Source organism: Mustela putorius, unplaced genomic scaffold (genome assembly GCF_011764305.1).
Source record: "Mustela putorius furo isolate JIRA1106 unplaced genomic scaffold, ASM1176430v1.1 tig00000083_pilon_pilon_pilon, whole genome shotgun sequence".
In the NCBI taxonomy this organism is placed as follows: Eukaryota; Metazoa; Chordata; class Mammalia; order Carnivora; family Mustelidae; genus Mustela; species Mustela putorius.
The window spans coordinates 45806786-45878389 of record NW_025421273.1 but is presented as its reverse complement, the minus strand read 5'-3'; the positions used below and the strand labels follow the sequence as shown (position 1 = coordinate 45878389).

General features: G+C 45.7%; 1 protein-coding gene across 2 annotated transcripts; it reads left to right on the top strand.

The window, feature by feature from the left end:
* Nucleotides 1-37201: 37201 nt before the first annotated feature.
* Nucleotides 37202-69786, top strand: BEND4 (BEN domain containing 4). 2 transcript variants are annotated; one of them, XM_045076915.1, is made up of 5 exons: nucleotides 37202-37790; nucleotides 45127-45693; nucleotides 57651-57742; nucleotides 63716-63956; nucleotides 67382-69786. In XM_045076915.1, the coding sequence occupies exons 1-5, from the start codon at nucleotides 37304-37306 to the stop codon at nucleotides 67597-67599; spliced, it is 1605 nt and encodes a 534-aa protein (XP_044932850.1). In that variant the 5' UTR covers nucleotides 37202-37303; the 3' UTR covers nucleotides 67600-69786. The 2 variants fall into 2 exon arrangements, with proteins under 2 accessions (XP_044932850.1, XP_044932854.1); XM_045076919.1 differs by having other exon boundaries at nucleotides 63716-63885; nucleotides 67382-67441.
* The last annotated feature ends 1818 nt before the right edge of the window (nucleotides 69787-71604 follow it).

Sequence of the window (71604 nt, the reverse complement as noted above, 5' to 3'; positions counted from 1 at the left end):
AAAGTGGACGACAGGCATGTTAGCTACATAAGAGACGCCAATTCTCTAAAAGGTAGACCGTGGCGGGTCTGGATGTCACCATGGTTTAAGCATCTGCCTGTGGCTCAGGTCATGATCCCAGCATCCCGGGATCGAGCCCCACATGGTGCTCCCTGATCAGTAGGGAGTTTGCTTCTCTCTCTGCCCTTCACCCACTTGTGCACGCCCTCTCTCTCCCTCTCTCAAATTAATAAATAAAATCTTTTTGGAAAAAATTATACATCTTGGGCAGCTCTGAAGCTCAGAATTCAAAACCCTACCTGTGCATGAAAACCATGGTGGACCATTTCTCTTCTGCAGTAATGAAGTTTAACAGAAAAGGAGCCGTTCCAGAGTGACATTAATGGCTGCTGAGCACAGCACCACCTTATCTCAAAAGACCTCGGTTTGGGACGCCTGGGTAGCTCAGTTGGTTAAGCAGCTGCCTTCGGCTCAGGTCATGATCCCAGCGTCCTGGGACCGAGTCCCACATCGGGTTCCTTGCTCTGCAGGGAGCCTGCTTCTCCCTCTGACTCTGCCTTCCACTCTGTCTGCCTGTGCTCGCTCTCTCTCTCTCTCTCTGACAAATAAATAAATAAAATCTTAAAAAAAAAAAAAAAAGACCTCGGTTTAACATACACTCACTTAAAACTTCAGCAGAAGAAAAATTCATTGTACTAATGCCAACCAGTTTAGTTAGAGCATTTATGGTTCACAGGCCTTCCTCCATTTAGAAGAGAAGACTTCGCACAGCTGTGAGAGGAATAGATAAAGATTACTTTATTACAAAATAATAAGACAAGGGGGCGCCTGGGTGGCTCAGTCAATAAGCGTCTGCCTTCGGCTCAGGTCATGATCCCAGGGTGCTGGGGTCGAGCCCCCGCATCAGGCTCCCTGCTCAGCAGGTAGCCTGTTCCTCCCTCTCCCACTCCCCCTGCTTGTGTACCCTCTCGCTGTGTCTCTGTCAAATCAATAAATAAAATCTTTAAAAAAAAAAAATAAGATTATGGAGTGCCTTCATTTAACTAAAGTAGAATGTAAAAGTCAATTTGTACTTCTTAACAGATGAACACAGGGGGAGGGAAGGAAAAAATAAAATAAGTTAAAAAACGAGAGGGAGGCAAACCATAAGAGACTCTTACCTCCCGAGAACAAACTGAGGGTTGCTGGAGGGGCAGGGGGGCAGGGGAAAAGGCTAAGTAGGTGCCGGGCAGTATGGAGGCCACGTGTTGGGATGAGCACCGAAGTAACTGTCAGTGACGAATCACTGAATCCTACTCCTGAAACCAACACTACACCGTATGTTAACTAACTTCAACTTGGAAAAAACCTCAGAAGAAAAAAAGTCAATTTGTCCTTCTTTTTATATAAATGTTCTTGTTTAGAATAATCACTTGTAAAAGCTTTGATGATTGTAGTTTAATCGTATGTCAGGCACCCGGAAGAGGCCACTGAACACTGTACCAGGTGGCTTTTGACTCTTTGCGATTCTGTTATTCTTTATAAGACCAAATGTTCCTTTCTTTCCCCCCTTTTTCCTGCAATTTGATATTTCTATTTGGTACAAACATCCAGAATAAATTGTGCGTTTGTTTATGTCACAAATCATGATGACAAATTACCACTGAAACAAAACAACACACCCAAAAAAATGTAGTTCCAGCCCATGTTCACGAAGGAGAAACTTCCCTTACTCCTGGTGTAACAGTAAGTAAAGAACTGGGTTTATGTCTCGGTGCCTTAAAGCCACATTTAAACCTCCCCAGACTCCGCTTCTCCACGAGGGTTGAGGCTCAGGGTACAGACTCCATCTTCCTCGAAGGGTTTCCATGAGAGACAACGAATGTAAACGCACATTATAGACCACAGAGCGCTCCACAGAGAGAGCTTCTGGTATCTGGCACGGAGTAAGTGCTCGAAAGATCTCCATTGAACGGATAAAGGACTAGGATTCCAGTACCTCGCATTCCAGCGGGAGCCTGTGGCCCCCGGCTTCCTGCCCGCACACTGCGAGGTGGGGCTCGGTCTAGCCGTGGGTGTCACAGACAGGGGGGCGGAGTGTGAAGTGGAGGCACGCTCTGCTCTCCGCTATGACAAACAGCACAGGGAAAAGACAAGAATGTTCTCGCCCCCGAGGGCATGGCGTGGCGCCTGTGCACCAGGAGAGGTCTCCAGAAGCAACGGCTGTCATTGCCTGCTTGCATCTGAAAAATAGATCTTTATCAAGGATGCCTCCCCCTTGTATGACGATATGCTCCACCGCTCTAGGAAGAGCTCTCCCTGCGAGCCACCTGGTTTTCGGGGTCCTGTGGGGACATTGTCAGAGGAGGTGGATTCCACGGTCCCCTCCTTAAGGATCTAAAATGCAAAAAAGCTCAGGAAACCAATTTTCTGCCCTATCCCATTTGGTGGTAAAACCTGACCTGAGCTGATAATGCGGTTGCTTAGGAGGTGTATTTCCTCTTCTTGGTGTATTTCACCTAGTAGAAATATGACAGCGCTTGATCATCGGGTGCTCCCGCCCCCCGCCGGTGGTGGTACCCAGCATACGGCGCAGGTGCTGTAGGGCCCAGCCCAGGCTCCCGTTGGGGACTCCAGCAGATCTGTAAGATGCGTCAAAATCTATTGAAGAGTTTCTGTGTATCAGAAACTGTTCTAAATCCTTTGCATCTGTTATCCAAATTTCTCTTCACATAATCTGAGCATCTGTTCCCTTTTACAAATGAGGAAACTGAGGCACGTGGAGGCTCCAGGAATTGTGCGTGTCACACAGCAAGTAAGCAGTGGAGCTGGGGATTGAAACCTGGCAGCCTGAACCCAGTTTGCCTCCTCCCTTGGCAGCAGATTCATCTTGGCAGATCCTACAGGAGTCAGCCACAGGCGAAATGAGCTGCCCCTTAGGAGACATATTCAAAATCTGTGGTGACTGTGGTAGTTGTAATTCCTACTTGTACTAATTAGGGTCCTCCAGAGAAACAGAACCAGTAGAGTGTAACTGTGGGGGGGGGGGCGGTGTAGAGAAGAGAGATTTTAAGGAGGCGGCTCACATATTTATGGAGGTTGGCAAATCCCAAATCCTGAAATCTGTAGGTCAGGCTAGCAGGCTAGGGAAGGGTTGATCTTACAGCTTGAGTCTGAAGGCAGTCTGCAGACAGAAGTCCCCCTTCCTGGCGGGACCTCTGTCTTTTTATCTGAAGGTCTTCAGCTGATTCCATGAGGCCCGTTATGGAGCGTGACCTGTTTTTACTCAAAGTTTACTGACTTAAATGTTAATCACCTCTAAAAAATACCCTCAAAAGGGGGTCCAGGGAGGCTCAGAGGGTTAAGTGTCTGCCTTCGGCTCCGGTCATGATCTCCGGGTCCTGGAATCGAGTCCTGCATCAGGCTCCCTACTCAGCAGGGAGTCTGCTTCTCCCTCACCCTCTGTCTCTCCCCCTGCTTGTACTCTCTCTGTGTGTGTCTCTCTCTCAAATGAATAAAGAAAATCTTTAAAATGAATAAATAAATAAATAATACCTTCACAGCAACATCTAGGGTGGTAAATGACCACGTATTTGGCCCTAGCCAAGTTGATGCATAATATTACCCATCATGCTGCTCTCAACATTATCCAGTCTGAACTGGGTCTGTTTATGCTTAAGATTATTGTTTCATGAGACTGAAAAATGAGCAATTTAGCAGATAATTCAATGTTGCTCTTGAAGAAAAAGATGCTTCTGATCGCAGCCCCCTCTGACCCACCTCTGTGCAGACAGGGTATGGGGCTTAATAAGAAACAAGCTGGGCCCCTCGTTTTCACTGGAAAAGGCTGCCTCCTGCATCTATGGCATTGCATCCGTTAGTACCACTCAGTGCACAAATGACAGAAATTCAACTTGAACCAGATTAAGCAAATAGAGGCTTATTATCAGGATGCTGAGACCAATGAAGATAAACTGAGCCTCTCCTTCCTCTGATGCTTCGAGTCAAGCAATTAGCAGACATTTCACTAATATCAAATGAGGGAAGGGGCAGCTAAGGAACGAAGCAGAAGTTTCCGGACTCACACAGCTCCTGAATATGATCTTCAACGTCCATGCCCTCCAGCCATCCGCCACCAACCACCTCCAGCCCACCGGATGTGGGATCAGGGAGTCAAAAAAGTCCTACACTATAACTACTTTATTCCAAATCAGAACGGAAATGAATTGAGGGTATATCTTTATATATCTCATCTTCCAGTTGGCAGAAAACAGAAATGGCCCCTAAGAAGGGATGGATGAGATAAGAGACACCCATGGCCCATTTTCTTTACCAGAAAGGAAGGCTTCAGGGCCCTTCAGGGACTCTAGGGTCTTGGATGGGGTTGGTGGGGGAGAGGGAAGAGTAAATAATCTGGAGCGTAGGGACCCCAGCACATTGAAATATAATCTACCCTCAGTACCTCAAGTGAATTCTCATAGACTACGTTAGACAAAATCAGATTACAGAACAGAAGATGGGTCTTCCAGTAAAGATTTCCCACAGCTTCAACTACGTTTTCCCCATTCCCGAGGGTACAAAAAGGAAGAAAAAAAAAAAAAACCAGGGCTGAAAGAAAACTAAATATCTAGCCTTCAAATAACTGGGAGTGGGAAATGGTGGAGTTTCAGATCCAGTAGAAGAGGCAAGAGGAGTTCATTCACTACACATGAAGACAGATAAACATTTTGGAAAAGCTTCTCCAATGAAGGATAAACAAGATGAAATGGGAGGACAAGACTCTATTCAAACACAGGAAGCAAAAGAGAAGGAAGAAATGCATGGAAAGAAGGAGGGAAAGGAGGAATAAAAGGAGGGAGAGGGGGTCTGGCAGGGGAGCCCAGAGATGCTTCCTAACCAGCGGCTCACGTGGCAGGACCTGGGCTGGGTTTTCTCATCGCTCTGTGTCCCTTGGTTCCTACCCAACTTCTAGCCAGGATTCCCTCTAGTCTTCCCACCTGTGAGGCACTCGACATCCATCTGACCAATTCCTTCTTCTGCTTACGTGAACCAAAGTTGAATTTCACTGTTTAAAACCAAGAACCTAAAATGAGACAGATGGTGAACAATAATCCATTTCAACAGAAAACTAAGATTAAGTAACCAAGAGAACCAGAGATACAAAACACGTATAGATGTTACAAACTTGGCCAAAATACAATAAAACAATACAATGAAAACAGGAGGCAGGGAAGGAAAGTGGAAGTGGGGGTGTTAATTTCCTCAACCTTTCTTAGCAGGGAATTAAGAGATGCTAATTAAAATGGAAACATGGGGACGCCTGTGTGGCTCAGTTGGTTGGACGACTGCCCTCGGCTCAGGTCATGATCCCGGAGTCCTGGGATTGAGTCCCGCATCGGGCTCCCAGCTCCACGGGGGAGTCTGCTTCTCTCTCTGACCTTCTCCTCGCTCATGTTCTCTCTCACTGTCTCTCTCTCAAATAAATAAAATAAATAGAATCTTTAAAAAAAAAATAATAAAATGGAAACATGTAGTTTTAAGAACCATAATGACTCATAATGTTTCTTTTTTTTTTTTTTTCATAATGTTTCTTATAATCATTTTATAAATCCTAGAGTGAAACTTCAGGGAATGTAGGTGAAGAAGTTTTAAGTTGGGGATACGGACTTTACCGAAAACCTCGCAGCTGCTTCCTTCAACCACAACATCAGCAAATGTGTCTATAAGGTGCCACGCATGAGGCTGAGTGCCAGGCTTATGCTGGAGGAGAAACTGACACAGTCCCTGCCTTCATCAGGCTGACCGTCTGGTGGGAGAACCCGGCTGAACATCAAGTGGACAAATAAATATGAAATTCTAACTGTGATAAATGTGTGAAGGAAAAGAACACACTTGACAGAGGGTGAGCAGGACCCTCTTGACAAGGAGAGGGTGACATTTAAAAAGAGACTTCAAAGTTGGGGGGAAAAAAACAGTCTCACCAAGATGGAAGGGGAGGTAATACCAGACAGAGGGGACCACAGGTACAGCAATGCCAAGAAAGGTACCTTAGTCTGCTGGGGAGATGATAATAAAAATATCACAGACTGGATGGCTTATAAATAATAGAAACTTATTTCTCCATCAGGGGAACAACAGGATGACTTGCCTAGGTATGGCGTCTGCTGTGCTGTGGTTGGAAAGTGGCCTGCTAGGGCTGCGAGCACAGAATGGGGAAGACAGGTTAGAGCAGTGATCCAGGGCTGTGGGGGGAGGACTGATGTGTCCATTCCATTGGGCTTATGGCAGTGGAAATGGAGATGAAGACCTACTGGAACACCATTTTGGAAGTAAAATCAAAATCTGAGGTGATGGATTAGATGTGAGAAGTAGGGGAGAGAAAGAAATCAAGAAGGACTCCCAGGTTTCCAGGGTAGGCTACTGAGTGATAACCGTTTACTATGGTACACGCTCTGCGATACATGTTTTGGGGAGGGACTCTTTTTTTTTTAATTTTTAATTTTTTATAAACATGTAATATATTTTTATCCCCAGGGGTACAGGTCTGTGAATCGCCAGGTTTACACATTTCACAGCACTCACCATAGCACATACCCTCCTCAATGTCCATAACCCCACCCCCCCTTCTCCCAACCCCCCCCCCCCAGCAACCCTCAGTTTGTTTTGTGAGATTAACAGTCACTTATGCTTTGTTTCCCTCCCAATGCCATCTTGTTTCATTTATTCTTCTTGGGGAGGGACTCTTAAGAAGTTCAGAGATGTCATTACTGAGACACTTGGAAAACATCCAAGCGGACATGTCAGATAGGCCACTGCTTCTGAAGCTCAGAAGAGAGGCTTCAGCTGGAATCATCATGACACCGAAGCTATTTAAAAACATGGGAATGGAGAGGATGCCCAAAAGTGAAGTGTGGAGGAAAGGGGGGACCTAGGACCAATTCCCGAGACAATCAGGTACTCACAGGTAGAATAGAGGGGAAGGATGTAGGGGTTAGATATAGAATGAGAAGAGACTGGTGCCCCAGGGTAAAAGAGGAGGGGGTTTTCAACTCTGTTGGCTGCCGTTCCTGAGCCAAATAAAGTGAGGACTGAAGAGGGTCCATCATACTGGGCGATCAACAAAAATGATAGGCATATTTTTGGTGGAGATATGAAGACAAGAGACAGGCAGCTCTTTTGAGAAGCCCGACAGTGATGAGAAGCAGAGAAATGGAGCAATTTCAAGAAAAAGGTGGGGTGAAGGGAGGAGCCTGAGAAGGAGGAGCCTGTGTGACCCAGCAGAAAGTGGGGAGAGGGAGGGGGAGGAAGAGGAGAAGGCACAAAGGTAACCCGTGCAGGGAGGGCGTGATGGGGAGAGAGGACAAGGGGACGGACGCAGACACAGAGAGGGCGATGGCAAGACAAAGGCATCCCTACGGAATTGCTTCTATGTCCCAAGGAAGACAAGCCTCATCAGATGCAAGCTAGTTGGGAGAAATGAGGAAGGGGAGGGAGGTGGGAAATACCAAACAAGTCATCAAATGGTCAGTGGGAGAGTGGGAAGCAAGTGTATTTCGAGGCTGAGGTAGGACGGCTACACAGACAATGTGGCAATGCCCAGGGGCTCAGGCGCCAGTTCGGAGGAGGGACGTGCTTGGGGTCGAGGTCAGAACTTTGCCAGATAAACGGGACCCGAAAATGAAAGAATTTTTTCAATTCTTTTGCACTGATTGCAATGATCGCGGAATCTAAGTGGGGCCATGAGCAAAGAAAGGGCAAGAAGGAACTGTAAGATACAGAGAGAGGAGTTCGAGCCGCATACCTGGGGTCTCAGCAACACAAAGCACTGTTACAGCAGGGAACCTGGCAAGACAACCACAAGCACAGGAGATTTTAGGGGAACAAAGTGATGCGTGGAACATTCTAGAAATGGTGGAGTGTTTGACGATGACTCGTGCTTACATGGAATGGAATGCTGATGAAAGCCACTGGCTTGGGTACTGGATGGGTCAACTGTTAAATGCTGTCATCTTCAACAATGCCAAGCATTGGCATGACCAGAAAGACCTCTGGCCATGGACAAGCCTCCATGCACTGAGTGGGAGTAGAGGAACAAACATGAAAGGGCAGGATCTTTAGCACCTTATCCTGCAGCCTCTCTTCTTCCCCCAACTCTTTCCTCATTTGGCTCCTGCCAGCCTAGAATCTACCACCTTTCCCTGCTGAGGAAATCAGCTTGAAGAAATAAAGAAGTAGTGAGATAAAGGAAAAAACAGGGTGGAAATGTCACCCTGGACCCTGTGTCTATGTGGGGGCCAGAAAAGTCAAGTTACTAATCAGGAACGGTCTAGACAATTTTTGCTCCCTCTGGAGACTCCACATTCTGGGTCATAGCAGCTCCATTCAGGATGAAGAGACAGCCCACGAGAGACTGTAAGATCTACCAGTGGAGGCGTCCTGCCTGGAAGGAAGAAAGGAAAATAGAGCCGGGAAGAAGAGGGAAGAGGAGGAAATACACAGGAAACCGGACCCTGTTATGTGCCAGACTTGTGTAAGGCTCTGTAGCACGGCCCAAAGCCATCACATTCAAAGTGCAGATACCACAAACTCCTCCTATATTACAACAATTCTCTGTGTCCCTTTCAAATGCATATGCTGAAGCCATATGTCCAGAGTCACACGGGGGGTTAGGGCTTCAACATATGCATTTGACGGGGACACAATTATAGTAAAAATGAAATCGTAAGGGTGGGTCCTAATCCATAGGACTGGTGTCCTTACAAGAGGAGGAAGAGACACCACTGATGTGTGCACAGAGAAAAGGCCATGTGAGGACAGGGAGAAGGTGGCCATCTGCAAGCCAGGAAGAGAGGCCTCAGGAGAAACCAACCCTGCCAGCCCCTTGATCTTGACCTTCCAGAGTCGAGATCTATAAGAAATTAATTTCTGTTATTTAAACCACCCAGCTTGTGGCGTTTTGTTTGCCAGCTCTAGCAAGCTAATATAAACAGCTAAGTGTTCTTTGTCCTCATCATTAGTATATTAGGAAAATTCTCTTAATAGGTAGAAGTGAAGCCATTTGAGGAAGGGGTTGATGTTTTGTAATTTACGGGAAAATGCCAAGTAGGCCAGCAGCTACCCTGAGCGTCCGTGTCAGATGGTATCTCTCATGTTACTTCATTTAATCCATATACAACTCTATAAAATAAAGAGAATTAAGATGAAGAAAAAGCAGCTCAGAGGACTTCAGTAACTTGATCAAATTCAACCACACACTGAGGAGAAGCTGAAATTTGTATCCAAAGAAGCCTATTCCAAAACTCCCGTTTCATGACCTTATCACACTGCCTCCAAGGTAAGTTCTAGTATAAAAGAGATGCGCTAATCTCGGTGGTGTCTTTACGCTGCCCGGAAAGTCTGCTAGACGCTCTGGCCTGCAACAGTGAAGTAGGTCTGACTGACACTATGTTAGAGATGTGGAAACTGAAGCCCAGAGAGGTTGAGTGACTGCCCAAAGCCACGCAAATTAGCAAGTTGCAACCCGTCTGTTTACAGCCCCTATTTTGCCCTCTTCACCTCATACTCCACCACTGAATGTTCCCTCTTCCCATACGCAGCTTTTCCTAGGCGATCCATAAATACAAAAGAGCCCTTCTCCTGTTTGACACATTATTTCTATCCTTTTAGTACCATCAACATTATCAAAAGTCATTTACAAAGCAAATAAGGTAGCAATTGTCCAACAACTCATTTGCTCCCCAAAAATAAATAAATGGGGGCGCCTGGGTGGCTCAGTGGGTTAAGCCTCTGCCTTGGGCTCAGGTCATGGTCTCAGAGTCCTGGGATCGAGCCCCGCATCGGGCTCTCTGTTCAGCAGGGAGCCTGCCTCCCCCCTCTGTCTGTCTCTCTGCCTACTTGTGATCTCTCGCTGTCAAATAAATAAATAAAATATTAAAAAATAAATAAAAAGTGAAGATCATGTTAGAATTAAATAGCAGTTGCATTCATTGAATAAATTCCTAGCTCTTCTTCTTGATGCACAGTAGTTTTACTTCAGCTGACTTATGAACTTCACCCTAAAGATTAATCTGGCTCTCTAGAAAGAGCGTAAGAATTAATATTCAGCCAAGATGGGAATCTTTTTTCATTTTCATTTTAGTGGAAATCAATCTGTTAAGATATTGTTGAGTGCAATTTGTTACTTACTCACTCCCACTTTTCTGCTCAAGTCGGGGTGTTTGAAAATATCTATATAAACACTTCCTGTCAATACTACCAAGATTTATATGACCAAGTTACTGTAACTGTTATCTCTGAGAGCACTATGAATTACGCTGTGTGATGTGAGATTTTATTGAATTTATGTAATAGAGAAGTGATCAATTAAAAAGAAAACTCACAATGATTTTTGCCTCCAGCAGGCAGTATGTAGAAATGACTTTTGGATAGGAGAGAGACAACCAAAAACTGGACATGGCCCTCTTCCTGTTCCCTAGTCTGGCCTGGAGGCCTTCCCGTGTCTTCTGTAACACATTTCCCACTATGGTCGCTAAGCAGAACGCTGCACTTACAATACCATTTAGCCAGATCCTGAGAGCTGGGATTTATGCAGGTGTCTCTCTGTGTGTCTGTCTGCCTGCCTGTCTGTCTCTCTCCTACAGCTTCCATAACAAAGTACCACAGAGCAGCTTAAACAACAAAAATGTACCGGCTCCCAGGTCTAGAGGCTGGAAATGGAAAATCAAGCTGTGCCAGGACCACAGACAGACCCTCTGAAGGTACTGGGGAAGAATCTGCCCCCGCCTCTCTCCCAGCTTCTAGGGCTTTCCGTCAATCTTGGCATCCCCCGAGTTGTAAATACATCACCCGAACACTGGCTTCAGGTTCATATGGCATTCTCCCTGTCTGCCGATCTGTGTCCCAATTTTCCTTTTCCATAAAGACACCCGTCTCCTCGGATCAGGGGCCCACTCCACTTCAGGGTGCCCTCATCTTAACTAATTACATCTTCAAAGAGCCTATTTCCAAATTATATATTGTGCAGGTATGAACATAATGGGTTGGATTGCGTTACCCAAAATGCATGTGTTGAAGTCTTAACCCCTCGTACGCCAGAACGTGACTTATTTGGAAATGGGCTCTTTCTGGCGTACGAGGGGTTAAGACTTCAACACATGCATTTTGGGTAACACAAGCCAACCCATTACGCTCATACCTGCACAATATCTAAGCATGTAATAAATGAATGAATGTAATAAATGAAATGAAATGAAAAACTAATAATAGTAATATCTACCACAACCTTCATTTTTTCTTTCCTTTCGCAGCCCAAAGAGTAATATTTATTTCTCTATCCACGTAACACTCGAACCCAATTTACTCTGGTCCGGCACCAAACATTCCCAACAATGTCACCATTAATCACCTAACTTTTAAACCATCTTTTTTTTTTTTTTTTAATTTTACTTTCCCATAACCCTGAGATCAAGAGTCAGATGCTTAACCAGCTAAGCCACCCAGGGGCCCTTAAATCATCTTAACTTTTTAAATCCTGATCCTGCTAAACCTCCCTGTGGCTTTTAAAACTGTGAATCCCAGGGCGCCTGGGTGGCTCAGTGAGTTAAAGCCTCTGCCTTCGGCTCAGGTCATGATCTTAGGGTCCTGGGATCCAGCCCTGCATTGGGCTCTCTGCTCAGCAGGGAGCCTGCTTCCCCCTCTCTCTCTGCCTGCTGCTCTGCCTGCTTGAGACCCCCCTCTCTCTCTCTCTCTGTCCAATAAATAAATAAAATCTTAAAAAAAAGAAAAAGAAAAAAGAAACTGTGAATCCCGTCATCCTTGGAGAACTGCATCTTCTCCGAGTTCAACATTACCATCTTGAGATTTTCGTCTCTCCTGCTCCCAGGTGCCCTCTGCTGCCTCGTCCGGAAACATCTTGGGAATTCTGTTCTTACACCACCTGTCTTCTCCCAATCATCCGTCCTTGCTCCCATCATCACCCACCGCTCGTCTGCCCATGGCTCCAGCCCTGTCGTCTAGCGCACAGCTCCCTTGTGAGTTCTAGGACATCCCCAAGGACTTTACTTTCACCTCCTTCTGTGTGTCCCAAGTCACCTAAAATTCAACATCCCTCAAATGGAAATCTCCCTCCTCCCATGACCTACACTGAAGAATGGCACGGCCGCTGAGCCAGATGCCCTAGTCAGACATCTGGGAGTCAACCTGCCTCTTGTTAACCACTCTTACCCCCAAACAGAAACTCACGTAGAATCCCAGCACACCTTCCCAAAGAAGGCCTTGGCAATGTGATTCACAATGTAGAACAGAGTTGAAGCAGACTCCCAAGTAGTCTGAAATTTGGGTTGCTCTCACAAGGACACACGGCAAACTTGAGCTGCTCAAAGTCACTCAGCAGAGTACATGGCATTGTTCCACCTGCTTTTATAGGAACCTACTCTTCCATATGGCTTTCCTCCCCACCCCCATTTCCAGCTCCTGCACCTGTGTGCACCCGACCTGGGCTCTAGGGCCAGCTCCTCCACTGGACACACTTCACAGTGCCCAGGGCCACCATCCCTTGGGGAACCCACAAAAAAAATTTTTTTTAAGATTTTATTTATTTATTTGACAGACAGAGATCACAAATAGGCAGAGAGGCAGGCAGAGAGAGAGGAGGAAGCAGGCTTCCTGCAGAGCAGAGAGCCTGACTCAGAGCTCCATCCCAGGACCCTGGGATCATGACCCGAGCCAAAGGCAGAGACTTTAATCCGCTGAGCCACCCAGGCATCCCCCACAAAAATGTTTTAATTGAGGTTCTTTTCAAGTTGGAAGAAAAAATGAATACAATCCACAAGCGTATATTATATTCCTCTACATGCCAGTGCAATCGTAAAGTATGACTTCACATTATTTTATGGAGGAAGGAGCCCACAAGCCAAAGTCCGCAGGGGACAGAGAGGCCTGGTTGGGTCTGCCTTCCCTCTCTTACTACCTTGCCAAGGGCCCTTCTTTTAGCTAAGAAGGAAAAGATCCATGTATTGGTAATTCACCGGGTACCCATATAAGGAAGATCTGTTTCAAACTTGTCCGAATCCAAAGAGAAGGAAACTTTTCTTAACACTTAATGCTTCTTTTTCTTTGAAGTGTAGAGGAAGTATATAAGCTTTGTAGGAACTTCAGAGAACTCACGAAAGTTTAAAGATAGAAATAAAATCATCTATAGTATCAGAAATAATCACTATTAACGAGTTAATGTATTTTCTCTTGATAACCATGTGCATGTATATATTTGCTCTTAATCAAGTGGAATTTCTTTTTTTACTTATAATTTTGTCGTGAGCAATTTCCTATAGCATTAAAGATTTATGATTTTTAATGCCATAGTATGTTTGTTCAAACATTTTTGTCCACATTCCTAATTATTTCCTTAAGATAAATACTTTAAATGAGATTACCGCATCTAAAGCTACTAACAATTTTAACGTTTTCTGATGCACAATGTCAATTTTTTTTTACCAGAAATGTTATATAACCTTCTCATCCTTATTGCAAATTTCCCTATACCCCAAGCAAGAATGGACATTATGCTTTATAAACTCTAAGAGTTTGATATGCAAAAACTGCAACTTCTTTGTTTCAAAATGCATAATTTGATTACTTGTGACATTAAAAGTATTTTTTTAAGATTTTATTTATTTATTTGACAGAGAGAGACACAGCGAGAGAGGGAACACAAGCAGGGAGAGGGGAAGAGGAAGAAGCAGGCTTCCGTGGAGCAGAAAGCCTGAAGTGGGGCTCCATCCCAGGACCCCAGGATCATAACCTGAGCCAAAGGCAGACGCTTAACAACTGAGCCACCCAGGCACCCATAAAAGCATTTTTTAAAACACTTACTAAACAGTTGTTTCTTCAGTGAAGTTTTGTTCATGAACTTAAATTATGATATTGGGGTGATGATCTTTTATTCTTATACGGGCTCACTATATGATAAAGATGTTAACTTTTATATGATTGCACATTTTGGCCCAAGTTTATATGCTTTTCAATTGCATATTGCGTTTTTAATCATATAGAAATTCTTAATTCAAATGTAATAAAATTGATCAGCTATGTTTATTTCTGGCCTTTTGTCATCAGAAGGTACTTATTTTCATTCTAACATTCTATGGAGTTTTGCTTTTACATTAAAATCTCCAAATTGAATGTGTTTTGATGTAAGCAGTGAGGAAACACATTGTCATTCTTTATTCCTAAGGAATTAGAAAATTACTCAAAAATTATTTTCGGAATAAAATCCATCCGGTTACTCCCTGATTTCAGTTTTCCTTTATTCAACTGGAAGCGAGTCTGCTTCTTGACCTCCTCAGCTGATTCGTCATCTGCTGCCTCATTCCAGGCCAAGCACTGTTTTAGTATTTGTAAACTTACAATGTGTTTTAAAAGCCTACTGGGCTGGGCCCCCATTTTTTGATCCTGCTTTTTGAAATTCTGTTGGTTACCCTCGTACTTTTTTTTCTTTCAGATGAAGGGAGAGCAGCAGAGTGATGGAGAGAGACAGAGAGAGAACGAGAGGGCATGGAAGATGATCTGAGGTCATTTTCATTCCTCATCAGCCTGACTGACTCCTGCTAAAAAGATTTCGTTTTCACAACATCAGTGAATACACTGTGACCTAGGCACAGTCCCATAAATTATGTCAGTCCTCCCCCCCTTTAGTGTCAATATCTAATTGATCAATTTCATTTTTTTTAAGACGTTAAGATCCAAGGAATATAGACAAGGCTTTCATATTTTGGGGACTAAGAAATAAAGTGATTAGAGCAGTGGACATCCTAATGACCAATATTCCAAGATTTCTTATTTCTTGCGGAGAAACACTTGGACCAACATATCTCTGTAGCACAGATTCCCATCCAAGGACGTACTTTGCTGACAAGCACCATTAATAAAATTTAATGGATATCAAAGTTCTGAGGTTTTATCATGTCATGTTTTAGACAGTCTATGGCAGATGGTAAATACCTACCCCTCCAAACCACAAAAATGCTTATAAGTTTTAGGTACCATAACCCAGAGCATTAGGAACGGTTTCTATGTGATCACCAGATGAGGGACTCAAGTAAAAATAGGTTTTCAGAGAAGGTGCCGAGGATGTCATTCGCTCGCTCTACCACCTAGATCTGGACTCCATCTTGAACCTTCCAGATAAACCACCTCTCCCAGCCTGGCAGCTGGCTCTGTGCAGCAGCAAAAAGGCTGGCCTAGGAGCCAGCAGATCCACCTCCCAAGCCCACCTCTACTAATCCTTCGCTTAATGATGCCAAGTGGATCACTTTACTTTCTGTGATTCTGTTTCCCTCTCTACGAAATGCATAAAACAATGCCGAGTTTGGGGTGGTTGCGGGGATCGAAGGGGTTAATGCATGCAAAATACTCCACACGAAACTTGGTGGGGGAACAGGCTTCTTATAAACCATGACATATTTTACTGGGGTTTTGAGGTTTAAAGGATTTATGTTTTTTTTAAATCAAGCATATTAAATCACAGGCCCTAGAACATTGTTGTCACTCAATAAATGTCAGGCAACAAGTTAATAAGGAAGTATCTCTCCAGGATAATGAATTTTAAAATTCCTGAAAACTTCTTACAATATCATTTTTTAAATTCAAATATTATATGTATTTTCCTATTCACCAATGTAATACGAAGAGAAAGAAGAAAAAAGGACCAGTTCTATTACATATGATATTAATTTGCAGTGTATGTCTTTGAACCGCAGTTTCACACTATCCGACATTCCCCACCTTGACTACACATGTTCCTAAAGCCGGATGTGAACAATCCACCCGTTCTGAACAGACTTCTATTCCCACATGACTACAAGGTATTATAAATTCTCTAAATTATACTCACTTTGGGGGCACCTGGCAGGTTCAGTCAGTAGAACATGCGACTCTTGAGCTTGGGGTCATGAGTTCAAGTCCCATGTAGGGCATGGTGCCTGCTAAAAAATAGTAATACTAAATGAAATAATCCTCACTTTTAATCTTGCCATTTTCCTTTGTAATAAAGACAAAGGAACAATACATCTGGCTCAAAAACAGGTGGTCTAGCTGAGGTGAAGACTGACCCCCTCTTGTCTTCATAGTAGTTTCCTTCTTTGCCTTAATGGAGCAAAATTTATAAGATATTCATTTCCTTTGACTTTAATTTTTCCACTTGCCACTTATTTTTATAAATACCACAGGCAACATAAAACAACAATTTTCAGAAATTTTTAAGACAATAAGAACCTTTCTTTTAAAAAAAAAAAAATCTATCCAGAGGCACCTGGCTGGCTTAGTCTGTAGAGCATATGACTCTTGATCTCAGCGTTGTAAGTTTGAGCCCCATGTTGGGTGTAAAGATTACTTAAAAAACAGTGGCACCTGGGTAGCTCAGTGGGTTAAGCCTCTGCCTTCAGCTCAGTGTCCTGGGATCAAGCCCCACATCTGGCTCTCTGCTCAGCAGGGAGCCTGCTTCCCTTCCTCTCTCTCTGCCTGCCTCTCCGCCTACTTGTGATCTCTCTCTGTCAAATAAATACATAAAAATCTTTTTTAAAAAATACAATAAAATCAGGATGTCTGTGTGGCTCAGTCACTTAAGCATCTGCATTTGGCTCAGGTCGTGATGCCAGGGTCCTGGGATCAAGCCCTGCATCCCGGCCCCGTCCTCAGTGGGGAACCTGCTTCTCCCTCTGTCCCACCCTCCCACTTATGTTCTCTCTCTCTCTCTCTCCCTGTATCTCTCTCAAAATCTTTTTTTAAAAAATACAATAAAATCTTTTTAAAAATAAAAATAAAATAAAGGAGTGCCTGAGTGCTCAATCAATTAAATGTCTGCCTTTGGCTCAGGTCATGATTCCAAGGCTTCTCTCTCTCTGCTGCTCCCCCTGCTTGTGCTCTTTCTATCATATAAATACATAAAGTCTTTAAAAATAATTTTAAAAATAAAATAAAATACTTAAAAATTTTTTTAAAATTCTTTTTAATCTATCCAGAAGCCAAATACGTAAAATAGGTCACAGTGAAGTTGGCCCGATGGAAGAAGGTAGGAGACCTAGAGCACTTCTAAGGAACAACCATTCCCAGCCCAACAACCAAGGTCTCTGTCACCCCCAAAGTCTCTTGAATAAAACCCACTTCTGATCATGTCATAGATGATGTTCAAGACCCTCCAGTGACTGCCACTCACACAGAGAAAACCCAAAGTCTACACCTTGCCCAGCTTGTTCTAGTCTCTGACCACAACTCAGTCTTTCACATCCTACCACACCTTCCTTCTCCGGGTGCGTCAGCCCACATCCCAACCCCCACCGCCATCTTGATGCCCCACTCTACCATGTTACTGTCCTTACTATCTCTTGAACATGCCAAACATACTCTCTTTGCAGCTCCTTTGCATTTGCCGTTCCCTTGGGTAGGATGCCACAAAACCAGTGGTCCCTTCCTTTCTTTCTTTCAGATCTTTGCTCAGATGTTATCTGCTCAGAGAGGTCTTGCTGGCTGCCCTATACAAACCAGTACAGCCCTACCCACGTCCCTCTCTATCTCCTGTCATTTTTCCTTCTTGGCAGTTATAGTAATAACACATTCCTCTATTTATCTATGTACTTTTTTACTGCCTATGTCTCTCAATTAAATGTGAGCCCACTAGAATAAGAAATTCATTCATTTTACCACCAGTTCATGAAATAGCACCCAACACATGGTAGGTAGGTGCTCAATAAACGGTGCTGATTGAATGAACGGCTGAGACGCTCACGCACGGTTCACAAGGCAGCTTTAAACCTCTCAGTGTGCCAGTCAGTACTCTCCAAAGCAAAGATGGGAACACTGTCAAAACTGGCATCAACAAGGGACATGGGCAGTGCCACATAAATACCGCCCAAAAGTACCAGTTGTTTTGACATCCATATTTTTTGTCTTGGGCTTAGATTCAGAAGAAATAGAGATGGGTTTGTGAACGGTAGAAAAGGGTCCCCTGACTATTGCTCCTCACAAGCCTGTGGTCCGTGATGTGTGAACAGTGAACTCGGTCCCAATGTCTCCACACAAAGGGATCCCTGGCTTCTTGCTTTTACCCACTCCCTGCCAGAAAAATCATATCTGTTTCCAAAAACCATTTGTCCCCACACAGGGCATTAATTCTGCTTCTCATCAAGCCACATCTCCAAGGCCTAATGTCCAAGGTCTCAATACTGAAATCCCTGTTGCACGTCTGTAGACCCTGCTTTTTGCTTCAACTGTGCCTTGGGATCCAGGGGTTTCCCTTAACGTGCTCTCAGGGGCCTTTCGTGGGCCGACCCAGCCTTCCAAAACATTCCCACTGAAAACACACCTAGAAATGATGAAACTCCATGGCTTAAGCACAGGACTAGCTTTGGGAGTGATTAAATAAACAAAACTGGACCCCCAAAATTGCTCAAAGATTCCTGGTATTCTCATTGATACCCAGTTAATACTGGTATTATCGGAGTAGAGGCAGATGCAAAGAAACGTGGCCCAAATCACAGGGAATAAGATGGATTGTTCTGGCTATTACTACAACCATGTTTAAAGTGGAGTCAACATGCCACAGTCAACCGTTCTATTATTGATAAATTAAAATTTATGTATGTACAGATCCCTGAAACCTTGATCTTAAGAAACTTGGGGTTTTTAATCCCCCCTCTGCTTGGAACAGTCTTCTCTTTACTCCTAAATAACTCCTATCCACATTTCACGTCTCCGCTTCCCGTGGAGAGGCTGTCCCTGACTCCTTTCCCACACCCCTGCAGGCCCTCCCACTGCCCCCTCTCATATGGTCTCAGAAAACCTGGACTTTTCCTTTAATGCTCTTAATGTACCTGTAATCAACATGAATTTACCTGTTTAGTATCTGCCTCTTTTACCAGACTCCAGCTGAGTAACTGGTGGGCAGAAGTCATGTCCGTAGTGCTCACTGTTGTGTTCCCAGCACCTAGCATGGACTAAGTGTTTGGTGGTTCTGGGGAGTAAAGAAATGAAGGAAGTGAACACAACCTGAGCTATGTGTTGAAATGACCATGGATACTTACAACGGTTCTACTTTATTAAAGCAACAAGGTCCCTTATTGGGGGGAGGGGCACAGTGATCCTTGGAGCAAGTTGTGGATCATGTTGTCAAGGCTGCCATTCCCAAAACTCCCTAATGAGATCATTCAAATCCTTTCAGGTACACCTACAGGGTCAGGAAGCTCATGGAATCTTGGACTTGAGCTCTAATCAAAACCTGACCTTAAAATTTCTTGGAACATTAGGAGGAATGGTAGAAGTCGGGTCAACCATCATTCAGAAGCTTCCAGCAGATATTAAGCAAAGAGCATCCAGAGAGACAAACCCAGGTGGTGCTTTTCAGTGCCCCGTGCAGTAATGTCCTTGGCACTGGGTCATTCCCCCACTTCTCAGAAGTGAGGACTCCCTGGGCGCCCCGAGAACTAGCGGCCGTTAGAGCACTGAGAGGGAGCAACCCTGGGAGATGACAGCACCACTGATGAAGGGGTGAGTCCTCCGAGCAAGGTCTTTGGCCTGAGTATCAACAAAGAAGAACCAGCACAAGACCAGAAGTGTGATGGGCGCCAAATGTTGCCCATATCTGGTCTCTATGGGCCTCCCCGGGAGGACTCCAAGCAGTGTTCTCTAGGCGGGGTGTTTGTGGAGCAAGAGACTCTACAGAATGAGAAGAAGAGCAGGAAATTTAAACTGATGTGGCCGTGGTGTCATTTGTACCTGCAGAGTGCTCTGCTCCGTACCCTTTGGGTAATACCACTGCACCCCAGGCATAAGGAGAAGGCAAAGAGAAGAAAGTTCAGAACATTATGCGTAGGAGGTGAGGGGATCCTGGCATTTAAAAAAAAAAAATGCCCTCCTTGGAGAGAGAGACAGCATTAGAATCACCACCACGGGCTACAAATGTTACAAAGGAGAAGGAACTGATGAGTGAATGCCAAGGCAGCAAGCACACACAGCGCGACAATGATGCCCAGAATGTCAAAAGCTTGGAAGTTTTCCTAATCCTTGTTTAATCTCCATGGGAGGTTTGTTGTTTTTTTTTTTTTTTTAATATAGAAATGCATCTTTAATTTCATAATGAAAATCAAGAGGCAAAGAGATTTGAGTTTATCGCCAACTCACAAAAAGTTATCTATTCCATCAATGAGTGGACATCGTACTTATAAAAAGAAGGGGGTTCCAGGTGACGAGCATTCAGCCTCTGAGGAAACTGCCTTCAGCTCCTTCATTTAGCAAATAGGTGGTGAGCCAGGCACTGTTTTAGGGGCCGGGAATATTACGGTCAGCAAAACTCTCAGCCTTCATGGGGTCTGCATCCCAGTGAGGAGAGGTAGACCATAAACAAAGGAAGCAAGGGGGGAAAGTATTAGTTCTGAAGACTTGGGAGAGAAACGAGAGAGGAGGCTGGTGAGCATCAGAGCCGGGCAGGGCCTGTCTCACGAGGTGAGACTGTGGTCTTCGCCAGGCCTCACGTACTCATGCCAGGAATCTGATCACAGACTTGGGGACGCTGAAGGGTCAGGTCATGAGGATGGGGGCAGGGAGGGGAAGTCCCAGGCAGAAGGAACAGCGAGCAGAAAGACCCTGAAATGGGGGCTGCTCCGCAGGTGTCCCAGAAACAGCAAGGCTGGTGCGGACAGAGTGTGCTGGTTGCTGGAGGTGCGATCAGAGGCATGGTACCAGAGGGGCATGCAGGTCTGGTGTGAGCTTTGGTGGGAGTGAGAGGGTAAAGCGCAGGAGATCTGAGTAAAGCAATGACATGACCCAACTTCCCTTTAAAAAGCATTACTCCAGGGGCGCCTGGGTGGCTCAAACGGTTAAGCATCTGCCTTCCGCTCGGGTCATGAACTCCAAGTCCTGAGATTGAGCCCCACATTAGGCTCCCAGCCAGCGGGGAGTCTGCTTCTCCCTCTCCCCCGCTTGTGCTGTCTCTCTCCCTCTTAAATGAATAAATAAAATCTTTCTTTAAAATGCTAAAAAATAAATAAATAAAAAGCATTACTCTGGCAGCAGCATTTCACGCATTAGACATCTATGACCTGATGCCGCCCCTCCCCCCGAGTTTAAGGCTTAAGCTTCAAGAGATCTTACACACCCACCAACTCAACTCCAATACTCCCACTGAGATATCCAAAACTGGGCTGAGAGGTCATTTGCAAAAATGCAGAAAACAGCAATCCTGTCCTTTTAAACCTGGCACAGAGATGCACAGGGTAGGTACAAGACAGAACAGAGTTGCCCCTCCACAACAACTCAGGCCATATACATGCCCACATCAACAGCTCCTGGACCACACTGAAGGTGTGGGGTTACCGTGGCTGAAGAGTACATAAGGAGAGGGAAAAAGGAAGAAGCCAAAGATTGTATATGTCTCATAACCTCAATGCAGTCTTGAGGAAAAGAACCATCTGCTTTGATGTAGGCGAGCCAGGTCCAAAGACACAGAGAGGGTCCGGCAGGACCAGTCAAGAGGATCCTTGGCCTCGTGTAGGATAGAAATAAAATCCAAGCCAAGAGGAAGTACAGCAAAGTTTACTGAATGGCATTCAGTGAAAGATTATAGCAGACCGAGAGTCTGAGAGATTCAGAAAGGAGAGTAAGTCTTGTTGTTGCTTGGAATTAGAGGTTTATATTAGAAAGGGGTCCATGGTACGTGTATTATCAGGAATCTGGAGGGGTGGGAGCTCTGATCAAAGAGGAGGGTGACAGGTAAATAATAAGTGTTATTTCATAAGTCATTGAAAGCAGGGGGTATTGATGTCAGAGCTGGCCGAGGTTTGTTCAAAGCTAATGTCTGGGACCACCTTTGGGATCCAGTTCTTCTTAGATGTCATCAAGGCTTTGGAGGCCAAGGACAAAACTCAGAGAATGAGTTTCTTGCTTCCCCTACCCCCGGGGTGGGTACATAGCTTCTTTAGTTTACTGAGATGCAAGGTGAAGTATAAAACGTGGGTAGGTGGCGCCTAGCAGGAAAACAGCAGAGACCGAGTCTTTCTCAAAAATGGAGTCGCATCAGTTTCCATATCTGTTTGATGGTGACCTTTGGTCCTAGAGATTCCAGGATCGTTATGGAATAGTTTCAGGTCCCAGAAACCATTAAAATGTCCCGGAAAACCTCGCACAAACTTGCAAACAGAAGACATCAGGGGTCTCTGTCACAAAGAGAAGAAAGGAGGGCCGGAGGAAAGGGGCTCTCCCCAGAGCGGAACTAAGCGTCAGGAGTGAGGAGGGGGAGGCCAGGGGGCAGGTTCGGGATATATACAGTGCCTGAGTCCTCGCCTGGGACCACGACTCACTGTCCTGCCCTGGGTACGTAATCCTGATTAAATGAGATGATGGCCATATACCAGGGCACTCAGAGAGGCCAATCTTCTGCCCTGTCCCTTGAGTCATCTTATCACCTCCTAGGAAGGCTGGAGGGGGAACGCAGGCAGGCTTTAGACAAGTTGCATGATGGGATTCCATTTCCACTCAACATGCACACAAGCACACAGGCACAAACCGGAACAGAACATCCGGAAGAATGTAAGTCAGGTGCTGGCAGTCATCTCTGGACTGCGGTACGATGGGCAGTACTTTTGTGGTTCATCTGTACTTTTTCCCTTTTCACAATGAATGTGGATTACTCATATCTTTCTAGAGGCAGAGAAGGGCATACAGTATAGTAGAAAGGCTTCCAACACAAATGGTTCAGGCACAAAAGAAAGACTCTGACACATGCAAAGCTAATGTAATCTTGTAGGTCAACTAATCTCAAATTTTAAAAAAATATTTTATAATTTTTTTTTTAGATTTTATTTATTTGACAGACAGAGATCACAAGTAGGCAGAGAGAGAGAGAGGAGGAAGCAGGTTCCCTGCTGAGCAGAGAGCCCGATGTGGGGCTCGATCCCAGCACCCTGAGATCACGACCTGAGCCGAAGGCAGAGGCTTGAACCCACTGAGCCACCCAGGCGCCCCCCCAAAAAATTGTTTTAAAGGAAAGAAAAAGCCAGTCTCTAACAAGTGAATGTTTTGTCATCTAAACTACATCCTCGCGGGCAGGCCTGAAAGTAGCTCCTGAATCAGTGGCCCGTGAAGCCGGGTCTGGGTTTCGGGATCTATGACAAGCTCATCACGCCCCCATAAACAGATATGACAAGTTCATCACGCCCCCATAAACAGACTGGCCTGAGGATGGCACAGACACGAGGCATCAGAGTGACTTCCAGGTCTCCTCAAAGAAATGTGCCCGCCCCTCCTCTTGTATAGTTTTAAGCTTGCCAGGAGAGCCACTTCACATGGAGGGGACTCAGTGCAGGAGAAAGAACTCCTTGCCATCCCTGTCCAGTAGGAAATGGAAAAGGCTGAGGACTGTGACTGCCGCATTTTGGTTTCCCTTTTCCTTTTTACGAGCTTTTAATGACACTTATCCTTTTACCTCCGCCATTATGAGCTGGGTATTTTGGAGACTGTTAGTCATGGGTTGCCAGACCACAAAGAGACATACTTGAACCTGACCCAGAGGAAAAGGGATTATGTAGAAATGCTAACCTTGGAGCTGGATGTAATAACTAGCTGTGACATTAGGTTGCTTCTCTTGATAAGGAGTTTATAAGCATAGTTTGGTTGAACATGGGATAGTTGCCATAAATGAAGACATTCTTGTGTTTTTATGATATGCATGTCACAGGCAGCTAAAGGATGGACTGTCCTGGACTCCAGGGACAATGATCTCATCCCTCTCCTCCTCCTGGGAATGGAAACTCTGCTTCTGGCCACCGCAGTAAGCAGCAGACCCAGATCAACCAACTGTAATAGCCGTTCTTTGGCAACAGAAATGGATTGGCCCAAGGGGTGGGCATCTATTCCAGAGTGGAGTGGATTGATGTCCCAGTCTGGGATTTATATCCAAGTACTGGAAGAAAGCACACTGAACACTGCACTGAGGCTAAGAGTGGATGTAAGATCGCTCTGGTGGGCAGATGGGCCCTCTTCAGTAGAGATGAACAAGGCCAACTCACAGAGAGAAACCGAGATACACAGGGCTGAGTAGGGGGTGGGAGGGAAGGAGTCCTACCAGCACCAAGTCCTTGGTTCCTACTGCTCAACTTTGCTGTTCTGGTGAACCTGTTACCCCTGCAACCTTCCCGCCTGCCACCCGTCAATATGGCCCTTTGCTTCTACCCTAGGATTCAGCTACGACAACTAGAATCAGAGAAACACGGGATGGACATGTTTTGGTCACACACAAAAGAAGCCTAACTAGTTTGTTTTTTCATTCAAATCCATGCTGATCTTGTTCTGAGTTTATTTTCAGTTGGGGGTTAAAAGGCTTCAGGATATAAGAAGACATCAAATAAAGAACGTAAACATCTTGTCACTGGCCACCCATTTCCACATTTCTCGAAGCAACCCCTGTTGTTAAGATAGACGTACGTTTCCTCTGTGGAATTCCCTGGCAGCTGAACGTGAATACAGAAACCAGCCACGGGAAGGGGGCCCTGGGCATCCAGGGGCAGCTGGCGTGGGGAGCCGGGGTGCTCAAGGCTCAGATGAGGCAGTGTTTCCTGCACTACCTCAAAGACCCAGCACCTTACAGGAGTGCAACCTTGACAAATATGCAGAGTGTAGTCTCTCACCATAGGAATTACCAAAGAAGCTAAAAACAGAAACATGCACTGCATAATCTCTAACCTCAGGGGACAAGAAAAACAGAGAATTGCTGTGTCAATCTCATTTCCTTGTTAGGCGCATTATCATAAGTGAGGGCCTTTCGTTCTGAATGCTACACTTCACTAACATTTACCCGACTCCAGCTTCTGAAATATTGAATTCCATAGTAATTTTATTTTTTGCTTTTGATCTTTACTGTTTTGCTCATTTATCCATAAACATGAGCTACTGAACTGAGTTGAAATTAAATAGCTAGGGTTAGAACCTGAGGCCATCCAGATAGGACTAAACCAGTAGTCCAAGATGGGAGACCTCACCGTTGAAGCAAGAACAATAAATTTAAAGTTTTTCTCTTTGGATACTTCATCTAAGGGGACTTGAGGATGATCTGTGCCTTAATTTATCTTGATGCTCTGGTTTAGGAAGGGAAGAGATTTCTATGACACAGGGAGTTTCCAGAGTTCTTATAATGTGAATTTCAGAAATCCCCCCTTTCACCAAAACACTCTCTTACAGAATGGTTCCGTGCTGGGGAATTGCTAGAACCACCCTGAACAGCAGCAGTACGTTGTATCACTTGACTAATCTTGAAAGTAGCTTATTCAACCAATTTTGGCAACTGAACTATTTCCTGAAATCCAGAATAGCAAAACATTTGAGAATGAGACAGGCACCAAATGGGGGACTTAAAAACAAGTCACAGTGCATTATAGGGTGTCTTCCATTTACTAAAATATTACCAGTGGACGGAAAGGAGAGATGGAGTACATCTGAGCCATGGGCCACCCACTGCTGGGGCAGGGAGGGCTCAGGCTTGGGGTTGCCGGCAAATGTGACCTCCTCCATCTGCCCGACCAGCAGATGAGGGAGTTCTGTGTGGTTTTCCGGGGTTCAGAATTGAGGAAAGTGGGACTCAGAGGCTTGCCTAATCCGCCCAGTCACACAACTCGACCACCCCTCTCAGAGCCAATAAAGGGTGACACCTAAATTTGGGTCTGGTGGTGCTGGTTTGACTGTCTAGACTCTTCACAAAGCTTAGAGTGAGGCCAGCAGACAAGTGGAAGATACAGAGATCTCCCTCAGGGCCAGTTGTTTGGGATCAAGATAGACACAAAGATTTCATCTGATTTTAACTAATGATGACAAAGACAATGATAAGAATCAAGATTTACTGAGTGTTTTCTCTGTGCCAGATTCTGTTTACGTGCCACGTATTTATTCCTTGAACCGTGCAGCCAAGTGGGTATTATTATTATCCCCATTTCATAAACAGGGAAATTAAGGCACTGAAGGTTAAGTAAGTGGTACAAGCTCACAGAGCTATTAAATGGAAGAGCCAACATGAAACCCAAGTGATGAGCTCCCGAGCTCATGCTGCTATCTTCCACGTTCTCCTGCCTCTAAGACACATGGATAATGGAGAGTTAGCACGGCCTACAACTTTCTAATTCTACACTGTGCCACTCAGATTTTTTTTCAGAACAACACTCCTGCTACCCTTCTACTGGAAAAATGACACCTTTGGGACACAGAGCAGCTTTCAAGTTTCTCAGGGAAAAAAAAAAATAGGATCCCTTTCAACTGGACTCTAAAAATAAATAAATAAATTCTACACTTGAAACCGTATCTATGTTGTTAGAAATTCTAAACACCTATGATCGTGTCAATGGACTGAAAACAAATGCCCCTGTAGGTTCAACACGGGTGGTCTGCTAGGCAGGAGGCACACCCCTGCATCTGCTCTTAACTTCTGGATTCAAGAATGACCTTTTTCTTGGGAAGGAATCCCAGTTGGAGGAGGGAAAAAAAAAATACAGAACAAAACCAAACCACTGGGCTCTTTCATTAAAGGGAAAGTAAGAGCTAAGTGATAGCTGCTGTCATGCATATTACAAAAAATACGTCACTTGCTTTACAGAGCAGACTGTGTCGCAAGTCAACTCATTGTTTGCACAGGTGTATCTGTCCCTGAACAAACAAGTCCAGAGCAATCCTCCTAAATTTCACCGACTAGAAAGGAGAGAGCGTGAAGCATAAAACTAGCTTTTGACATTCAAGATTGTCTTCCTTTGTCATTTCGATTTTCCCTTACAATTCCATAGAAGGCTTTTCCCTTGATTTAAGGGAACATTTTTATCCCACAAAAATGGTTTTTATTAAAGGCTGAAAGAGGGCTATTAGTTTGCTCTCCAAGAGAGCAGTTGCTCTGGTCTACCCAGCATCCCTTCCTTAGGGAAGCAGTTCCAGTGGGTGGCCCTGTGATCCAGACCCAGCCGATAACAGAACCTTCTCTCCCAAGCAATAAAAGACCAGTCCAAGGATAGCATTTGACAGTTCTTTCTGTTGTGGATTTTAAGCTGGGAAGATGACACTTTGTGTGTGCTGGGGGCCACCTTTCTTGCAACATGGAGAGATGAATAGGGTGGAGAGGGAGAAAATTCTGGAATCAGTGAGCCAGTTTTTTTCTAATCTCAAAGACTCTAATTCCTAGAGTCTTTTCTTCCTTTCTGTGAGATACCCTAGCACCCTTCCAAGTTGAGTGAGCCAATAAATTTCCCCTTTGTGCTCATCTGGTTTGAGTTGGATTTCTGTCTCTTGCAACCAAAAGAGTCATAATATGAAAGACTAAAAGTTTAAATCATTGCCTTGACCTCTCCCAGAAGGCACCTGCCTGAGCTGAATGTATTTCCCTCTCTTACAAAGTACCGAGCTCCTTTTATACCCGATAAACCTGTCTTTTAGTTTGAATCATCTCCTGATTTTAATCCATTTCTTTCTTTTTCACGCCCCACTTAGCCCGGACTTCAGGCCAACGTGATTACCCTCTAACTGCAGTAACTTAGCCTGTCTTTGAGAAGACAGCGACATACCCTGTTTGCTCATAAACACCAACATGCTCAAGCACCCCAATGTGAACTGGTCTTCCAAGTGCTTACCTCACCATTGCTTCAAGCAGTGGTTCTCAAGAGAGGAGATTTTTTAAACACCAGTGCCAAGGTCTTGCCCCAGAGATTCTGTTTTAACTGGTCTGGGGAAAGGGCTGGGCATCGGTATTTTTCAAAATTCTCCCAACCAAGGTTAAGTCAGCCAAGATTAAATTTGGCTGACTAAAAATAATTTATACATTTTTTTTTATAATTTATACATGTTTTTAATGATGTTTATGTTTGCTTCAACTAGAATAACTTGCACTCTGACTACGCCCTTGGGGGTGGAGTTGGAAAAGGCATGGATGTTTTCACCCTGTGTAACTCTCCCTCAGATCTCCTGGGGTGTGCTTAAATTCATTAAAGCACAGTGGACATCTCCAAGCATATGACAGGAATGATCAAGGCCCTGTTCGTTTTTTTTTTTTTTTTAAGATTTTATTTTATTTATTTGACAGAGAGAGCACAAGCAGGGTGAGCAGCAGACAGAGGGAGAGGGATAAGCAGACTCCCTGCTGAGCAGGGAGCCTGATGCAGGGATTGATCCCAGGACCCTGATATCATGACCTGAGCTGAAGGCAGACACTTAACTGACAGAGCCACCCAGGCACACCAACAAAGGCATTTCCTTAACATCACTTATACACTGGCCCTGTGTTCTGTGGCCTCATGGGAAACCACTGTTTGTGCAAATGTGCATATCTATTGTTTGCATTGGTCTTCTGTCTACATAGATAGATAGAGATAGAGATAATTATTCAAATTCTGATAGACTTGTTTCAAAAAAAAAAAAAATCAAACACTTGGGGTACCCCAGTGGTGCCATCGATTAAGCATCTGACTCTCCATTTTAGCTCAGGTCTTGATCTCAGGGTCATGAGATCAAGCCCCATGTCAGGCTCTATGCTGAGTGCAGAGTCTATTTAAGACTCTCTCTCCCTCTGCTTCTGCCCACCCCCACTCTAAAAATAAATAAATAAATCTTTTTTTTAAAAAGAGCGGGTACCTGGATGGCTCAGTGGGTTAAGCCTCTGCCTTCAGATCAGGTCATGATCTCAGGGTCCTGGGATCAAGTCTTGCATCGGGACTTGGCAGAGAGCCTGCTTCCCCCTCTCTCTCTGCCTGCTTCTCTGCCTACTTGTGATCTCTGTCTGTCAAATAAATAAAATCTTTAAAAAAAAAAAGGTTTAAAAAAAATCAAACATTTGACACTTCTGACAAAACTCAGTTTGTTTGACAGAGACGATCGCATAAGCCACCTCTGTGGCATATGTGTTGGTTTGCCAGGTAAGAAAGGACCCCAAACCGAAACTGGCACACAGACACAGGCACACAAAGAAAGCGTCACGTGCAGATGAAGGCAGAGGTGGGGACGGTGCTTCCGCAAGCCAGGGAACACCAGAGATGGCCAGCAAACCAGCCACCAGATGCTAAGGGAGGTCATGGGACAGACTCTTCTTCCCAGCCCTCAGAAGGAACTGATCTGGCTGACACCATGCTCTTGGACTTCTGGCCTCTAGAACTGTGAGGCAGTATCTCCCTGTGGCTTAAGTTCGTGGTACTTGGTTATGACAGCCCTAGGAAATAAGCTTCATCTCTTGCAGAAAAGAAAAGTCTATGATTCTGTAATCATTCACCTTCGATGTTGTCTCTAGTGGGGGGAAAGACCCAGAAGTTTGAATAACCTGAAAAGAGTAGATTCAAGGGTCATTGCTGATCTTCAGGCAACACGTGAAGTTTATTACCAGCTGCCTTTTGAAGACAAAAGAAGAGGAACAAAAAACAAAACTTTCCCTTTTCTTAGCCTAGAAAAGAAATTCCAAAAGCCCAGCTGCCTGGACACTACCGAAGTCAGTTAGAAAATTATCATAATTTTTACAGCAAGAACATATTTCTACTGTTTTTCAGAAATGGGTACTTACAGAAGTTTTGTGAACAATGTGATGTGCTCTGAACAACCAAGGGCATTAGTCAAATCCAGCTTCTTTCTTGGTTGGGGAGATCTGACATAGATTCACTTGTAGAAATACCAGTAAACTCTCTAATGTGTGAAGTCAGAAAACCTCCAGGTGGCATGTCATTGACTCATTCCAGAAACTCTTCATGGAAGCCGGTCCTCCTGTGGTACTCTGGAGGAACAACATTGTCCTGTTGCAGTACAATATTCATACAGAGAAATGGAAGATCCTGCCGACTCTTCTCAGAAACCGAACCCACCACCTGACTCGCTTGTTACCGCATCTCCTCAACTTTCGCTAAATGACTTTTTTCTTGCCATCATTTTCTCTCCTGGCTTTAATATCCAACTTTGTTCTCATGAACTTCTCAGGCTCATACTTCTGTCCAGGGTGCTTTCAGTTCTTTGAGAGAAATATTCTTTTAGAAATTGGCTCAAAGTGAAGAATGGAGAATCAAAGATTAAATTTACTAAGCTTGACAAGGTATATTTGTGCCTTTGATTCAAAAGAAGAAACTTGACTTGAGTTAAATCCTGCAATGGTTTGCTTTGTAACTTTGGGGACATTTCATCAAATCCTTGTTCTTTAGTTCCTTTCACTTTAAGGGAAATAGCCCCAACATCCCCTACCAGTGGAAGGGTCAATGAACAAATGACCTAAGCCATTATCCTGACCCAGTTAGACAATGATAGCCAATTCTGGTACTTTTGCTGGAGCCGATGGGAAAGTGGTGCTCTCTTTCCACACAGGTGACCACTGCTGGTGGCCAGGTGAACACTGTGAAGGAAGAGCCTGCCAAAGAACAAAAACACACAATGAAAATCAGAGGTGAGAAATGGAGAGAGGTAGATTCCTAATAACACCGTAGAAGCATCCATGCCCGCCCTTCACCAGATATACCACTCATCTTCAAGGTCATGGGAGCCAAAAGCATTTTTTTTTTAATTTTATTTATTTATTTGACAGACAGAGATCACAAGTAGGCAGAGAGGCAGGCAGAGAGAGAGGAGGAAGCAGGCTCCCTGCTGAGCAGAGAGCCCGATGCGGGACTCGATCCCAGGACCCTGAGATCATGACCTGAGCCGAAGGCAGCAGCTTAACCCACTGAGCCCCCCAGGTGCCCCAGCCAAAAGCATTTTTATGCCTACTGCATTTGCACTGGGTTTCTGTCCCTGGCTACTAAGAGTCCTAATAAACATATGGAATCCAGTTAGTGAGAAAAACAATAATTAGATGAAAGATGACTGTTCTTTTCTAGTCTTTAAAACAATGTGTCCATTCTGAAAAGGTCCTAGAAGCTGTCACAGTAAGGAAAGGGAGGGGACTAGACTCTGAATAGCCCAATGGCCAGCAGCTAGAAGGAGCAAATTTGGGTTCAGGGTAAAGAACACCTTTCCGCTATCCAGAGCTGTATGAAACAGAATGGGCCCCTTCCTAACTATGTTGTGCATATGTCTAACTTTCTTCCAACCTCATTGCCACTGCACCAGCCCTCTCATCTCAGCTCCTGTCTTAACTACTACCAGAGCCTCCTAAAGTCATCCGTGCGCTCACCAGATGTTCATCAAACCTCTGTTCTGCACTAGGCACAATTCTAGATGCTGAGGACTCAGTAGGGAGCAGAATGGAAGGACAAAATCCCTCCCCCCCCCCCCCGCAACGGAGTCCCCATTCTGGACAGGGGAAACAAACAACAAATAAGTACGACATACAACATGGCAGATGGTGCCAGGTCCTAGATGGGAAAGGAGATGGGGACTGTGGTGGGGGGGGCTGGGTTGCAAGAGAAACAGAGTGAACAGTGAGGTCCTCACCGAAAAAGAGACACTAGAGCCAAGACAGGAAAGAGAGAAGACAGGGAATGATACAGACCTGCAGGGAAAGAACACTTGAAGCAGAAGAAAGATGGAGAGTAGGGTGCCTGGGTGGCTCAGTGGGTTAAAGCGTCTGCCTTCAGCTCAGGTCATGATCCCACAGTCCTGGGATCAAGCCCCACATCTGGCTCTCTGCTCAGCAGGGAGCCTGCTTCCCCCCCCACCTGCCTGCCTCTCTGCCTACTTGTGATCTCTCTCTGTCAAATAAATAAATAAAATCTTTAAAAAAAAGATGGAGAGTAAGAATCTGGAGGCAGGACATTAAGGCCTCTTTAAGACCAGTGAGGCTGGAGTGGAGTGAAGGGGGGAGAGTAAAAGGAACGAGGTCCAACAGGCAGGGGATGGTTGTAGATCATGAGTACGCAATTGCATAGACTCTGGATTTTACTCTATGGAGGAGAAAGACAATAAAGGGCAGTGGAGAGACATGATTATATTTTAAAAGGGTCACTCGGCTTGGAAAATAGCTTGTCTTCCTGCTGCCAGTCTGATTCTCCACAGTCCATTGTCCATAACGCAGAATGAATCTTTTAAAACATTGTATACTGACCCGGCAATCCACTCCTGGACATTTACTCCTCCCAAAATAAAATTTACATCCACACAAAAACCTGTGTTTTTTCATGAATTTTCAGGGCAGCCTTGTTTGTAAGAGTCCCAAACCAGAATATCCTACCATTGGTGAATGATTAAACAAACTGCGGGACATCCATAATGCCTGCGGAATACGACTCAGCAATAAAAAGGAAGAAACTAATGTTACACACAACGTGGATAGATCTCGAGGCCATTTAACTAAATAGCAAATCTCAAAAAATCACATATTGCATGATCTTATTTCTATAACTATAGTTACATAAAATATACCCATTGGAAGAAATGAATGAAGGTACCCAGGACCTTTCTGTATGATCTTTGCAATGTCCTGGAGTGAAGTGAAGGAATTACAAATTCTACAAACAAGGTTTTTTTTTTTAAAAAAGCATTATAGAAAAGAAATTGTCTTTTGGTGAATAACTGTGCATTGTCTCCATATAGCACACCCTTCCAAGTTATCTGATTCTGTTCTTTCATTGTCTTTGAACAACTTTTACAACTTTGAAAGTTTAGATAACTGACAGACATGCAAACTGTCCTGTCTGTACCTCCCCCTGGAAATCCAGTCTGTGCATGGGAAAACCCTTCCCGTGTTCAATTCAACATTCCTTTTTTCCATACTAATTTGTGCTTTTCTGACTTTTCCTTTGAATACTAGGAGGGCATCGAACAAGTTAAATAAAATTGTTAACATCTGTTCTTTTTTTTTTTTTTTTTTTTTTTTTGCGTACCTAGGAGAGTTGTAATTTTACCTTTCTGAAAATTATCTCTTAAGAACATCAATCAGGCTGTGCCTCTCCCCAGCTTCATCACTTCCAAGCTTCTCATGGCATTTCAAATGAATGCCAAACATTTCCTGAGGTGTACAAAACACAGCACATGCTGGGCCCACCCTGCCCTGGAGCCACATCTCCTTGCTCTGCCCCTTGTCTGGACACTCCAACTACTCATCCTGGCTTCAGCTCCCGGAGAACATCCAACCTGTTCCTACCCGATGGCTCCTGCACTGATTGCTCTCAGCCCAGAGCGTTCTTCTTGTGGATGGCCCTTTCTCACCAGTAAACACCCAGCTCAAGTGGTCCACCTCAGAGAGGTCTTCTCAAACTATCTTATCAAAAGTAACATCCCCGGGGCGTCTAGATGGCTCAGTGGGTTAAAGCGTCTGCCTTCAACTCAGGTCATGATCCCAGGGTCCTGGGATCGAGCTCCACATTGGGCTCTCTGCTCGGCAGGGAGCATGATTCCCTTCCTCTATCTCTCTCAGCCTGCTCCTCTGCCTACTTGTGATCTCTGTCAAATAAATAAATAAATAAATCTAAAAAAAAAAAGGTAACATCCCCATCCTATTTTCTATGATAGTTATTTCTACCTGAAATATGATCAATAATAGTATTAAGTATTACATATGTTTTATATGTTGTATTTATTACATTAGTATACTGTTAACTACATGAGTATATATGTATAACATATTTACTTATTACATTATGTGAATGTAATATACAGTTTGGTTAGTTTCCAGCTTATTTATTCCCTGCCCACCCCAATTCTATAATAGTAGGATCTTGGGATCTGCTTCTATTATATCCCTCAATGCGTAGAAAGGTACCTAGCACATAGCAGGCACTCAATAAATATCTGTTGAATAAATCCTTGGGTGAGGGGCATCTGGCTGGCTGAGTCGGTAGAGCATGCAATCTTGGGGTCATGAGTTCAACCCCCAAGGCTGGGCATAGAGCTTATTTCAAAAAAAATCAACGAACCAACAAACAAATCCTTGGGTGAATGATGTTTCCAGAAGTAGTGAGGTCCCCAGCACCAGAAGTATTTAGGCATAGTATGTACAACCACTTAGCAATGTCATAGAAAAACTATAGGCGTAGGCTCAGTCACAAGAATAAAAGACCAGGAAGGTCTCTTCTAGTACTATGAGTCTATGAGTCTATGATTCTGTGGCCACTTCACCATCTCTGTCATGCAGTGGGAAAAGCAAAGGAGTATCCTCAGCCCTTTCCCACCAAATGATGGTATGCACACTCTTGTTCCTGCCGCAATATCATCTCAGCATTAAAATGTTGAAGCTAATCAGACATTTAATTTCAAAGTGGAAGGTCATTATCTTGTCACAAAATTTTATTCCAATTACTTTTTTTCTATTATACGAAATGAATTAAAAGTAGCACAAAACATTGGGAGATCAAACAGTCAATCAGAAGCTCATTAAATATCATTGAAATTGGTGCAATAAAAAGCATTTCCCATGGCTGACTTATTATTTAAAAGCTATATTCTGGATGGCTCAAGGAATTGACATGCTGCCAATCAAAAACCACCCTGTCCATAAAGAGCCATTTGGCTTTAAAAAGTTCACTATTCTTTTGTGTGAGAAGAGTAAATATCTAAGGAGATTTAAAGCCTGGGTATAATTACCATCCTATCAGTCCCCATGAGACCCTAAAGAGAAGATATCAGCAAAGTTACCATCTGATAATTTAGACAACAATTTACAGAAAGATGCTTACAAAGTGCTACCGGTGATTTTACAAACACCTCAATACATTACATTTCTGTACAATACTCAGCTAAGTACAATCCCAGGCAGGGATTAACGGTCAGTTACAAGTTTAAAATTGAGTCCAACTCCAAACTTGGAATAAATGCCCATTTTATTTTCTCAAGAGTGTTTATTAAGCACTTCATTTTTCTCTGGCCCCAGATGTAGGTGAGTATTAGCATGAGGATCTGTAAATTGATCATTTCCAAATTTCTAATATTTTTCCATTAGGACTCCTGCCCCCCACCTTGCCTTTTAAAGCTAAACCACTAGTTTTATAGAAATGACCACTTTGTGATGTATAAGATGGCAAGTCCTTTTAGTTGGTAAAATATAACAACAGAAGTACTGGTCCCAGTCTCTGAAGATGTTTAAGTGGTTGGCAAGGATGATAAAAATAAAAATACATAATCATAAGACAAAGCTCTCAGGTACAAGAAATTGCTTCTTCAGTAGAAGGATTCAAGAATTTCTCTCCTCTAAGTCACCCCACATAAACACTGCCACTACCCCAAATTTCTTTTCAAACGCCAGGACTTACTGGCAAATTAGCTGGGAGTACAGTGGGAGGTAAACATTTCAATGCAAAATTCAGAACTGCTTTATAGAAAAAAAAAAGTGTGGGGAGGTTTGTTATCATTTATTTCCTCCAGTATATCATTCAATTTCAGCTGTCTCACATCTCAGAAGAAGCTCCCCATTTCTCACTTATGTGCCTAAGAAACATCTCTCTGGCATCTCATTCTCTCTCCCTGTCTTTTACCAGCATTTCATTATTTCTTAACTGTCCCTCTCATGCTTGTCTCCCTTTTTCCTAGTGATCCACGTGTCCTCATTTAGCAGTTTTCAGAAGCCAGGGAGAAACGTTGCAAATAATGTTAAATATGATTAATATCTTGAATTCCTTGAAATATGACATGCATGAGTTACAATGAAACCTCTTTTATTTCCCCATGAAATGCTTTTGCATAATGAGAAAGAAAATGTCCTCTATGCCCTAATCAGCTCTGACAGTTCCTGGACTCCCAAATACTTTTATTTATGGCATTATTTATTTCATCTCTAATAAATGGAAGGGGGGGTACCCACAGCATGATCTGAAGAAGCTGCAGGAGAGAGGGAGACCATCCTGGGTGGAGGAGCACAGAAGCTGAACCAGCCAAGAGAAAGAAGGCGTCCAAGGTAAGGGAGATATGGGAAATAAGAGGCCAAGGACCTATACCCCCAGAAGAAAATGGGTCACTTTTCCAAGACTGAAAGGAACCTCCAAAAAGGAATGTAACTTCAGAGTGGAGAGAGGAGGGTCACACATCAAGGAGGAGATGCACTCAGATTCCTAACCTGGAGAATGAAGACTGACAGGCTGGAAACCAGTTTTGGGAGGGAGTATGCTGGCACCGGCAGGCCTAGGAGATAGAGGGATGATTTGCTCCAAGGAGCCTCTGGGAGAAGCCAGGGCACTCCTCAAGATTTGAAGTCAACTCTACTCCATGGGGATCCTCCTCCAAACCACAGAAGCTCGTCTATCATTCAATTACTGGAATTGTGTGTGCTCCAGAAACACTGGCCTGATGGCCCCAGATGCAGTGAGAAGCTTGCTGAGTGATAGAGCGGGCCACCCTGGTTCTCACATTTACGTATATATCAAATGACATTGTTGAAAGCATCTAATCACCATCCCAAAGGGAGGTATCGGGTCAGATTTTTCCCTCAATTGCACAGAGTCTACGTGCTATGAGAAGTGAGGATATGAATTCAAATGATCTGGACGCGTGTCTGCACCGGGCCACACACTCCCGAGGTCTGGCTTTGGGCAATTACCTCGCGGGGCCTCTGTTTACTCATCTGTAAAATGGGGTAAATGATTCTGCTACATTCTCTGGGCCCCTACTGGAAATTAATAAAATAATGTAGAAGTCCGAGATCCCGTATGATCCTAAGCTCCTGTGATCTGCAGGAGCTCAAAGGTCAAGCGCTGGGTGTGGGCGGACCCTGAGAGGCGCATAACGAGAAGCGACCCTAGGTCAAATCCTTCAAGATGTTCTTTTCAAAAGGTCGGGGGAGGATTTCCCGAGGGGTAGAACTGGCTGCAGTACCTTCCCAAAGCACACACACCCCACTCCAACTACTCCCAGCCCCTCTGTGCAACCCCGAGAGTTTGGGGTCACATAGGGGGCGCCAGGAGCTCGTTTCCCAAGCTGAACCCCGCCCGCAGCGGCAAAACCTCCAAGTCCGCACCTGGGGCTCCAAAGTCTCGCGCTGGCCGGGACCTGGCCCTGTTTATCCGCGCGCCCTCGGGATCCGGCTCTTCCCTTCCCTCCCGCCCCCCCCCCGTCGGAGGCGCACACCCGGCGCGCGGACCCCACGGGCGGCGGCGGCGGCGCCAGGCCCCGCCCCCGCCCCCATTATCATTAGCAGATATTACCCTAAACACTTGCTCTTTACCTCCTTTCTCCCTCCAGGCATTGGCGAGGCGGCCTGTCAATCAGCGCTCGGGCGGCAGCCCCCCGCGCGGGGGCTCAGCGATGCCAGCCTCAGCGACAGGCGGCAGTGGCGGCGGCGGCGGCGGCGGCGGCGGCCCAGGCACAGGCACACACCCTCCCACACGCGCGCACTCGGGCAGAGCCGGCGGGCGGGAGGCGGAGGCACCCTCCGAGCCCGGCGCCCGGCGGGGAGGGGGCGTGCGACCGGGGACCGGCCCCGAGGCGCAGGATGGAGGAGGAGATGCAGCCGGCGGAGGAGGGGCCCAGCGTCCCCAAAATCTACAAGCAGCGCAGCCCCTACAGCGTCCTCAAGACGTTCCCCAGCAAGAGACCGGCGCTGGCCAAGCGCTACGACAGACCCACCCTGGTGGAGCTGCCGCACGTCCGGCCGCCGCCGCCCCCGCCGCCCTTCGCGCCGCACGCCGCCGTCTCCATCAGCAGCAGCGAGCCGCCGCCGCCGCCGCCGCAGCCGCCGCAGCAGTTCCAGGCGCAGAGCTCCTACCCCCCCGGGCCCGGCCGGGCCGCCGCCGCCGCCTCGTCGTCGTCTCCATCCTGCACGCCCGCCGCGTCCCAGGGCCACCTGAGGACTCCGGCGGCCCCCGCCGCCTCCTCATCCTCGTCCTTCGCCGCCGTCGTCAGGTATGGCCCGGGCCCGGCGGCCGCCACGGGCAGCAGCAGCGCGGGCAGCGACGGCGCCAGCCTGGAGCTCAGTGCAGGTACCGACCAACTCCTGGGCGCAACTTTCCTTCCCGCCCGGCCGCGGGGAGGGGTGGGGGCCCGGGCACCAGAAGCTGGGCATGGCGGACGCCGTTTCGCGCGCGCCGGGCCCGGCGGGAGGGCGCGACGGGAGCCGGGCGAGCGCAGTCCCGGCTGAGAGAGAGTCGGGGCGTCGGAGCGCAGCCCCGAGGCCTCCGCGCACCGGCGGCAACTTCTAGAGGATTCCGCGCCGCCGCGTGCGGAGCTTCCGACGGCGCGCGCGCCTCCTAACAGGTGGCTCCGCGCTGGGATCCGGCGTGGCTCCCAGGATGCGGGACGGTGGCGGTCCGCGGCCCGGCTCCCTCGGGGGAGGGGTCGGGGAGGCAGCCTCGCCGCCGAGGTCGCGCGCCGGACACCCCAGGGTGGCGGCCGCGGCCGCTCGGGGCGAGGCAGGCGCTGCTTGCGCGGCGCTCGGGGACGCCCTCCCTTTACCCTCGGCGGCTGCACTTTTTCCTTCCACTTTTCCTTTACCTCTCCTCTCCGCTGTTTTTTCCTTGTCTTTCTCCTTCCTTACCTTCCGATCCTCTTTTTCACCACCTCTTTGATGTACTCTTACTCTGCCGCGGTCCACTCGGCTGCCTCTGGGGCTCCCTTTTTCTTCTTCTGTGCGCTTGTGTTTCCCGTGCGCGCGCGGTCCCTGCTCGGCGGCCCTCTTTCCCTACCCGTCCCGGAGTCCCGGCCGGTGGGGGCAAGAGAGCGGGCTCCCCTGCAGCGGCCAGGCGGCTGGACCTGGCGCTGGGCGCTGGCCCCTGCGGCGGACTTTAGGGAGAGGGACGTCTCGCCCCTCCCCCCAGCCCAGGGACACCCCTCCCCGGGGCGCTTGGGACCCGTCGTCCAAGCCCCCCCCCCTACCCCAAGCCGGGAGTGATGGGGCTGCAAGGCGCCTCCGGGGCATCTGGGCCCCAGCTCTGACGAAATGCCTGGTGGGGAGCACCCCCAGGGCACGAGGTTCCTCTCCGCCTGGAGCCTGCAGGAGGGCCCCTCCGAAAAGGCTGCTCTCCTTCGGGTTAGGCTCCGGGGAGGTGGGCTGGTAGAAAGGCCTTAGCCTGGGGCCTGCACCCAAGGGCACTCTGCGCTCCCTCGGGGCGCAGAGCCACGTTTAGCTCGCTCCTGAGAACGAAAAGTTCCTGCTCTGGGCCTTGTATGGCATTTTAGAGCCCTCCAAATTCGGCATTTCGGTGGATCCAAGGCTTTTGTCCTGATGAAAATATGAGCATTGTCTCTAAATGAGTTATAGATGCCTGAGCTAATGTTCTGTTGTTTGTCAATATTTTGACGCATGAAGGATTGGTTTTGAGAAAGAAAATCTAATTACAGGTAATAGTGAAGACTTGTTCTGTCCCATCTCTCACCGATTTGGAGATGTTTGACGGCTTCGACTGAGGTTCTTATGTAGGGGTTCTTATTGTCTGTGGCTTGGTTTGTTGTTGGGTTTTTTTTCCCCCAGTTGGTTTTGACCTGATATTGTGTTGCGTTTTTATGTTCTTGTTAGCCTACCCACCCACTTCCATTTTGTCCCTTCTTACTCTTTTGCGTTCTCCCCTTTGAGTAAGGTTTGTGTTCTCTCTCTCTCTCTCTCTCTCTCTCTCTCTCGATTTGGACTCTTCTCTTCATTCGTGCCCATCTTTATTCCCTTGTTCTGCTTTATCTTTGTTCTATATGGTGTTTGGGTTCTTTTCCCCTTTTCGATGTTTTGCCTAACCCTTTGCATGACCTTAGTTCCACCACGTTCAGGGGGGGGGTTCCCCCCTTTTTATCTGCCTGCGAAGTCTTTATAATCAACCTTTTGCTTCCTTTTATACACTCTAAATCTGCCCCCTCGTTTCCATTTCTCAGCCATAGTTTTAACCCGGCTTTTTCCTGCATTTCTCTTTTCTACACCAGCCACTTGCTGTCCTTTTCCATGCTCCTTCCTGCTCTGACAGTGTCCTTGCTGTCTTCCATTCACAAGGAGTTTGTTTTTCCTTTTCACCTTGTTGTGAATGTGCTCTTTCAGTGTTTCTTCCTAGTTAATTTTGTCCCGGTTAATTTTGCCAGGTGGACATCACAACATCATTGCGTCTAAAAGAGTGAACGGGGGCTTTGTCTGCTGCCCCATCAAACTCCCTATATTTTTTATTTCCTTTTATTCTCAAGGCTGCTGTTGCTGCTCCTTTTTTTTCTTAAGGTCATAGAGAGGTAAGCTTGATAGCACCAAGTACAGGATGCCATGTGCTTGTTGGAAAGATGGGAACTGGATGGTGGGTTTCTTCCATGCAGTGAGGAAAATGGTCTGGCAGGGGAAAAAAAAAAGCCATGGTACTAGACATCATGAATTATGGTCCTAATATTAGTCATTGATGGACAAAGCCATCTCTTAACAGGCACAGAGATGTGAGTGGCCATCAGAGGGACAGTCACCTGAAGAGCTGATTGGCTCTTTGTGGAACTAGTGCTTCCACTTTGAACCAATGAGCATGCGTGCAGAGACAGACACCATTTAAGCATACTGGAGAGGGGGCTGGGGAGGTGGTAAGTTGCTTGTTGCACCCTCACGAAAGTGTTCTGCAGCCTCTCCAGCTAGCTGGTAAACGGAAAATAGTCAAGACGTCCATGTGATAAATCAAGTCAGAGATAGAAGAGAGATAGCTGAGTGTCCAGAGTAAATGCAGGGAAAAGATGAAAAGGTTGAAGTGAATCTTATTTGCCATTAAGAGCCATAAACCATTGAGAGGAGAAATATGTGATTAAAAATAGATTTTTCAGCATTCTTATAAAATCTCATGAAGAGTATAATTTTCCTTAAAAGGGGTAATATACCATGGTTTTAAGAGCATATTTTTCCTCTGTGGGAGGCTTAGAGTTAAAACCCACGTAGATCTTGATATGCAGCCTAAATTTGGCATCAGGAAATGGGAAATTGCATCTTTAAGCAGAGTACAATCAAAAATGAATTACAATAAATCCTATATAATTGCATAGGTCATTCTCTTTAATGAGATTTTATTAACCTGACTGTCAAGCTTTTGAGTCAGGCAGATATTTTATCTTCTTCAACTGATAAAAGTGTCAGCTATAAACCACCATATAAATATTCATAAATCTACACATCTGTGGCAGCCTATCAGCATCATTCTTTTGGACATTAAAAGCATTCTAATTACTTTCTGTCTAGCAGAGCTGAAATGCTGCCTGTTATAGTATGTGCTTGGCAGGCATGATTGCTTTTGTTTGCCATCACAAATAGCAGCATCCTATTTTATATACCGATGGTCCAGAAAATATTCAGGGATTGACTGAGCAGGATGAATATTAGGAAGCACCATCTGGTTTTGATAGCACCGAGTATATTAACTCATCTGTTAATTTTTGACACATCATTGATTTATTTATTTAGAAAAATTGCATCCTGTTTTGCTGTGTTGATGTTTGCCATTATGAAAAAAAATTGGATGGCCTTTTTTTTAAAAGACATAGTTCATTGATTTAAGACAAGGGTGATGCTCCCAAAGATGCTTTCATTTTCTAACTTCTATTTTCTATGCCATGAAGTCCTCTCTTCAGAAGTTATATTAATGTTTTAAGGAAATCATCTATTTTGAACTAGCTGGAAATCCTTTTGGTAGATAAAACGTATGGATACGTGATAGTAGATCACAAAAATTTTTTTCTGCTTCTGCATTTTTCATATTAATATATTTCACCCTTCGCTGGGCTAAAATCAAAAGGTTACCGCTAATCTCGACGACTGTGATCTCCTTCCTGGTAACAGAATACTCTTGGGTATAGGCTGTGATGGACAAATTCCATTCAAGGCTTTACTTACAAAGAAGGACATTGAAAAAGGCGCCTGGGTTTGATTGCTGAGTTCCCATCCCTTATTCACTTATCAGATTTAGGATGGATTAAACCACTTAAAATTTAGAAGAATTTCTAGAAATGAATTTTTTAATTAAAAAAATAATCACGGGTTCAGATTTTGGAATCAGACTAGGCACAATTTGCAACATGATATTATCCCAACAGATTGCACAGCAGAGCAAAATAAATTACAAGTGGTCACTTTACAGTGCTTCATGACTGTGATTTATTAACATTTTGCAGTGTTTACTTTTAGAGAATTTAGGAATAAAGTAGGTAGTGTTAAAGCCCCTTTGTAAACTGTTGACTTTGTACTTCCTTGCCATTGCTTGCGTGGAGCATTCTGTAACTAGGGGGGGAAAGCAGTTAAAAAAAAATTCAAAATACATGTTCACACTTCGCTCAATTAAGAATCATGGGTCAGTGACCATTCGATTGTGTTCATATGAAAACAGAACTTTTCTCCATTTCTTAGCGTAATGGGCATTGCACAGTACTTGCATTTCTAATTATATTCTGTCTGGAAAGCTAAAGTATTGCTGGCTGCAATATGGAGTAAGTAGAAAGATGTGCTGTTTTCTGCCAAGTGTAATAGTAATATTTTTCATCATATTCTTCCACGTATTGATGTGAAAACACTATTTCAATGTTTTAAGTTACTAAAAAGAAGAGAAATTCAACTTTAAGGCTTACAGTTGCTATTTTTGCATCTGTCAGTTCTCAGAACAAATTCAGAATGAAGCATTTTTTAAAAACTGAAGGCAAGAACTGTTTTATGGTTGTAGCTACTCTCTGATATTCTGATCGCATTTTAATACATTATCTTCATAATGTAGCATATTACATAATGATTTTTTCTCAGCATATTACAAGTTTATCCTTCAATTAAAAAAACAAATCATGCTTATCCCCAAGTCAGAATTTTTTTCCCCTTAAAATGTATACCCTAATGTGATTTATCAATATGATGAAAGCTACTGAGTGTGCCTTAGGACATGGAACAAATATATTCAAGCAATTCTTTATAGGCACTTCTATTTTAGCCTTTCTTTTCATATTTTGCTCCTTTCATCAAGGTTATGTTAGAAGTGTATAGGATGTAAATCATTTGGGACTGTGCTGATTAAAATGCAAACAGTAAATACAACTTCAGGTCTGGAATGGGATTATAGGATTAAAATGAATGGAAACTGCTAGTGTGCTAGAATTGAAAATTCCCAATCAATATCATCCTTTGATTTTTACTAATAAAAGAACAAAAACCTGGAAGTGAAGATGAGAATGCAACATCATCTTAAGTCATCCCTCTTGTATGGTTCAACCATTTACTTTATTTGGTTTGGGTCAATGTAAAGAAACAACACCCACATATCTGAGGTCTTCCCCTATTACTTTTTGGTTTAAATCGTGAGCACAGTTCTTCCCTTCCACCTGGCAGGGCGCAGAGGCATCAGTTCCAGCAAACATGCTGCCCATATCCACATCCCTTTTTCTCCCAGAAAGCGAGTGGACTGTATCCTTGCTGCTGCTTCAGTGAAGTTCCCAGCACATCAATCAGTTCTAGCCTGAAACTGTACCTGACATCGGGTTCTTTCTTCAGGACTCAAAAATCATTGTGTAAAAAAACAGACCTGTACCTAATATTTGTGGGATTTAGGACAAGAGTGCAAATTCAGGCCTCCATACCATATATCTAAATAATTAACTAACTGTTAAATAAAATATGTTCCATCCACCTATCCTGCTAAATACACCTTCTTAATGACCAGATTTGACTTTGGAGTTTTCAGCCAGCCCATGGCCTTCTCTCCCCACCCCCAGCTTCATCTTCCACTAGGAGGAACCTCACATACACAGGAATGGATGCCCCAGTCCAAACTTCCAGGCTCTGGCACCATGGTCTGTCTGTGGGAGAATGGCTCAGGGAGGAGTCCAACACAGGCCCTCGAAGCAGTTTGAGTAAGGAGTTCCTGGATCTTGGGTACCTCACCATGGGGAGAGGGTGGGATGGAGGAGGACGGTTAGGGTACGGGCCCCCCTGCCTGTGTCTAAGGGCAGTATTGGTCCTAAGAGTGGGAAAGCTCTGGGCCGGGAAGAAAACAGCCTTGTGGACTCGCAGCCTGCCCAGAGTGCTCTAGCCACCCCAGCCAAGGATATGTGAAATGCTCTAAAGTAAGACCTATTCGTTTACAAGAGGCCCTGCATATAGTCAGTATATACTTTGCTGTCCCCAGAGAAGCCCTCAAACATCTCACCATTTTTCATTTTTCAAGTTTATTCCGCCCCCAAATACAGCTGATCAACATGGTCAGAGACAGCAAGTAGCTAGTTAAATTTCTATCATAAATAGTTGCTGGCATCTCAGATCTGCAGTATTTTGTGGCCATTATCCTGGGGAGGGAGGAGAGGAGAGGAGAGGCGTCCGCCACCTCCACGTGAGCCTTAGAGAGCATCGCTCTGTTTTTATAAGTAGTCCATTCTGGGAGGTGGTCTGGAAAGAAGAGAACGTACCTTGTGACATTTGCATTTGGGGTAAATTTTCAAGACCCTCAGACAACACGAAAACATGTTTTCACGGTTTGAGGGGGTTTTGCTTGTTTTTCTAAACTGATTGCTTTCCACTTGGTTTTTAGTTTTCATTGACTGACAATTCATATGCTTTTGAATACGTTTCTGTGAACTAACCATCACTCTCGACACATGCCATTTTAAGAGACTTGACAATCTAATGGAAGAGGCTCTAAGGAGAGACACTGCTGCTTTCCGCATGATACTGACACAGATTGGCCTAAACATGGGCCCTGACGAGAAATCCAAGTTCACAGATAAATGACAAGAAAGCGTAGTGAACACAGATGTTGGCTAACACGGTTTTGCTTTCGGGCTTGTCATCGTTTGCCTTATAGGCCACTCTTTGTTTTACCTTAGATGTCTAGTGAGCTCTTCAAAAGGACTTATCTTTCTTCTCCAGTTTGCATCTGGGAGCAACGTACTCTCGGCAGGGACCGTATCAGCTGATTAATAGCAAGGGCATGAGGGCACTCCAGAAATAGAAGTAATGATTGCTGTAAGCCCTCCTATCAATGAGGAATTGAGTCGGCAGTGACTGGCTCGATTCATTAGAGTAAGGATATTAATGAAGCCAAAGTTGTGGGTTCAGACCTGTGCAGGCCAGTTAATGCCACAGCGATGGAAATCTCTATGTGGTGCCCAAAGACATAGTCTTGCCATTTCCCGGAGGGAGGGGCTGGGGAAAACTCTTCAGGCACCCCTCTGGTTGCAGAATGACAGAAAGCTAATGCATCCTATCTCGTCCCCTTAGTTTGGGATGGAAAGTAGAAATACATATTTTTAACATTTTTGAATGGTATGCTCAACACTGAGGCCCTCACTTACCTACCCCCTTCCCCTTGTCTTTGGCTATCCGTCTCTGATGTGTCTTTTCATGTGTTTCAGAGAGTCGAATGATCTTGGATGCCTTTGCCCAGCAATGCAGTCGAGTTCTTAGTCTCTTAAATTGTGGAGGAAAGCTTCTGGACTCCAACCATTCCCAATCCATGATTTCTTGTGTAAAGCAGGAAGGCTCGAGTTATACCGAAAGACAGGAGCAGTGTCCCATCGGGAAAGGGGTCCACAGTCAGACCTCTGATAACGTAGATGTAGACATGCAATATATGCAAAGGAAACAACAAACTTCTGCCTTTTTGAGGGTTTTCACTGACTCCCTACAAAATTACCTGCTCTCAGGGAGTTTCCCGACTCCAAACACCTCATCGGTCAGTGAGTACGGCCATCTGGCCGACGTGGATCCTCTGTCAACCTCCCCCGTGCACACACTAGGTGGCTGGACCTCCCCGGCGACCTCCGAATCCCATGGTCACCCATCTTCTTCCACACTGCCAGAAGAGGAGGAAGAGGAGGAAGAGGAAGGCTACTGTCCGAGGTGCCAGGAGCTGGAACAGGAGGTTATTTCCCTGCAACAAGAAAATGAAGAGCTCAGACGGAAATTGGAGAGCATCCCAGGTACCGTGCCATTTTCCTTGCAAGCCACCTGCAGATCCTTCCTTTCCGTTGTCTCAGCTCTGTGTGTGTGTGTGCGTGCACGTGCGTGTGAGCATGTGTAAGTATCTATTTTTCAGTTTGGCGAGCAAGGGACAAAAGTTGGGAAAAACAGGCACGTGCACGGGGTGGCCTTCACCTTCCAGTGCCAAATGGAAATTTCAGGATGAACTCCCAGCCGTGTCCTATCTATGTTTAAGTCAGTTGTAGGCCTGGAGACCACTGTCCTGTTCAATGATGTCTCTAACCTTGTAAAAATGATTCCAGACTTGATGGGAGAATCCAGTAGGCCAAGTGCCATGAGCCTGGGTTTTCATTAAAAAAAGTGTTCCTCTCTTTTACAAGCAGCTTTTGTATTTTTAAAGACTTTGTTGTATGTGTTTTATTAGTAGTAGAGAGTAAAGTGGAATGTTGCTTTCAGAGGGAGGATGTGAGTAGAACTAAACAAGTGGTCTCTTCTGTTCCGTTAATTTCTTGTCACTCTTGTTAGGTTTCAACAGGCATGGTCTCTTTTTAGCATGCGGGCTCCTCCTTAAAGTTAATAAGCAACTGTAAACTGAAAAGAAGAGATTAAAGACAGACCAGTAATTAAGCTGATCCCACACTATTTGTGCCCCCTGGCGATGCAGGCATTTCCTGCCTCTTAGAGACACTAGATTTGTGGAGTAGTAAAGTCATCTTTATGGCAAGATCTTCTCTGGGCTGCAAAGCCTTTTTTTTTTTTTTTTTTTTTTTTTTTGCTATTTAAAAAGCGACCGATTTTGCTTATGTCTTTGAATTCATTTCCTACATGTCTGTGACTTACAAAAGATGGTAAGATCATTAGCTAGAACGGTAACTTCAAACCCTTTCCTTCATGCAGCCCATTGATAAAAATTTTTGAACATATATCCACCAGTGGACACATTGATTGGTTAATTACATACATGTCCTACTTCTACTAATATAGTGTGTTCAAAATAGGATGTATATAACACATTAAAATTTTTACATTAAAGTTTTTAAGGCTGATACATAAACGTAAATAGAAAGTTTGTTCTTTTCCTGACTCAGTGTCTTTGAACCACCCAGTTTGGCAGCTGACTTAAAAAGAAGGAAATAGTGAAGACTACCTTCTTGATTATTAGTACACGTGCAAAACAAAAACAAAAGCAAGCGTTAAGAATTGTCAGATCAGATATTTATTTTCCTTCCATCCCTTGATTTAAAAGCTTTCCCAAATGGACCAGAGTTTTGGTTCAGAATATTTCGGAATTAGATTTAGTGCAGTTGTATTGTGAGGGAGAAGGAAGAGGTGAAGTTAACCCTTTCTCTCCCTTTGCACTTGAGCCCTGGGGTTAGATAAAAGGTCAGTCTTCCCTTGCCAGGCAGACAGCGACCACAGGAGACATGGGTCGAACTCAGTGCAGTGGCCACAGAACTCCACTGAGTTCGCCCAGATCCAAGAGAGGGGGCCGGAGCTTACACGCTGTGGGAGTTTACAGCTCTCAGAATTCCACAAATTATGGTTAATTAACTTGGAGTTTTATCCCCAAAGGAGTATTTTCCATCTTACTCCCCATCATTCCTCTTTCCCTGGGGGAGAAAATAGTGTCCTGGAGATCAGTGAATTCTAGATCCTCACATCAGCCATCCAGAACTGTGGCTAAGAGTTTCACCGTGCGAGGACAGGTAACAGAATTGTCCAGAGTGGTGATGTCTAATTCCCAGTCCTGAAAGCTCGTCCTCAGCAAATACCAAGTAAATTTGCGATTGATCCTCCTCCCATTTATCTGTACCAGGGGAAAAGTCTGTCATGGATAACTCCTTGCTGAGCTGCCACTAATCACTGTCTCTGTTTCCCCGAAAGATGAAGATGCTGCAGTTTCTTGAGCTTTCTAGGTGGTCCAATATTGAACGATACTTGTTGAAATTAGGCTGTGGTCACCACGGTTAGGGTAAACAGTCCAGCCCTGTTGAAAGCTCCCTCCTTAAACTTGAGTCAAAAGCCATTTCACGTGGAGAACTGTGATTTCAGTAAATAATCCATACTGAAACCCAGCTAAATGAATGAAAATCAGTTTGTCTGGGTGCCTGGGTGGCTCAGTGGGCTAAGTGTCTGCCTTCAGCTCAGGGTCTCGGGATCAAGCCCCGAGTCAGACTCCCTGCTCCGTGGAGAGCCTGCTTCTCTCTCTCTCACTGCCCCTTTCCCCACTCGTGCTCTCTCAGTCTCTCTCCCTCAAATAAAATCTTTATGAAAAAAGAAAAAACACTGAGGAGGGTATGTGCTATGGTGAGTGCCGTGAAGTGTGTAAACCTGGCGATTCACAGACCTGTACCCCTAGGGCTAAAATACATTATATGTTTATTAAAAAATTAAAAATAAGCTAAAAAAGAAAAAAATCTGTCAGTTATGAATAGAAAAAAAGTAGCATAAAATTCAAGAAAAATTTACTTATTTAAGGAGTACACGGGTGGCTCAGTCAGTAAAGCCTCTGACTCTTGATTTTGGCTCAGGTCATAATCTCGGGGTCGTGAGATCGACCCCTATGTCAGGCTCCAGTTGCTTGAGATTCTCTCTCTCCCTCTGTCCCGCCTTTCCTTCCCTTCCCTGTGCGCACACACGCTCTCACTCTCTCTTTAAAAAAAAAAAAAAGATTACTAAACTCATGTACTCATTACATAGGGATGCCTTAGCATTGGACATCCAAACATGTTGCTTACAACGAAAACCTGAAGCAAAGGCATCACTGCCCCCTTCCCCATACTGCTCAACCTCCGTCTTTGGCTAAACAACAGACCAGATTGTGGGTGATCACCTACGAGTCCACCTTTCACTCCATTAGCTATAAATTTGGGGGAAGGGGACTGTTATTTATAGACAGCCATTTGAAGAAAAGTGTAGCAAGTAATAAAGTAGATAAAGTAGTGAAAAAGAGAAGTTCAAAGTAAAAAGCCATCTGGTTTTATACGTAACAGGAGTGCTTTGCAAGCAGTAGTTCTCCTGGATAATTTGGGATGCATTTTCTCTAATCGTTGTCAGGGTTTCCCAGTGGTTCCAGTAGGCCTCTGTTGTTCTAAAAGCCAGAGCATTCCCAGGGGAGGACCGGGGACCTGGGACCTTCCCGTAGTAGAAACCACCCGTGTGTTGTGAAATGGCTCTCCTTACAGCCAAGCAGAATGGATGAGTACAAAGGAGAAAGTGGCATTCAGAGGAAATAGGGTTAAAGAGAAGATAGGGACGCCTGCCCCAGGTCAGAGCTAGGACACTGATTTTAGTCCCTTCTCGGCTGCTCCGAGTTGTGCTGTTGAATGACTTTGAGATTCCTGGTTTCTTAATTTTTGGTTTTTTTCCTGAAATAAGCATTCATGCCTGGCAGCAGTTCTAGAAGTGGGACTTCAAGTGAGCCTATTAGAATATAGAGGCAAATTGGCTCCCTGGGCAGCTATGAAAGGGGACAGGAACGTGCAGACCTTACCGAGAAGAAAGAGGTTGGGGAAGGTGCTCTTCCCCCACCACCTGACCGGGCCTGGGTTGCTGTATCCTGTGTCAAGGAGTCAGCAAAGACTTGTTGATTGCCAACCACATGCAAGCAAGGGCTCCTGGACAAGAGTCGTGTGACTTGCCGATGTGGGCAGTTAAATATTGTCTCCTCAGGGAGGAGCCTCAGCCCCAACCTTCGGTGTTACATTATCACACCAGAAATCAGAGAGTCCGTTGAAAAAATTTTTTAGAAAAAAGTGAAGGTAAGTTAAAAGCAAAAAGGCCACAGGGACACTGGTGTGGCTCGGTCAGTTAAGTGTCTGCCTTTGGCTCAGGTCGTGATCTCAGGGTCCTGGGATGGAGTCCCACGTTGGTTCCTACTCAGTTGGTTCCTGCTCGCGCGCGCTCTCTCTCTCTCTCTTGCTCTCTCTCCCCCTCTGCCCCTCTTCCTGCTTGTACCCTTCTTGTGTTCTCTCTGTCCCTCTCTCTCTCACTGTCAAATAAATAAAATCTTAAAAAAAAAAAAAAAAAAGTAAAAAGCCACAGAAGGAAATGATATTTGGATCAGGAATACGAAAAGCTGAGACATTATTGAAAGAAGGAAGATGTTGGGGAACTGTCTTCCCAGAGAAGGTGGCAGGTTAGGGCCAGCGCCCTGGTTTAGAAAGCTTGTGGTCAACACGGGGTGAGAGAGCTCCCGAGGGAGGGTGGATGTAAAATCCCGTACCTCATCTCATTTAAGACCCCACTGAATGCAAGATGCAACAGCATTCTGTATTCCACTAAAAAGGAAAAAAAAAAAACACGCTGCAAATCATAATTGTCCCTTAGAATTCTCTTTGAACAAGCAAATATGAAAAAATGTGGGTCTTAGAATCATAAAATGTAATTTTAGAAAATAACTTCCAAAGTAAAATAATTACGACATGTTAAAAATACCTTGAGACGTTCTAAGTGCCGAATATACAGAAATATACTACTGACATCATTAAAGGACTTCCTACTTTTTAAAAAGCACATTTAGGATTATCTCAATTTATCTTTACCTCTCCCAACAAATACTAATTTTTCCACTTGATGGACAAAGAGGTTGAAATCAGGACAGGCAAAGCCTGGGGCAGAGCTAGAGTTATAATCCAAGCCTTTCGACTCTAGATGTAGTTTATTACCCTTTTCACCCGAAAAATACAGTTTGCACAGTTCATTGTAGTTACTTTCTATAAAGTCACTGTCGACACTGAATTAGCGAATCCTGAAGCGTCACCCCTCGGGGAAATACGGAGCTGGGTTTCTGAGGACCTCTGGTCACATTTTTTTCAACAGATTGATGCATATTTATGTATGTTTTTGTTTAAAGAGACTAATTTAATAGCGTTGTCGGAATAACACAACTCAAAGCCAGCCGCACTGTATCCTGCTGTGAATGAGGCTTACCCGACCCATGTTTTCTCCCTGAGGCTCATCACAGCCTTCCTGCACACGGGAGCACCAGACAGCCCTCCAGCTCTGCGCTCAGGGTCCCATTTAAATGGCAAGCCCACCAGCGAAAAGCCCACAAATACGAAAAACATGGCACACGGAGAGATCATTTGCTACAGCGCAAGAGCTGAAACAGGCAGAGAGTTCCCTTGTCCGACCTCAGCTGGGAGAGAGCGCATCGGGCTGCCGGGGTTTTCGGTGACCCGCAGGTGTCTGCCAGAGCCCCACGTGCGTGCGTGGGCACAACGCTCTCAAATGCATGGTAGCAAGCTGGCCAGCTGGAAAGCGTGGATCATGAGGATGGACTACTAACTTGAGGGTACAAACCAGAAAACTCACCTTGGATTAGGCAGCCCTGATCCTATTAGTCCACAGTTGTCATTTCCTAAGAAGATTTTAAAAAGATAAATCAGGAATGCCAGGTTTTTGGATAACTAATTTTGCAACAGCTAAATCCTGGAGTGAAAGCAGCTTGGCCATGCCAGGGCCCTCTCACCAGCCCCCCGCTCACACGCGTCCACGAGGGCTTGTGCAGAAACATTCAGGGCAGCTTCAGGTCCGCAGAAGCGTGGGGATTCTAAGGTATTCTCAGAATACCCAGGAGTGTATTCTGAGTAAGAACCTGGAGCAAATGATAGGAACAGAGGAGTGCAGGATTGAGTTCTCTTCATTAGAAATCGGTAGAAGTCATTACAACTCTTGCTAGGGCCGTGAGATGGAGGGAGACAGAGCGATGTGTGGGGAAAGAGAATGGGTTTGGAGTCAAACCTGGGTTTGGATTTCTGCTATTTACTCCCTATGGTTCTTGGCAACTCCCTTAACCATTCTGAGCCTCAGTTTCTTCTTTCTGTACAGTGAAGTTAATAATACTGTTGGAACGTTGGAAGTATTACCTTTACTAACTAGCAAATGAGGGTCTCCCAGATCTGCTAGTAAGTTCAACAAACAGCAACTTTAAGGGAGTGAGAGAAACTGTCCTGCACCCAGTAATACAGAAATCTTAAGTGGTATCCTTCGATTTTAAGTAGTAGTCTTACCGTGTAAAGAGGTCAGCACGCAGCCAGTTACCCGGGTTAGCAACTTCAGATGCACCTGTCACACTTAACGTCACGTCAGCCTCCTTCTGGACTCCGCCTCTCAGATGCCCATCACTTTGGGTTCCTCCTCTCCCCACTCTTCATCCGGGCCTATCTCAGCATGGACATGTGCAATAGCCACTCACCTCTTCTCAGACTCCGGTGTCTCCCCTGCTGAAAAGCCCCAGATCATCCGTGGCTGACAAGCCTCTACAGGTTTCACATGGTCTGTAAATTCCAGCACCCATTATGATACCTGGGGACCTTCGCTTCATGATTCTTTTCCTGTCCCTTTTTGGGGACTTGACTCCCAGTTCCCACTGTATGCCAAGCATTCCAACGCCAGTGGACAACTGGGGATTCCTGAGCAGCCTGACACTGGCTTCTGGTCTTCTTTTACTCTTGCTGTTCCTCCCAGCTCAAGGACATATTCTCCTTCTCCCCACTTGAAAAACTCCTGCTCATCCTCCAGGACCCAATTCAGCTGACTGTTGCCTCTGTAACAAATTCTTCCCCCAGTTCCCAGGCAGGACTAACCACTTCCCGTAGTACCTCATGCATACTTCTGTGATAGTGTTGGGGAAGATTTTTACTCTTTCTATCTTTCCCGAGTGTCCTGATAGGAGGAGAAGCAGGCTGTATAAGCTCGAGGACAGAGATGATGACACATCAGCTGTGTGTCCCAGATCTGAGCCCTGTGTCAGGCCTGTTGTGGCATCTCCACAGGTCAGTGAAATTCCACAGAGACGAGACATTGTCCTAAGCAGAAGCATAATGGTGCCTCTGTAAGGCTGAGGACTACTGAAAGCTTATGGTTTATTTCTACATAGTTACAGTTCAAGAGCTTAGACTTTACAGACACTATGTGAAAAGGGCACTTAAAGATGATACAAGCGCATAGATGGCATGGTAAATAATTTCAGAGGATGGTAAATAATTTCAGTCTCCCTCTAAAATCATAGAAATGGTGTATTTTGTAAAAACAGTGATATAGCAAAGTAGAGTAATTAATGCTAGAGAAGCCCTGATCAAGATTTTAATGTAATGATCTGCAGTGAAAATTAGATCCTCAAGACCCAAGCATCCTTCATGTGGGAAAACAGAATTGGAGCAGATTTCCTGGGAAGAACCTTCTAGTTTTTACTTTCGAGTCTAACAACGAAGTCACTTAAGTGACTTCCAAAGAATTCACTAGGCTCCTACTCGTAAAATGAGACCAGCCTACGTTGGGCACTGTTTACTGGGCACTTTCTGCTTTACAATAACTATATACAGTGGGTAATTATCCCCATTTTACAGATGAGGTAACAGAGGCTGAGTAACTTGCCCAGAATCAGACAGTTCCTAGTGCCAGAGGAAGTACATTAAGGAGAAAAAAGTACCCAAGAATTACTTTAGGACCCATTTCCACGTCTTTCTGTCCACTAAGTGATATTTACTGCCTGATAATGTGTCGAAGACCCTGTCTGTGTGGCTTTAATGACCTTAACCCTGACTGTGACGCCATCAAGCCATCCAGGCTAGGGGGCCCGTCTGTTTCTGAGAGTCGCGCATTCATCTAGATGTCTTAGATACCCAGTGGAGCATTTGTAACCCATTTCTCTCAGGTTTTATTGACACCAAAGGTCTTCCTAACTTGCTTTTTTCCTCCCAGTCATTCTGCTCTTTCCCAGATTCTCTGATGTGTGTTCTAAAATGCTATTACGGGGTGGGCAGGTAGTAATTATTGATATCAGGATTGATAGTAGGAACATTTGAGGTACCTTTCTGTTCTCCCTTCCCTTTAATAGATGTTTTTACGGTTTTTGGTTCCTCAGGTAGTGTCTCGTTAAACCTGGTAGGTGTATCTGCCTTTCCTTTGCAGAGTGCGTAAGTGAGTAGATGAAACCCACCCAGTGGGCCTGAGTAGTAGCTTCTGCATCAGCAAGAGTGATGTGCTTAATATTCAGAACGAGCATGAGGACGCAGTTAGATGAGAAGGCGTCTGGGATATAATCAGCTCCTTGAGGATCCTGCTGCTCCTTTGCTGGGAGCCCTGACCTCACTGTCTCATCCCTTGAAAGCCAAAGGCGCAGTGTCTGCCCTGGACTGCAGGAATCCTGCAGAAAGCCCAGGCCCCTTGCTCCTCATCTCCAGGGGCCCCTGAATTCACTGGGAAAGTCCGCAGCATGTGCACGGAGCCACGGGCTGACAGGACAGCAGGGCAAAAGGACAGGAGGTTTTCCGTGGTTTTCTTCTCACTGACCGGGGCTTCTCCCAGGAGGCTGCACGATGTAGCTGTGGGTCAGGGTACTGTCTTCCCTGCCACTTCCCTCTTGAGTAGACCCCCCTGTCTCTACTTTCCATACTGACTTTATTTTTCTTTTCCTCAGAAAGGTTTCATTTGATTCTGCAGCTTCCCATGTAAAAATCTGGGCAGCCCTCCAGAGAGCACAGTAGGGAGTGACGTTCCAAATATGTCACTGCAGGGACATGCTCCAGCCCTGTCCTGGGCAGGGCCTGGAGGCCTCTGCCTTGTGGGGACCAGGGCCAGGGACGTGCAGGGCAGGACCGGGGTAGGGACCCGAAGGGATGACTCAGAGGCCCCGGCACTGTGCCCAGTGGCTGTTTCTGTCTTGTATCTGCCTAGATATGAGCTTTGTCTCGGCCTCCTGGCCTTTAGCCTTGTGCCCGGATAGCACCCTGCAGGACCCACTTGCTCCTACCTCAAGTAAATGCGCACAAAATTCCGTTTTCTTCCAACATTTGAATCAGCTGGCCTTGCTCATCGCTTAGCACTGCTACCTAAATACTGGGAGTGTGGAGAATGGGAGAGCTGGCCTCCAGGCCTTTCCAGGGCTGTACAGACAGCACTGAAGGTAATGTATGCCAAAGGAAGGGGAGGCAGCAAATACATCAACATTCTTCAGACAGCTTTTAAATTATTATTATACATGCCCCCTGTAGAAACTTTTTAAAACTGGTTTACCAGGATTGGTGGTAATAGCTACCATAATCCTATTCCTAAAATGTAATCATTGTCAATTATTATTATTAACACTTTGATCTATTTCTTTCTAATCTCTTTATGTATATAATTATTCATAACATAGTTGAGGTCATGTTGAATATTCAGTTTTATAAGCATTTTAGTGCTTCATTTAAACATTTTTTCATAAAATTCTTTTTTTAAGATTTATTTGAGGGAGCGTGTGTGTGCATGCAAGCAAGGGCAGGGGAGAGGGAGGGAGAGAATCTCCAGGCTCCCGCTGAGCTTGGAGCCTGACACGGGGCTCGATCTCAGGTCCCTGAGATCATGACCTGATCTTGAAACCAAGAGTCGGCACTTAACTGGCTGAGCCATCCAGGGACCCCTTCATAAACAACATCATGACTGTAAAGTATGTGGATAAGGGGTCAAAAGATGTTTCATTCAAATGCTCATCAGTCAGCAAGTTATTTGCAAATTTTACTAAAACTTCCAAATTAAATCCAGAGTAATACCTTGCCCGTGTCACTTGGCAAACATTGGCGTGTGGACAGCTGCGTTTGGTTCCCACCACAAACCAAGAAGGACAAAGTGCTGCTGTTGGGAACCTCACGCACAGCCCCAGGGGCAGGACACCAGACACAAAAGTTTCCTGGGGTCCCACAAGCCACACAGTGAGCGAAAACCCAGAACTCAAGCAGCAGACAGCTTCGTGTCTCCACTAGCTTCTCAGGACCCCTGCTTTCCCCCACAGTTAATGCCATTAACAGAAGATTCATTCTTTCCTGCTGTGGTGTCAGTAAAATGGATTAGACCTTTTTTTCTTTTTCTTTTTTTTTTTAATTATTTATTTATTTAAGTGATTAATTAACATACATTTGTTTCAGTGGTATGGATCTGTGATTCATCAGTCTGATATAACACCCAGGGCTCATTACATCACGGGCGCCCTTCTTAATGTCCATCACCCAGTCACCTCCCCCACAACCTCCCTTCCATCAGCCCTCAGTTTGTTTCCTAAGATTGAGAGTCTCTTGATTTGTCTCCCTCTCTGGTTTCGTCTTGTTTCATTTTTTTGTCTCTTCCCCTGTGCTCCTGTTTTGTTTATTAAATTCCTCATATCAGCAAGATCCTATAATACTTACCTTTCCCTGATTGACTTATGTCACTTCGCATAATACCCTCTAGTTCCATCCCCGTTGTTGCAAACAGCAAGATTTCATTCTCTTTTATGGCCGAAAGTATTGCATTGTATATTGTGGTGTGTACCACATCATCTTTGTCCATTCATCTGTCGATGGACATATACGTCCTTTCCATAGTTTGGTTACTGTGGTCATTGCTGCTGTAGCGTAGGGGTGCATGTGCCCCTTCAGATCCCTACATTTGTATCCTTGGGGTAAATGTGGGTTAAACTTTTAAAAGGCTGGTGAAATTAGAGGTACTTGACAGGTTTTATTGAACTTTGCTTTGACAAAAGGCCTACTCCAAACTGATCATCTGTATGCATGACTTCTTTTCATTGACTTTCTCGTTGTTCAGCAAATGCTTCTCCAATTTGAAGACTGTGTTCAAGGACTGTAAGACACAGGTCCAGAAGGATGGTTATGTAAGAAAACACTTTTTTTTTTTTTTGACAAAAAGAAAAAATTCTTAAGCTGATTATACTTGGTGTCATTCATTTTCTTCAAAGGGACGTTGATGTACGTTTTGATTGGTTACATTACAGTGTGATGACACCTAAAAAGTCCAGCTTTTCAACAGTGTGGACAAGAATGATAACCTCTGTTTACCATCTTTAAAACGAAAAAAAAAAAGTGAGAAAAAATGGAGAAGGCAGAAAGTGATACTTTAAATTTGGGGTTTAGATTAAATATTTGTTATTTTCTGTAATGTGACAAAAACAGCCTAAGAAAATCCACAGCTGAGACAGATAGTGGCAATAATTCCCATGAATTAGGTTATTGACTAAGCTACCAAGACCTTTAAAAGCCATTAGTTAATACTGCTCGTGAAAGGGCTCTAATAGAAATCTTAAGATGTAGGAATTGTTTATGCAGTGGTACAAAAAATGTCAGGGTTCCATGTTGGGTTAATACCTGTTCAGTTTTATTGTAATTATTCAGTGAATCTATGAGATTGAGCTTCAGAAAATTAGTGCAACAGTTAACGAAAGATACTGTAACTGAATCTGCACGGGGCCGGCTCCGTGGGAACCCCGGGCAGCTGTGTCCACGGAGGGAAGCAGGTTTATAGCACAGGGCCCTCCTGCTTACTGCAGAGCTAGGAGTGAATCCGTCCTTAAAAACATGTATTGTATTATTGATTTAAAACTGGTGAAACATTAGTTTGCAGTACCCTGATTTTAAAAAGCATCACTGGATGCTAATGTTACAGCTTGAGTCAAAGAAAACAAGAGAACATCTCTTCTGTGAGTGGTTGTTGACCCAAATTCATCTCAGAGTGACTGTGACTTAAAAGTGTTCAGTGGGGGGCACCTGGGTGGCTCAGTTGGTTAAGCAACTGCATTCAGCTCAGGTCATGATCCCGGAGTCCTGAGATCGAGCCCCACATCGGGTTCCCAGCTCCAAGGGGAGTCCGCTTCTCCCTCTGACCTTCTCGCCTCTGATGTTCTCTCTCACTGTCTCTCTCTCAAATAAATAAATAAAATCTTAAAAAAAAAAAGAAAAAAGTTTTTAGTGAATTGTGCTGAGCCTTAAAAACTCTCCCCAAACCGTAGCATCTGTTCTATATTTACAAACTGAAATAACTACGGATGTCAAAAGAAAGAAGATTCCGTTTCCTTTAGAAAATAATCTTTTTTTTTCTTTTTTTTTTTAGAAGTTTGCATCAAAACTCTTTTTAAACCTCGAAGCCTCTCATTTTCTTGTCACAGAATAGCTCCTGTGTAATTCTCACCCTTTCTTGCCCGCAGTGCCCTGCCAAACCGTTCTGGATTACCTGAAGACCGTGTTACAGCACCACAACCAGCTCCTGGTCCCGCAGCCCGCAGAGCAGCCCACCGAGGTAGGTGTCTGGCAAAAAGGGAGATGTGGGTCCCTCGAAATTTCCTTAAGATGAAGCTTCTTGATAGCGTACAGATCCACCCGAGCACGTTGGCTAGTGAGACACAGTGTTGGCTTCCTGAGGTTTGGGGTTCTTAGTACCAGTGGGGGGAGGGGAGAGCGCGCATGTTCCCAAACTCCCCAAGATTGAACGCTGTATGCGGACGGGGGAGATAAAGAAACAGCAGTTTGAACAGTGGAGACCAGTCTGAAGGCTTTCTTTCGGGAAAGGCTGAAATGGAGACACCAAGCTGCCCTTCTCTGGCAGAGCCAGTGTTCCAGAAAGCGCCTTGCTCTCAGGCACCTCCCACACCGAGTGGGCTTCTCGAGTGTGAGATGGATGTCTTCTGGACACTGGGCTCCAGAACTTTTCTTCCTCTGGACTACAACAGAAGCAACCATAGTCTCTTCCAAAGTGCAGGAGCGATGACCTGTTCTGAGAGCGGCAGGTCAGTGGAAACATGGTACATCCCTACAAGATTCTCAAGGCTCGGTTTGGAATATGTGTTACTTTCATCTTACGAATTTTAGAACCTAAATCCAGTTAAAGAAGGAATTGCCTGGGTTAGGAACATCTTGGACTGATAACAGTAGATAAGTTCTTTTCTCGTAGTTAAGTTTCCCTCCCTTGGCAGGGTGAGTCGTTCGTGCTGGTGACGGCAGGCCGTTGACCCTCTCTTACCTCACCATCACGTAGCCTTCCTCACTCCGTGTCTATTAAAACCATCTCGGGGCACCTGGGTGGCTCAGTGTGTTAAGCCTCTGCCTTCGGCTCAGGTCGTGATCTCAGGGTCCTGGGATCGAGCCCCGCATCAGGCTCTCTGCTCAGCAGGGAGCCTGCTTCCCTTCCTCTCTCTCTGCCTGCCTCTCTGCCTACTTGTGATCTCTGTCTGTCAAATAAATAAATAAAATCTTTTAAAAAAAAAAAAAAACACCAACCATCTCAAGGCTCCATCCTCGTGTGTACCACTTCACAGATCCAGCAGCAAACCTACTCTTCCCACCCTGACCCCAGGCCTCCCCTGCGGGAGAAGTATGAGCTCTTGCTCCTTTCCACATTTCTGCATGTAAGAGAGACCGCGGGATGGAAAGGCGGGAGCCAATCTGGGATGCATTGAAACCCTCTTACCCCCGGGTGCAGCGTGAGACCTGTTTGGCCGTCACTCCCTTCCCCTGAAGTTTGGAGAAGCTATTTCGAAGGTCTCTGTGCCTTTCCTCCAGCCCCCATCCCTGGTCCCACCACCTTCTCTCTTGAATTTAGCCAAAAAGTAAGCGATACCAAGTTGAATCAATCCAGTGAATTCTGCCACACTGATTTCTGCCTTCCTGCACACCCGGCGCCCCCATCCAGGAAGCAGCACCCCTCCCTCCCCTTTGCCGACGCCCACCCCACCCCCATCTGCCCTTTCATCTCTGCTGCCCTGCTCCCCCACCCCACCCCCCCACCCCAGCAGCCTCTGCCAGCCCTTGACTGTCCCACACTGCATCTGGCTCCGGGAAGGTGGGACACCAGTCTCACCCCATGGGCATCCCCGGTGCCTATTGTCAAAGGCACTAACAGAACGGTGACCTCATTTTTCTTGGGGATCAAACATTTGCGAGTCTGGCCTGTGTTTGTTACTCCACTCTTGGTTTCCACTTGCTCTTACCCCCCGTAATCTGGCTGCACCTCGACTGCTTCCCAGAGTCCGCTGCAGGTGGCCCTGGGGACTCTCCCAGATGTGCCATGTGGGGCCCGTCCTCTGGCCCTTGTCCTCCCCAGGACGTCACCCTCCTCCTCCATGCTCTCCCTTGGCCTCAGTGTCAGGACTCTCCTGGCTCCCTGTTCCTTCTCCTTCTGTAAGGAGTTTTCCATCCACTGTTGTTCAGAATGCCGCCGTCCGTCCCCTTCCCTCGTTGTCCGCCGCCCTTCCCCCAACACCAGCTGCGTGCAGGTCAAGTCCCAGATGAAGATCTGGGCTGCCAGTCTCCAGCCTGCCTGACCAACAGCGGGATACCTTGCACCCTCGAACTCCCAGCACAGCCTCTGACTACCCATCCCTAGCCCGGTTTTCTCTCCAGTAAAGGCAGCACCAACCCCCGCAGAAATTTCTGAGGCATCACGGACTCCTCCCTCCTCCTCATACGTGTCATCTGCTTGTTTTATAGTTACCTTGAGGAGTCTCCCTCCTCTCTGCCTCCTTCCTCACACTTTGTACCTGGACTATTAGGATGGATTCTTTTTCCTTTCTCCACACTGGAAGGCTAATTTTCCAAACTACAGATCCAAAATGAATATCACACATTTAAAATCCTTTCACTGCTGCCTAGAATAGGGTCCACCTTTCTGAACTTAACCTTTCTATTGTGCAAAAAAAAAAAAAAAACACTTCCAAAAAGCCCACTTCTTCCAAGAAGCTCTCCCTGATTGCCATACTCTCTGTGTTCACAGAGTAATTCAGAATTTACTTAAATATTAATGCATACGTAGGTCTTCCATTTGTTTGTGAGTTTAAATACATTTTACTGAGCGCTGTTCATTTTGGTTTTTTCCAAGTGACTCATAGATCAAAGTTTAATAACCTGTTGGTGACTAATTGAGGAGAATATGCCATCAGGATTCTATAGAAACATAAAAATAGGGTACAGATCTACATTTCCTCTGCATAGGAATATTTAAGCTTTTATTACCCATCATCATCGTTATTATGCTGTTTTTACTGTCATTTCAGGCACATGGACATTTTCTCATTAGTATTATTGATCACATTTTATTTCTGTTAACTATGCTTAAATAGTGTGGTAAATCTCGTCCGTAACAGGGAGCATTTGAGTTGTTTGGGGCCGTAAATGACTTTCTTCTTTCTTTTCCTTTTTCTTGACGAAAATTGCCTCCAAATGGTATTTCTACACTTACGGAGACTTTCATTTTATGGAGAGCTGTTGAGCTCTTCTGTAGAAGTGGATTCTTTCTAAGGATTCGAGAAAGCTCCTTCCTTGGGCTGTGAGCTCCCTCATCTCAGACAGCTCTCATCCTGAAACGGACTCGACTCTGGTCTTAAGAGCAGGCTCTGAACTCCGGGACCAAGTTCCCAGCTCTGCTTTTGCCTTGTGAGACCTTGGGAAAGGATTTAACATCCTCGGCCAAACCGCTGCGGGAATCCTGTCTTGCCCGATGAGCTTGCACAACATTAGGGGCGCCTGGGTGGCTCAGTCGGTTAAGCATCTGCCTTCGGCTCAGGTCATGATCCCAGCATCCTGGGATGGAGCCCAGTGTCCGGTCCCCTGCTCAGTGGGGAGCCTGCTTCTCCTTCTCCCCTGCCCCTCCCCCTGCTTATACTGTCACTCATTCTCTCAAATAAATAAAATCTTTAAAAAAAAAACTTGTACAACTTTAAAGAAATAGAAGATTTAACAACCAGCTGCTCAGGCTGCAGTTCTGAGGCTGAGGTGTACTTACAAGAACCATAACTGAGAAGATGGTCTTAAACTAAGGACTGACAGACGCTCTCTGTCCCCAGTACCCCTTTTTTAATAGCCCCTTTCTTTGTTCTCCTTGAAGTTCTTTAATTTTGCCAATTAATAATTCATCAGAAGCTCTGTCCACGTGGCACAGCAGTAAAAGTAGAACAGAGAAGAGAGGAAAGAAAAAACTCTCCGGAGGCGCCTAGGTGGCTCAGTGGGTTAAAGCCTCTGCCTTCGGCTCTGGTCATCATCCCAGGGTCCTGGGATCGAGCCCTGCATCAGGCTCTCTGCTCAGCAGGGAGCCTGCTTCCTCCTCTCTCTCTGCCTGCCTCTCTGCCTACTTATGATCTCTGTCTGTCCAATAAATAAATAAAATCTTTAAAAAAAAAAGAAAGAGGTCTTTACGGCATCAAGTAAAGCCGACTGGAAACCGCCGCCCTCCTGGGCTTATCTCCCAGTGGGGAGACGGGTAGTCTCCTCCCTGCACACCTGCAAGCTGGGATTGTTGTCCTTGCATTGACAGAAAGAGCTGCAGTGCTGATGTGAGGGTGGCCGCCCCCCAGCCCAGCTCTGCCTTTGCACCAGTGGCACCCTTGTGAGGGCCAGAGAGGCCGGGGTTGCGGGGCACCAGGGGCTGGCCTCAGGCTATGCTTCGCTGGCTCTGGAGATGGTGACAGTCACTAGAGATGTTCCTCCACAGAAATACTCTTGACACAGCCTGGGGTCTGAGGCACCCAGTCCTGTATGCCGCCTTCCCCAGGCCCCCCCACCCCAGCTGCCCTGAGGACTGAGGACACAGAGCATCAGAACCCCGTAACCCCTTCTTCATTCCCGGGGCATGGGAAGCAGGAGAATTCTGCTTGCTCTCAGCCTCCTCCTCCCTGCCGTGCCCATCTGTTCCTCCTCTTTGGGAAGGACGTCCCAGCTCACCTGGGAGTCACCTTGACTCCTCTGGCCCCCACAGCCTGGCTCACTGAATTCTGCATCTTTTCCTCCTTGCTTCTCCATTGCACCACTGCAGACTCCGTCGTCCACCCCCGCGCACCCCCACAGCCCGGCTCGCCCCTCGTGCGGTCCAGAGGTAGCCTCGGCTAAGGAAAGTTCGGAACCTCTGGGCTCTTGCCCGTCTTGATCATAGCACCAGAGCCAAGGGTTGGTTTCTGCCCCCACGTATTCACATCTTAAACCCGTGATAATTTAGTTCTTCCTGTTTTACAAACAGGGAGGCTTTGGTCCAACCAGTTGAAGTCACTTACTCAAGAAACACAAATAAGACCCGAACCAAGATACAGTTCCAACTCCAGCTGCTCTAAATTAAGAGCACAACTCGTGTGTCTCTCAACTGCCTCCCTTCAGAAGGCAACTGAGTCACATACAACCGGTTGAAGGAAGTGGGACCCTGGGGTGGTGACTTTGCTTGAGTGGGACTCCACGACCACCAACGGGCTGCCTCCTCCCTGTCGGCTGCTGGGCCATTGGCCCTTCTCAGGGCTTCGCTAACAGCACTTTCTGAAATAGAACCGTATCAGACCCAAACAGCGCCAAATTTATCACCTGGAGTAAATTTGCAGAGTTGTAAAACTGAATGAGTTTTTCCTTCTTTATTTTGTACACCTTAATTACTAGGGAAGGAGTACATTAAAACTGAGATCATGGGTTAATTAATTTGTCCTGGACTGTAGAATTTTATGGACAACCAGAACTAAAGTAATGGTTGTGTAGGTGGATTTGACTAAACATGGCTTATAAATGTTACAGAAATTCCTGTAATTAGTCCCACTGCTGCAATTGAGCCTGGGAATTTTATAGCAGACATAAATTAAGAAGATGAAAAGGAAGAAAAATTTTGAGTTGACACAGTGGCATTTGCAGAAGCTATCATTTGAGGAAACCTGGTTTGCGTTATTATTATTATTATTAATGATGACTTTTTGGGAGGTTTTTGCAGTCCCGCTCCCTTTCAAAATCCACTTTATAATGCCATTTCCACTGTTACGCGATGGCTATCGGGTGTTCGGTGAATTAAACACAAGTAGTACCTTACGAAAATAGACCACCAGCATCATTTCTAAAAATACTTAACCGCCAACCAGAGGATGAAGAGACCTGTTTGATCACACTCTTCAAAGTCATTTTTGCATATTTGAATAGATTGAAAGGGAAAGTTACGGGTTATATTTAAATAGTGTTCCCTGTCATTGGATCTTGACACATTTTAACCTACCTGTTAAAATGCAAGTTATAAATAGCTCCTCTTTCAAAGGTGTTCATTATACCTCATTGGCTCTTGTTACAGAAAATGCAAATGTAATTTGAAAAGTGCCCGTTCTGAGTGCGAGCAATTACCTGTGCTCTTCAATACCTGGTTCATTGTCAGCCCAGCCACTTGGTTAAAAAGCACTTTTGCCTTTGAAATGGAGATCGCCTCCACCGGCTGGCCAGCTGGCCCGGCTGGCTAAGTGGGTAATGAGAAAATACTTGGCTTTTCCAGGGAAGCAAGCAGCTGCTGAACAACTATCCTGTCTACATAACGAGCAAACAGTGGGACGAGGCTGTAAATTCTTCCAAGAAAGACGGGCGACGGCTCCTTCGATATCTCATCAGATTTGTTTTCACAACCGATGAGCTTAAGTACTCATGCGGCCTTGGGAAAAGGAAAAGGTCAGTGCAGTCAGGAGAGACAGGTCCTGAAAGACGCCCTCTGGATCCAGTTAAAGTAACATGCCTCCGAGGTACTGCATCCTTCCGCTCAGTGTCGCCATCTGTGATCTCATTTCACCGCATTGGCTGTGGCTCTCCCGTGCAAGTGTTCAGCCTTGACTGTATTTTGGTTTTGCCCGCTGAGACCTCTCTAGGCTTCATGTGGCCCATCTACTCGGTATCGAGAAGTTCTTTAAAAAACCTCCGTTTGCTTTAGCCTTGGCATTCTCACTTCCCGGCCCATAAACATTGCATAGCACCTCATGTCTCACGCTTTGAATTCCGGTTTTCTTTGCTGCCACAGAAGGCCCCATCTAGCCAACCTGGAGCGTGGGGGATCGCACAGAGGAAGGGAAGATGGGGGGCTCTTTAAGAATTAGGAAAATGAGAGACCTTGTTTCCGTTTGCAGCCTGGGCCCCCCTCCCCTCCCCCAGCTACCTTCTCAAGAGGACTTGCCCCCAACTCCTTCGAATTATTTAGAGTTAATTTTCCTGAATACTGGGGTGCCTAAAGTATCGGGTTGCCCAATCAGACTTTATTCTGTTAGTTTTTTTAAAGTCTCTTTATTAAAAATACTGCTCTGATGGTACCTTTCCTCAGTACGAGCAGCTGATGACTTCGCAGCTGACCCACACTGGTAGGCCAGACAGAGGGTGAGGACGAGGGTCAGGAGGCAGACGGTTGGTTCAGAGGGTGCAGATAGACAGGTAGAAGCATTGAGGGCCAACAGGAACACTGTTCACACCTGAAAAATTTCATATCAAAAAGCTCAAGTACTAACCTGTATATTTCAATAATAATTTTATTGGTTGGAAAAACTTAATTTATTCCAGACAGGGGAACAAAATATTTCCTGGCAAGGAAGTCACAGTGAGGAGACATTATTGCTGATAAGGCCTTGGTGTACAGCAAGGACACTCCAGCATCCCCTCCTGGGATGCCCGGGGTGCTCTGCAACAGTAGTCTGCCTGAGGCACAGGGAGACTCTCTTAGCAGCTGAAATTCCTCAGGCCTACTGCAAGCTTCTGACTGAGCAGGCTGGAGTTGGAGAAGGGGGAGGCATGCACTGCAGCTCATCACAGCACACACACCCCCCAGGTGATTTTAGCTCGGGTGGCCGGCCTTGAGGAAACCATCTGGAATGGAAGCACCTCAGTCAGCTAGGCATCCAGAGCACCCCCTGTTGGCCAGTCTGAAAATTCCACTTACTCACAGTGGGTGGTGGGGATTTCCAGGGTCTGTCTTGGCGAACTCGCCACAGTTTCCTTCATTCCTCAACAGCATCAGAGCTGACAGTGACTCCCCCAAGAGTAAAAGAGACGTCTGTGAGCTTGGGGCTCTCCTGGGAACACTGTACTCCACGAAGGTGCTCTGGGGCCTGTATGGGGAGTCAGGACAAGAGGCCTCACCACTGTATCCCTTTCCAGAAATTGTTACTCAATGTTTTACGTGTTAAGCAGCGAGTGAGTGAAACTGAGGGATTAACATACATCCCAAAGCCCTCATGCCTTGCCCTGAGAATGTCGCCTAACCCCCTGTGACACGGGCAGAGTCCGGGTGGGCTAATCAGCATCTGTATCCTCCAGCTCAAGCCTCATTAGGCGCCATACCCGCAGGCCTCCAGGTGGAGGATGCCCCTGGGTGGAGAACACAGAGGCAGAAAACGGTGGTGGTCTGTGTGGGGGCAGCTGGGCCAGACATTTATAGGCTTGTCCCCACAGCTGAGCTTCTAGGGCCTTCCTGTGACCCAGATTCCTTTCATAAAGGCTCCCGGGTGGAGGTCCGTGTTGGGTGAGCAAGGTTAGAGCAGCCAAGGAAACTTCAGACACTGGACACTTTAGTGATGGAAAATGGGGTGCTTTGGGATGGAACCAAACCCCAGGCTGACTGCTTCTGAAGGTGGTTTGACCCTAGGGGGAAGAGGGCCTGTGAAGACGCGTCCTGTCTGTGTAACAGAACGAGCTCTCAGTAGTCTATGCCACAGTATCAGAGAAGGCCCTGTGTCAGCAGTGGCCGCCGAGAAGAGAGTGGAGGCTGACAGACGTCAAAGAGCAGCACGGTCCCAGAGGTGCGGGGTCAGGGTACCCTCATCCATTAGCCCGTATTTCCTTGTGTTGATAGGAGTGGGGGATCAGAGACGGGGAAACTGCAGCAGTTAGTGGATACCTACTGACTACAGTAGGGGTGGGAGGGGTAGGAAGAGGACTAGGGAGTTATCCTGCAGTGTTTCCCAGGCCTGCCCCCTAAGCTAAGCCGTTTGGTTCTGGCAATTTTGCAGGATGAGTTGCTGAGTAAACACTGTTCATTCCCTTGAGTAAGGCAGCCAGGGCTGGGACTCTGGTGAGGCGAGCCAGGCTCTCACGTCAGGCACAGAATTGAAGGGGCTGTCCCTGGCTCTCTGCTAAGCTACAGGCTGCCTGTGGAGATGGGCATGGTTCAGTTCCTGAGATCACTGGGGTCTGGGTATTTAAACAGCATCAGCCTCTCCTAAGTGCAAGTAGGTCCGGGGTTTCACCCAGTCATTTCAGACAGTTCCAGCCCTACAACCGGACCTGCTGTCTTGTAGAGGGAGCAGGGCTGGAGAAGAAACTGTGTGTAATTAACAGTCACCTTGGACTGTTCTGCCCAGTCAGCTGTGCAAAAAGCAAAGAATTTGACAGAACTTTTTCCAAAATACTCACTTCAGTTTACAAGTGTCCATATCAAAATAGCGAGGCAGGAGTCCTGCACATGCCCTGACCCCATGAGAAAACAGAAGAAAAGATCGCGTGAGCTCGACCCAAAGGGAGGCTGAGTCTGTCTCATCGGAGTCTTGGTTCCTTTTTATACATTCACCCTTCTGGGCATGCTAATTGCTTTCTGGTGAAATTAAATATTTAGAGGAAATCGCATTTAAGAAATATCTGTCAGTACATGTGTGGATATCCCAATCAGAGAAATAAGTATGACCTATAATACATGTAAAGAACGTGGAAACCTCTTCTGAACCAAAATCCAGGCAGTTTCTCAGCCCCTGAGATTTTGTTATCCTGTGGAACTTAGTCTGCCAATCAGTAGCTGGTCAAAGAGCACCATGCTAGTGAGATCTGCTGTTTCCAGAAACACCAAAAATTCTAATGATGTGAGCAGATACAGATGTAGGTTTGAAATGCACCATGACTTTGTCCCACGGTGTATAGTCCATGTTATAAATCAGATCTGCCTATCATTCCACTAGCCAGTGTTCCTTAGAAGATCACCTTCTCACTTCACGTGATTTTTTACTTTTGCACAAGAGTAGACGACTTCCATGTAATCAGCTGAGTCTAAGAAGTGACATCATCATAGCATTACATTGGATTTCCCATAAAGCTTTTCCTGTAGAGCTTCTGTAAATGTGTAAGCAGCCTGTCCGCCCTCTTCTGCAAAAACCAGCTGTTTTTCTCTCTCTCTTTATTGTTGTATATATTCCCACAGAATTCATTAGGATGCACTGTACCTCCAACCCTGACTGGTGGATGCCCTCGGAGGAGCAGATAAACAAAGTGTTCAGCGACGCCGTGGGGCACGCCCGGCAGGGGCGGGCGGTGGGGACTTTCCTGCACAACGGCGGCTCATTCTATGAAGGGATCGACCACCAGGCTTCCCAGGATGAGGTCTTCAATAAAAATTCCCAGGATGGGTCCGGGGATTAGTGGCCAGAATCTTGACACTGGAGCAGCTGGTCCTCACGAGTTCCAGTTTTCCACATCCTGTTACCCTCACCTGCGAGTCCAAAGCACGTCCTTCTGCCAGACTTGACACATCTCAAACCTTAAGTCTCTGACCGACTGCCACCATTCCCAAACAGAAATCCATGTTAGGGTTGTTTGGGAAGTCTGTGGGACCTACAACAGGCTTTCAGGAGATTACAAAAAGCAAAGAACCACAATTGCATTGAATTGATTGCTAGCTAGACAGTGAGGCTGAAAACAATAGGGGAGCTCCTGGTCACGTGTCCGAAACCTTCACGTCAGCTCTGCTTCCCGAGCAGAGCCGGTCCCCATGGAAGGCCAGGTTAGAGTAGAGAAGACAGAGACATGGAGTTATTTTAAGGGACAACGAACAAACATTGTCTTACTTTAATTCAAATAAGTTGTCTTTATATTTTCCAAAGACCTGAATTCCTACTTCTCAGCAAAGACATAGGATAAGTGACACTGTGCTGTCTCAGCATTGAAAAACCCAGAGAAAAGAGGTCACTGCTAGACAATGATTCATTGGAAATCAGGTGGGGTTTTTTTCAGTTGTTTTAGAATAACTGAAAAAAATAGAATAAACTACCCCCCCAAAAAAATTTTTACTATGTTGATCATAAAGGCACTACATGATCTCTGGAGTTTACAAACAGTAAGTTTTCGTTATGTCAGTCAAGAAATCTCCAAAGATCCAAAACGCTTTTCAAATGCTTGATTTCGTAGGTTCATAGACTCACAGTTTCCATAGCCTTAACTCAGACTTTGCTGATGCAATGCCAAAGTGATGGGTTGAGCAATGAGAGTTTTAACCACTCGGCTGTTCGGCGCACTGAAGACCGAACAAGTGGTATGACTGATGGTATTCACTGAATTGACCAGATGTTCGGGAATTGTGTACACACAGCTTCAAGGCCATTCTGACAACTATGCAATGGGCTTGTCTGTAATTGCTCTGAAATGTGAGGGTCTTCCTCTGAGTAGATCTTTAGAATTTGCATAAACTTTTGTTTCTTACTGTCACTGATGAAAATGTTTCATCCCAACTGTTTTGCTGTTTGGCATCTCCTTCCCGCCCAACCCCCGCCCCCCAATGTAGTTCCCTTGAACTACAAGCTCTGGCTAAGTTCACACTAAACTCCCACTTGTTTCCTCCAGTTTAATTGGTTGAGCTCCTTCTGTGAATGACTACTGTCTTCGGGAGCATTCCTTACGTACAAACTACGGAGATACCAGAATCTGTTTGTGAGGACTTCGGGGTTGGCTGGCGGGAGCAGCCTCCTCTATCGTATTTAATCCGACTGTTACGTTCTTTGTGGAGCCTAGGGCTCAGTGGGCAGAAGTTACTGAAGGCTATTAATGTCGTCTACAGACACGACTAAGGGTTTTGAAAATTGATTGGACATTCATTTAAAGTTCATGTGCATTTTGTAACCATTTTTTGTGAGACAGTAAATTATCCTTTATGTTCAATAGTTAGCATCAGCTATATGCTTGGTCCTGGAAATAGGCCCGTCTTTAGCTTTTGTTAGGATTATGAGTTTCATCCATTGAAAGGTTTAATGTTTATAGAGATGGTCCTTTGTCTGATCTGTTCGGTGGTGTGGGAAGAACTAACAGTTCAATCCTGTTTTGGGCAAGTTGGCTAACATTTGTGAGTAAAGGAAATGATAAGAGCAAATGTGATGTTGGTTAGGGGAACCAAGAGACAGAGAAAGAGATTCTTCAAGGAGTTTCCAGAGGTCTGAGAAGTCAATACTTTACAAGATCCTTTGGTGACAGGAAATCTTGGTCTGGCGCAAACTGTCACCATAAGCATGTTACCTTTGTCTTTTTCGCATTAGGCTTTAGTTATCCTTACCACTGAGGACAGTGGCCTTTTTTTTTTCCCCTTTAGCAACAGTATTTGACCGCTGCTCAAAAAACTCCTGTCTTGTCCCTGCAAGCTTGAAAGTGTGGCATGTCTCCCCATCTAAGCGTCGTCGTAGATCTCTGTATTGTGCTGGTCTAGACTGAGGTGTTTGATGAGAGCATCTCTGTCCTCAGTCTCCATAGCCTTGTGTCGTATGTGTTTAAAGATGAAGGGCTAGTGGGGCGCCTGGGTGGCTGAGTGGGTTAAAGCCTCTGCCTTCGGCTCAGGTCATGATCTCAGGGTTCTGGGATCGAGCCCCATATCAGCTCTCTGCTCCGCGGGGAGCCTGCTTCCTCCTCTTTCTCTCTCTCTCTCTCTCTCTCTCTGCTTGCCTTTCTGCCTGCTTGTGATCTCAGTCTGTCAAATAAATAAAATATTTAAAAAAAAAAAAAAAAAGATGAAGGGCTCGCACCACTGCTGTGAGAGAGGGTGATGGGAACCTTCAGTTTGGCTGTAGTTAGCATCACCTGAGAAGGCTGCTAGGGTAGATCTGCCTCTCAAACCACAGGGTCGCACACAGCCTTTGCTCCACAGGCACACCTGGTCTCCCTCCCCTCCTGCCTCTCGGGTGAATTATTTCTCTAGAGTCTGTTTTCCAGTGTTCCACAACGCTGGCCATCTCTTAGCACTTGAGGAAACCAAGACCCAGGAAGATCACTGGCTTCCTCAGCCTTGCACAGCCAGTTCGAATCCCTCTCCTGGACCCAGGCCTAGGGTCAGTTGCCCTGGGTCAGGTGTTCCATGACCTTCTTTGCCGTGTATGTGTGTCTGTCTGTCTGTCTAGATCCTGTGATCCTGGCCACTACCTGAGCCGCCCACTGACCGTCCCTGGAGGTGCGGCCCAGCATCTGTGGAGATACCCACCATCTCCTCTCCTTGATGTGCGGTCTGGGCCGCTTTCTGAGCTCTCCGGCTGCTTCACGGTGGGGGCCTCATGGTCACCTCACTCTCAGATCAGGGCTCGCAAAGGACGTTGACGGATTTGTGGTGAGACCGTGTGCCCTCAACAGAGCAAGACTGTAAAAACTCACCCCCAGGAAGCCCAGATGCTGTCGCTGCTCTGTCTTCCTTCCTGTTATCTCTGGAGACCTGAGGGGGCCGCTCGTTTTCTTGAGTTGATTCTCTACCTTTTGTTGGCAGTTGGACAAGTTGCTTGTGACTAGAAGCTTCATTTCGTGTCAGCTTGTAGAATCATCCTTGAGTCATTTTAGCACTGGCACAAAATGGGTCAAGTTAAAGCCGCTCAGGACGCAGCTGTGCTCCACGGCCCTGGTGAGAGAGGGAGGACCCAGGCCTTCCCTGGCACGGAAGGCGTGGCTGGCATCGTTACCTGTCCGAGGTGTGTTTCCTGAGTGCGGCGATCAGGAGAGTCCTCGACAGTGACAGTGTCTTGATGTGTCTCGTGACTTCCCAAATTAAGACGATATCACAGAGAGGATGCCTGCTTTTCAAACTGATGGGAAGGCCCAGGTGCCGTTCCCCTGGGCTCGGGACAACCCTCCCGTGGCCCGAGTCAGAGGTCGTAGGCCAGGAAGCCACAGAGGAGAGAACTGTCGTGGGAGCAGTTTTACCAGAAGCACAATTCTCATGGTCTCTGGAAGGTACGCTGCTCACAGTGTTATGGTGTAGTCAGCCCAGTGTTAAGTTCAATGCTTGAGGAAATCTGTAAACGCGGAAGAGTATACCTTCCCTTTTTACTTGAAAGTATTTCATCTGGCCCTGAAACCTGGGCATCTCTCTGTTAGCGTTCCCAATTTCTGCCACAGGGTTCAGGTTCCTGTCACCATTGGTGTTTCGTAAGGTTTTACTAGGGAATGGAGGGGAACAGTGACAGAGTGTGTGCAAAAAAATGGCTGCCCTCTCCTTCGGTGAGGGAACTGAGAGATGGATGCAGCTACTTCACAGCTGTAGAGCACGTGGGTGAATTTATATTCTGGATCTTTCTTGGCTCTTCATCAGCCATAAACACATGGACCTAAGAGATTTATCAGGATTATAGAGGTATAAATTGTTACACTGTATTATTTGATCCAACTACTCCTTGTGTCAGATGT

Coding starts and splice junctions, on each gene's coding strand:
- BEND4 (XM_045076915.1), top strand. CDS start 37,304: ATGGAGGAGGAGATGCAGCCGGCGGAGGAGGGGCCCAGCGTCCCCAAA. Junction 45,694..57,650: donor GAAATTGGAGAGCATCCCAG/GTACCGTGCCAT, acceptor TCTTGCCCGCAG/TGCCCTGCCAAACCGTTCTG. Junction 57,743..63,715: donor CCGCAGAGCAGCCCACCGAG/GTAGGTGTCTGG, acceptor TGGCTTTTCCAG/GGAAGCAAGCAGCTGCTGAA.